The 71,300-nt window shown below is 47.7% G+C and overlaps 2 protein-coding genes across 2 annotated transcripts; one reads left to right on the forward strand and one right to left on the reverse strand.

Annotated features, from left to right (window-relative positions):
- The first annotated feature begins 32,291 nt into the window (after nucleotides 1-32,291).
- On the forward strand, nucleotides 32,292-36,395 carry TOB1 (transducer of ERBB2, 1). The gene is made up of 2 exons (XM_027094363.1): nucleotides 32,292-32,604; nucleotides 34,459-36,395. The coding sequence occupies exon 2, from the start codon at nucleotides 34,601-34,603 to the stop codon at nucleotides 35,633-35,635; it is 1,035 nt and encodes a 344-aa protein (XP_026950164.1). The 5' UTR covers nucleotides 32,292-32,604; nucleotides 34,459-34,600; the 3' UTR covers nucleotides 35,636-36,395.
- Nucleotides 36,396-54,142: 17,747 nt separating this feature from the next.
- Nucleotides 54,143-59,235, reverse strand: WFIKKN2 (WAP, follistatin/kazal, immunoglobulin, kunitz and netrin domain containing 2). The gene is made up of 2 exons (XM_027094653.1): nucleotides 58,370-59,235; nucleotides 54,143-55,796 (listed from the first exon to the last, which is right to left on the reverse strand). The coding sequence occupies exons 1-2, from the start codon at nucleotides 58,571-58,573 to the stop codon at nucleotides 54,276-54,278; spliced, it is 1,725 nt and encodes a 574-aa protein (XP_026950454.1). The 5' UTR covers nucleotides 58,574-59,235; the 3' UTR covers nucleotides 54,143-54,275.
- Nucleotides 59,236-71,300: the final 12,065 nt, after the last annotated feature.

Genomic DNA, 71,300 nt, shown 5'->3' on the forward strand with positions numbered 1-71,300 from the left:
AAAATGCATCTACATTTCCAGAACGACACAATGACACACAGGGTTTAAGACAGTAGAGGACAAATATTAGACCAAGCAATGATGGGCATATAAGGGCAAGAGGGCAAACAATTAGAGAAGTGAATGTAAAGTCCAGTGGGAGCTCCAAGGAATGGTGTCTTTTGGAAGGAGTTCAACAAGACTCACTTGAGAAGGTATTTGGACTGGGCCTTGAAGGGTGGATAGAAGTTTTCCATGTGAAGGAGGCAGAAGGATATTCAAAGAAAAGGGATTACATGTGCAAAGGTCCAGGGGTATGAGGGGCTGGCCGTGTTTGGCCTGGTCTTGGAGTGGTACAGCAGGAGTGTGGGGGTCAGATGGGCCAGATTATGAAAGGCTCTGTGCTCTGCTAAGGGGAATCTAGTTTATCCTGGAAGGCAGGGGCAAGACATGGAGAGATTTGCGTTTTAGGAAGATCATGTTAGAGAAAGTGAGATGCACAACATGGAGAGACCAACCAGGAGGACTATGGAATAATCTAGGTGTAAACTGAGTTGTCCTGAACGGAAGCCTGGACAATGGGCATGGAGAGAAGGGGTTAGATCTGTGGGACAGCTGGTCCAGCCTGGACGAGGCAGGTGGGAAGGAATGTGTACCATACCCAGGGAGGTTTCATGTAGGAGATGTGATTTCTGGAATTGATTTACTGCTATGGGCTGTAAATTCAAAAGGCTGCTACAATAAACACCCAAGCTAATTAGCCCCTAGAACATCAGTCTTGATTCCTTCCAAACAATGAAGTGTGAGGCTTCTCTGAGACCTCAGCTTTCCATCTGAGCCAATGAAGCAACAAATCTATTGTTGGAAAATGGGTTCTCCAGGGAGGGGGTGGGGGGTGGGGAGGCAGGCTCATTACAGCACAGAACGGCACAGCTGTTGGTTGTCCAAACTCTCCACTTGGCTTTATTTATAATCATAATGACACCCTCCAGGAAGAACAATTGCTGATCGACCCAGTTAGGAATTAAAGTTAATAAAATGAAGAGACTGCAACAAATAATCAATGCAAATGCTGCAAAAAGCCATGATCAATGGCAGAGGGGCCTGCAGTGATCAGTGACCGTGGCCTGCAGCTGCCTGGTCTCCTCCTCATCACGCCCCTCCCCTCCCCTGTTTCCTGCCTTCTCGTGACTCAGTCGACCTGCTGTCATCTCCCATCAGGGGCTGTCAGGCTTCAAGTGCCCAAGTGGGTGCCCCGCTCACTGCTGGCTGTCCCGCCACCACTCCCCTCCAGCCCCTTTGCCAAGGGGCCACGTGGAATGAGGCCGCTGTAAGCAGAGTAAGAAGCAGAGACAGGGAACAGGGCCTTGGCTTCTATTCTCCTTCCCAAATCTCCTTTGCTGCTCCCTTTCCTGTCCAAGGTGTCTCTCATTTCCCATTATCTTCTTCTCTACTGGCCTCCGTACGCCCTGAATGTTCCGAGCAGGGCCTGGATCCTGGGGACATCCCAAAGAGGCCAGCAGGCACGGTCGGCTTTTGCTCAGCTCAAACACAGCTTCCAGCTCTTGCTGACCCTGTTCGTTTCTTTTTCTTTGTGAAGAGGGAATTGGAGGAGGGGGTGGGGGACGAGCCTCCTCGCAGGCCCCGTTGTCTGTGCAGTGGCTCCCGTCTCTGCCTCCCTTGGTCTCCGGCAGCGTGCCCCTGCTCTGTGGTCCACAGCAGGCCCAGATGAATCGGCACGGCTTACCTGGGAGGCAGGCAGCATGTGGGGACTGGGCCATTTCTCTGCCCTTCTCTGTGGGAAAGGCACACTGGTTGGTGTCCTACCTCTGGGCCTTTTGCCAGCCCCCAGCACCCGTGCACCGTGTGCTTACCAGGCAGCTGCAGGCCACGGTCACTGATCGCTGCAGGCCCCTCTGCCATTGATCATGGCTTTTTGCAGCATTTGCACTGATTATTCGTCGCAGTCTCTTCATGCACTAGGGAAAACAAATCTCCCCAGGGTTGTGACAATTATCCTGGGAGTTCCGGCTTCTTTGGGCCTCGTGTTTGCTCAACTCCAAACTCTCGGTTCTGCCTCCCCATTCCTGGCCCTTTGGACTTGGGGTTTCTATCTAGTCCTCCTGGCATTTGGCTCTTGGATTCCCTAGATGGGCATTGACACCGCTCACAGGCTGGGATGCCCAGTTTCTATGCCGGACTCTTGGTCTTTGCCCCGGGGAAACCAGGCTGGACAACCCGAGTGACAGGGAGGTAGAGTGACCAGCAAAGGAGCAGAGAAGAAACTAGTGCGGCCTCCAGGGTGGGTCATGCCGGTCAGGACTGATGGAAAGGCTTCCTCAGTAGACTCCAAGGACTCCGCTCTGTGAGTGGCCCACTCACCCCGCTGTATTGTAATCAGCCTGTTTACCAGCCTGCCTCACCCACTAGACTGTGGGCTCTGCGAGGGCGGGATTGTGTCTGATTGGCTGCTGGATCTCCACTACCTGGTGCAGGTCTTGGCTCTCTGACCAAGTGTTTATTGAAAAAAAAGCAGATGAACAAGGGAGCTCTTCTCCTTTATTCCTGCCATGGTTAATGTCAGCCTATCCACATAAGACCCAAGTGAGAAGCATAAAGTCATTAAGTCCTGTTGATTCTACTTAAAATACTTCTCCAACCAATGCTTTCTTTGGGGGACCGTGTGTTTCTTGCCTGGGTAATTCCAGCCAGGAATTGGTGGACTGATTTTCCTGGCTTCCTTTTCTTGACTCTTCCACTTGTCTACCTTCCCTATTGCTTACATGTATAACACAAATCTAATCATGCCATTCCTCTGCTAAAACGCCTTGCAGAGCTCTCCATTTCTCACAAAATAAAGTACAGTTCCTCTAGACCCTCCATGATCTGGCTCAACCTACTATTCTAGCCCATTTCTTGCCATGTTTCCCTGGGGATCCTGTAAGCCAACCCCATGGAACTGTCTTCAAGCAAGTTATTCTTCCATCTCCACACTTTGCTGCTTCTATCCCCACTGCAAAGGTTGTTCTCTGCAACAGACCCCAGCCTTTCTGATCTCCTTAACTCAGACTAGTCCTTTAAGACTCAGCTGAAACGTCACCTCCTCTCTGGTTCCTCTGATGTCATCAGCTAGCCACCAAACATCCCTTTCTTATGCTTCTTTTCATCTTGCACATGGAAGGTCACAGAGTATTACAGTTCTAGGCGCCATATCTTTTTGCACGAGCACATAAATTCCTTGGGGGCGGAGCCTCACACTCACCTCCAGGTACCCAAAGATGGCAGATAATGTTGGGCGTGGTGGGAGAGGCATATACCATAGGCTGTGTGGCCTTGGGCAAGTTACATTGCCTCTCTGTCTCTCATTTTGCTCATTTATAAAACTGTCAAAATAATAGTTCCTGCCTGAGGGAATCTTCCACCAATGAGGATTAAATGAGTTACTACATGTGAAGGGCATAGAGCAGCGCCTTTCACATATTAAGCCCTCAATAAATGTTAGCTACTGTTATTAACTGTGATTATCAGGCACTCTGTAAATGTTTTTTCGAATGAATGAGTGAATGAGAGTCTGCAGAGTCTAACGAGGCACTTTTCCACCCATAAAGAACATTCAGTATCAGAGTCCTTCTGTTCAGACCTTAAAGGCTGGTCAAAGTACCAGCTATGTCACTTGAGTCGGTGGTAATTCACTGGTGAGTAACGATTCCCCACCTCTTCAAGTGGAGCTGAAAACGTTTGGTTAAGGGAAGATGACTGGAGAAAGTTTTCTCATACTTGTGAGAAGAAGGACAGAGAGGGGCAGGGTTTGAGCAACTTGATGACAGTGGTGATACTGAAAGTCAGTGCCAGAGTCACCCACCAATCCGTGAGTTAGCCAGAAATTCCCTCATTACCTTTGAGTAGGACACAAACCCATGATTATCTGTCTGCTAAATTACAAGGAACCAGATGGGGAAACAAATTTCTACATTCAAAAAACCTTAAAGAGAATCGAATCTCAATCATTTCTTCAGAGAATGGTGATTATTTTGACCTTGGTTCAAATTCCAATCCTGTTATTACTATTTGTAAGATACTGATATATCCCTGGATCTTGCTGATCTATAACATGGAAATAATTCTTATCTCATGTGGTTATTGTGAGGTTGAAATGATATTAAATGGGATAACTTACATATAATGTAAAGCTTTGTGATCATAAGTGTGTACAAACAGTATCAGAATCAATTTTGAAGTGTAAGCTGTACCTGGATCTAATAAAAATGCTTACTTCCTATGCAAGAATAACATTGGACAGCTACAGGTATGTTTCTCATTCTCACATTCTAGTAAGAAAAAAAAATTTTTAACCACGGGCCAGACATTTTGTTAGTGGGTAGAAAAACACAGTTGAAAAACACAGTGCTTGCCCCCATGTAAGTCATGATCTAGTGAGGGACACAGACAAGGCAGCAGATTGTCAGTCATGAGTCAGGTTCTACAGGTAACACAATATGTCCTCTCAGAGAGGAAGCACTGAACTGAGATGGGACAAGATGGGAGGGGAGCGGGTTAAAGAAGTCTTCTGGAGGAGGCGATGCTTGAACTAGGTCTTGAAGGAAAAGTAGAAATCATCCAGACAGACGAGGGGGAAGGGAAGCTCATTCCAGGCAGAGAGAGCGGTGGATACAAAGATTCTGGGGCACAAAAAGCCGTCCCACTCTAGGAAGAGCAAACTGCCTGACAAGGGTAGAGAGCCGATGCGTTAATGGGGAGGCAAGTGAAGAGACCAGAAAAGCAAGCCATGTCATGAGAAGCCACTGGATCCAGGCTAAGGAGTCCTGGTTCCATCCTGAAGGAGATGGAAAGCCACTGAAGGCCGCAAGCAGAAGAAGGACGTGGTGGTATTAGTGTCTTGGTCTGCTCACTCTGGAGGCCCTGTGGAGGACAAGGCAACGGACAGGAGACCAGGAGGGGGCTATTGGAGAAATGCAGGCAAGATAGTCCCACCTGGAGCTGTGCCCAGGCCATGAGGAAGGTGACTCCACACTCTCAATCCATGTATAAGCTGACAAATGTATCCTGTCCTATAGTAGATGCTCATTAAGAAATGGCATCTGGGCTTCCCTGGTGGCGCAGTGGTTGAGAATCTGCCTGCCAATGCAGGGGACACAGGTTCGAGCCCTGGTCTGGGAGGATCCCACATGCCGCGGAGCAACTAGGCCCATGAGCCACAACTACTGAGCCTGCGCGTCTGGAGCCTGTGCTCCGCAACAAGAGAGGCCGCGACAGTGAGAGGCCCGCGCACCGCGATGAAGAGTGGCCCCCGCTGGCCACAACTGGAGAAAGCCCTCGCACAGAAACAAAGACCCAACACAGCCATAAATAAATAAATAATTTAAAAAAGAAAAAAAAGAAATGGCATCTGCATACTTTCAGTACACCAGGCTGGGGGGGACAAATCAGAGGTACCCCAGCAAGGAAGGGCACAGAGGTAAACTTTGGAATGTGGGGAGGTAGGTCTAAGAAGATGTATCCCCCAAAATATTTATAGAGATTATTTCTGGGTGGCAGAATTATGGGAGATTTGTATTCTTTTTTCTACAATAAACATGAGTTATTTATATATTTTTTTAAAGAATTAATTTAAATACATCCGCCCAAAAACCTTGGATCAAAGGGGAATTGGAAGACCCAGGACATTCATTAGACACTAGAAGGTGGATACTTCAGAGGTCTACACGCAGTTTGGAGTCAGTGAGGGAGAGAAGATTTAGGAGGGAAAGAACAAAATCTGCTCAGGCAGGCGAGTAAGCGCCTGCATTGTAGGGGATCCTGGTGAGCAGAGTCAAACTCAGCAAGAAGGCAGTGAGCTACCCATCAAAGATGGGATGACATGCCAGTCAGGCATCTGGGAGAGGGTTGGGGAGCACACACTCAGTGCAGGCAGATTTTCAGTGGGAGGCTGAAAGACACGAGGGGAAGATTGTGTAACCGAATTATGGGGAAGAATAGTGGCTTATTGTTGGAGACCCAATAAACAAATTGAGAGCGTTCCTCCTGGGGGTGTGGGCCTGAAATAAGTTCTAAGACAGCTTAATGAGCCATCACAGGTCCTCTTCTGGGATGAGTCACTGGAGAATTATATTAACCCAGTTCAGCCTTCATTGCCCCATCACCTGCAACAAAGTCACTGAGATGCCGTAGCTGAGCTGCTCTCAAGATAGAGCCTCCTTTCTGTGAAATAGAGAAGATGACACCAGCCAGCTCACCCATCAGCCCTGGGCAGGCCACAATCTCCCCTTCATCTCGAATGTTCAGCGTTTACATAATTAGGCCCCTCCCCACTGACACCCAGCACTCTGGGGACAACGTGTAGGTGGACAGCCGCTGAATGGGCCCGGGTCTGCTCCAAACAGCAGCAATGTCCTTTTGTAGAAGCTGATTAATGAGATTGGAAACTGGTGGCTTGGGAATCAGGGCCAACTGAAACCATATCAGAAATGGAAATAAGAAACTACTGGAAGAAATGAAGGAGCTCACAAGTCTTCCACCAGAGGCTCCGAACTTCAATTCTGGTTCCACCCCACGAGAGCCATGTTATAGTGAGCATTTCACTCAACTCTTTGGAGTCTCAGTTTCCTTGACTGTGAAGTGGTGGTAAAGTCCCAGTTCTCTTAGCCCAGAGGCTAATAGCAGTGCACCCTCATGTCAAGCTTGTTGTGTGTGTCTGGCACTGTTCTAAGGGCTTTACACATAGATAGATATAGATAGATAGATAGATAGATGATAGATAGATGATAGATAGATAGATGATAGATGATAGATAGATAGATGATAGATAGACAGATGATAGATTGATAGATAGATAGATGATAGATAGATAGAGAGATGACAGATAGATAGATAGATGATAGATGATAGATAGATAATAGATAGATAGATGATAGATAGATGATAGATAGATAGATAGATAGATAGATGATAGATAGATAGATGATAGATAGATAGATGATAGATAGATAGATAGCTGGATAGCAACAACCTACATGAGGTAGGTATTATTATGATTGTCATCCCCCTTAAAGATGAAATAACTAAGGCTTGGGGAAGTTAAGAAAAGTGCCCAAAGTCAGACACTATTGTGGAATCCGGACTTAAACCTGGGCAGCCAGACTTGGGAGTCCATGCTTCAAAACACTGCATTCACCTCCTCCATCAGACTCAAACTGCGTTACAAATAGATGCAGGCCTGTTTTTTTTTTAATTTTTATTTATTCATTTATTTTTGGTTGCGTTGGGTCTTTGTTGCTGTGCATGGGCTTTCTCTAGTTGTGTCGAGCGGGGACTACTCTTCGTTACGGTGCGCGGGCTTCTCATTGCGGTGGCTTCTCTTGTTGTAGAGCATGGACTCTAGGCGCATGGGCTTCAGTAGTTGTGGCACGCGGGCTCAGTAGTTGTGGTGCACGGGCTTAGTTGCTCCGCAGCATGTGGGATCTTCCCGGACCAGGGATCGAACCCGTGTCCCCTGCATTGGCAGGTGGATTCTTAACCACTGCGCCAGCAGGGAAGTCCCTAGATGCAGGTTTATTCTTCTTAGTTGTGACTGATATTTCCAGAATGCTGAATTAAATGCCTTGGGCCCCATTTGTGACAGGTTTATGGTTGCCAGGGTTTTAATGCAGGAAAGAATGGGGCTGATGGTTGTGTCCACCAGAGGTTGCAATAAGTGCTTAGTGTCGATTCTCATACAACCATGGAAGATGCAGGAGTGGAGACTAGGAGGACTAGTGACTTCCTACAGTCTTGGAGCTCATAAGCCAAAGAGTCTTGTTTGATTCCAAACTTTCCAGCACAGGGCTTCTTAGGCTTTAAATGAAGACAGGCAACGTGGTAGTTAAAGCCTGGGCCTCTAGAACCTGAATTCAGCCCATTCCTGCCACTTCCTAGCTGTGTGACCTTGGGCAAGTTTACCTCTCTGGGCTTTGGTTTCCTCATTTGTAAAATGGAGATGAGAATAGTATCTACCTCATAAGCTTATGGTGAGGTGCACATGGGTTAATACAAGTAAAGTGTAGAACGGTGGCATGTAGTATGCTCTCAATGGTTATTGAAGCAGCAACTCCAGGCCTGGGACAAAAGTATAGTATTTGACTCAAGATTTGCTTTTCCATGAGAAGGGCTATACCCAGAAACCAGAAGATTCACACAGTGGTGGGACATTTGTTCAGGGAAGATTCTAGAAGGACACAAGCAGTAAAGTCAACTTCTAGGAGGGTGGCATGAGGACCCACGAGGGTCGGACACAGGTAAGTGGGGAAGATCCAGTTGGACAGGGGGTTAGCTTGGGGGGCTCAGCGTTGGGCAGCAGGTGGCTCTCCTTCCAGGGCTGATGCTCAGTATCTAGAGGGTCTGATGGTGTCTGGTAAGAGCCCAACCACATAGTCAGTATAAAGGGTCTGGCGTGGATTTGGCAGCAGGGAGTGGAGACACAGCCACTGGCTAGGAATTTCGAGGCAGGAGTTTAATTACTAGGTGGCCAGGAGTCAGGGAAAAGACTGTGAAACTTGTAGTAGGGGAGCCAACAGAACTGGGGTTCAGTTGACAGTGGGCTAGGTCAGACTAGGGAAGGCCAAAGCCAGATATTAGGCAGATATAGGTGAGCAAGATGTCAAAACAAGAGAAGGAGTTAATTAACATATGCAAAGGCTTAGGACAGTGCTCTACACAAGTGTTTCTGCTGTTGTCAGTGGTGGTGGTGGTGATGATGATGATGATGGTATTCTGTTGGCCAGGATCTGGGGTTCAGGGTCAGGATTTCAGTTCCTTAGAGCAGTAGTAACCAGACTGGGCTTCAATGCTTTACGATTTTCCCCCGTATGTCTAGGACCAATATTGCCAACTTTTTAATTTAGCCAAGTGAAGCCATTTAAACAACCAAAAACTTATTACCCACCATCACCATGATTTCATAAAAGAAAGGCCATCTTATCACCAAAAGTAAGACAGACATAATTTCAAAATAGACAGCCGTTTAAATTGGAAATGAAAATTAACTTGACAAAATACCAACTTACACTGTCTTTTTCTCAGTGGGCAGCTGACGGAGCACAGAGCAGGACTGGTGGGTAAAGCAGAGTTTAGAATGCGTTCATTTCCAGGACTCCCCTACCGGGGCTGGACTACCTTGGGGGCTTGTTTGCAAGGAACGTGACAAAGGCTCTGCGGCTACGTGCAAGGTGTCTGTCCTGGCCCTGAGCCTTCATGCTGACCTAAGCCATCCACATCTTCACAGCTGGCGCCTCTGAAGTCCTGTGCAGACACTGCAGGACACTTACTTCCTGCCCAGCCTGCTCCCACTCCATTCCAGGGCCACCTGGGTCCTCTCCAACGTACAGCCCTCCTCCTGCCCTTTGGACCTGACACCTGAACTGGCTTTCTCCAGTTTAACCCTTGACACTCTCTAAGGGCCTTGGCTGGAACACACCTTCTGGATCCTCCTTCTCCTACCCACCTCTGAGTAGATACCCTGCACCATCCTTGCCCCTGGACTTCAGCCTTGGCCCTTGTCCTCAGTTGCCGGGGACCTGCATGGAATGCTGGAGCTTAGATCAGCCCTCGCAGCCACTGCGACGTGGATCCAGCACTTCCTCCACCCACCTTCTCCTGTTCCCCTATGTTTGGTCTAGAGAGGCCCCATGGGGGTGAGGGACAGAAGGAGAAGACTGTGTCTCAAGTTTGGTCACAGTCTGTGGAAATTAATAGGCCCCAGGGCAAGGAGCTAAATGGGTAATTAACCCACATCCGTGTCAAAGTCTGTCTCTTCGATTTATCTGGAAGCTCTTTGAGGCAGGGACATATCCTGATCATCTTATTTAATCTTTTATTTTCTACCCACTCCCAGCTCCCCATGCCCAGTACTCCCCGCAAAACCAACTAGCCAAGTCCATCTGCAATATATTTGTTGCCTTGAATTTGATTCCTTCATTTGACATATGTTTACTGATCACTTGCCAAGAAGGAGCCACTGTGAAAGGCACTTAGAGAGATACTAAGACAGACAAGATGTGGACACCACCCTCAAGGAGCCTTCTGCCCAACAAGGAAGAGGCTGCACACCCAAAGAACTAAACATGAAGTAGGAAATACAGAATGTTTCCAGAAAAGTATGAAGGCTGAGCTGAACTTGTTTCACCTCCAAGTGCTTGGGTGGTTTGGCCTCTCTCTGTCAGCCCAAACTGGGAAAGGAAATCTCCCTACAGGGGCTCCAACCACGTCCCAGTGGGCCCTGAATGCAGCTCTGAGCTGAGAGCCTGCATTGCAGTGATTTGTTTTGTTTCCAGATAGGTTTTTCCCTTCAGTTCCCCATTTGCCTTGGTCGGCTAACACTCCTTCTCCCTGACCTTCCTCCCATGCTCATCCTGAACAGGACAAGACCTTTTCCTAAAAGCAGTGTCTCCCTCTTCCCATTGCAAGATAAGGCTGCCCTTTGGGTGTTATTTTCATTAATTTATCGATGCTTGTTTTCATACTGCATTTGACTGGCCTTGTACTTACTTAGTTGAAGCCCGAAGGTTGTTTAAGCAAATGGGCACAAGAAAGGGGAAAACAAATCAAAGAAACCTAAACTCTCCAAAAAAACACAAAAAAACAAAACAATCAGCTGATTTAGTATCAGTGATGAAGTTTCCCAAGGAGAGAGTCCAGAACAGGTTGGGTAGGGGTATCTTTCAGGCCAATGATACAGATCAGGGATTTCCATAACTTGCTTTACTTCACTGTTAAATGACACTAGCAGTGAGTCGGACTTCCTCTGGGGCCACAGGGTACGTCTGTCCCCAAGCGGGTCTGTGCTGTTGCCCTTTGATGGCCTGACAAGTTTGGAAGCTACTCCCAGTGGGTTGCCTTCTGATCTGTGCACAGTCCTTCAGGGTAAGGCTCTCCAAATTTCCACACGCTTTTGGTTGTGCAATTATCACCTCTTCCTCATTTGTAACTGTATGGAGTGGGGCAGCCCTAAGGTTGTGAGAAAGAATTTTGAATTCCCAGATGGGGAGACCTGGGTCCTAGTCTTGAGCATGGCATATTCCCTAACTTATCTGGAATTAAGTTTCCCTGAATCAAATAGTCAGTAAAGTTCAATGAGTCTATGTATGCTTATTTAATTTTAATTATTTAATTATAAGTTGAATGCAATTCACTGTAAAAAACTGAAGATGGGTCCCTCACCTCCACCCGCCATCACCTCCAGAAATAACCACTCTAGTTTCATGAGTACCCTTCCAGAAATTGTCTATGCCCACACAAAGGTATCACTAGGTTTGTTTAGACCCCATCTAGTTTCCAGTGTTGCCACAGACTGCCTAATAGTGGTGGAATTCTTCACTTTCCAAGACAAGACTCTGTCTTCTTAACACATTTTATTATTTTGGCACCAAGAAAGGTTTATGCTTTTTGCTTTCCGTGGTTTTAAAAAATATGTATTCACTTTTTCTAGAAAATTCCAGAGATAAGGAACAGGTGTGGAGCTGGCTTGTACAGGGTTGAGAATCAATTATATGTATCTATTCCAAACTCCTCATTTAGTGATGTCACATTAGTACCTTGAAATCAGCCATGGTAGGAGTTTGTTTTTTTGTTTTTTTTTCCGGTACGCAGGCCTCTCACTGTTGTGGCCTATCCCATTGCGGAGCACAGGCTCCGGACGCGCAGGCTCAGCGGCCATGGCTCACGGGCCCAGCCGCTCTGCGGCACGTGGGATCTTCCCGGACCGGGGCACGAACCCATGTCCCCTGCATCGGCAGGCGGACTCTCAACCACTGCGCCACCAGGGAAGCGCAGCCATGGTAGGAGTATTTATACCACAGAAACTGGCAAATGCTACAAATCAGGGTTCCCCCATCCCATCCAGTTTAGCAGTATATCGCTGGGCATGAAGAACATGCTTTAGCAACTGAAGAGGGTCAAAGAGCACTATGTAGCAGTTGGACAGCCTTTGTAGAGTCAAGCGAACTAGATTTGCATGCTGTTCTTGCTGACAAAAGATAACAGAACCCTAGTTAAGATCATGGAAGTCCCTTGTGGTGCAGTGGTTAAGGATCAGCCTGCCAATGCAGGTGACATGGGTTCGATCCCTGGTCCGGGATGATCCCACGTGCCGCAGAGTAACTAAGCCCGTGCGCCACAACTACTGAGCCCATGCGCCACAACTACCGAGCCCACATGCCACAAATACTGAAGCCTGCGCACCTAGAGCCCATGCTCCACAGCAAGAGAAGACACCGCAGTGAGAAGCCCATGCACTGCAATGAACAGTAGCCCCCGCTTGCCCACAACTAGAGAAAGCCTGCGCACAGCAATGAAGACCAATGCAGCCAAAAGTAAATAAAAAATAATAATAAAAAATTTTTTTAAAAAGGTCATGGAAATAGAAGAATAGGAAACTTACAACTCCTCTACCCTGCTGTCCTGAAGCAAACGCTTCACACTTTACATCTTTTAGGTCTCTGTGGTAGAGTTTAGAGTATTGGCCTCCATGAATCACACCCCATGTGCAGTGTGATATTCCCCACCAAAAGGTCAAGGCTATTTTTTTAAATTTATTTTTTACTGAAGTATAGTTGAATTACAATGTTGTGTTAATTACTGCTGTACAGCAAAGTGACTCAGTTATACATATATATTCTTTTTCATATTCTGTTCCATTATGGTTTATCACAAGATATTGAATATAGTTCCCTGTGCTATACAGCAGGACCTTGTTGTTTATCGAGGTCAACTCTATGTTGACATCCCCTTGAATATGGACTGGCCTTGTGACCTTTTTTTTTTTTTTTTTTGCAGTACGCAGGCCTCTCACTGTTGTGGCCTCTCCCATTGCGGAGCACAGGCTCCGGACGCGCAAGCTCAGCGGCCATGGCTCACGGGCCCAGCCACTCCGCGGCATGTGGGATCTTCCCGTACCGGGGCATGAACCCATGTCCCCTGCATCGGCAGGCAGACTCTCAACCACTGCACCGCCAGGGAAGCCCAATCGTGACCTTTTTTGACCAATAGAATATGGCAGAAATAATGTTGTGCAAATTCTGGACGTTAGGCCTAAAGGGGTCTTCCAGTTTCTCCTATTCCTTCTCATAACCTTGGGACCACCATAACTTGATGAATTTCAGTCAGTCTAATGGAGGATGAGAGGCCACTTGGAGGACTGACAACCAGAGTCAGTTGCCAGGCAGGTGAATAAGGCCATGTTGAACTCTCCAGCCCAAATCAGATGACTGAGGCCACGTGAATGATCAGAGATGAGACTAACAGAACTGCCCAAGGAGACAACCCCCAGCATGTGAGATACAATAAACCATTGTTCTGAGCCACCAAGTTTTGCTGTGGTTTGTTACAGAGTAATAAGCAATAGCTAACTGAAACGACCTCAAAATCTAGAGAATGAGGAGGGCCTAGAAAGCTGGCTGCCTCTCCCTGCTGTAGACACATCCCCGCTAGAGTTGATACGTGGTCAGGATTTATTTAAGGCGTCATTCCTCTCAGGGCTCGTCCATCTTCAAAGGAATAAAGTTCTAACTGAACTTGTAGGACCTTATCAAGGACATATTTATGGCCGGGGACCCTCCTGCCTGCTCTTCTTCTTTTTTTTTAATCGAAGTATAGTTGATTTACAATGTTGTGGTAATTTCTGCTGTACAGCAAAGTGATTCAGTTATACATATATATATTCTTTTTCATATGCTTTTCCATTATGGTTTATCACAGGATATTGAATGTGGTTACCTGGACTATACAGTAGGACCTTGTTGTTTATCCATTCTGTATATAATAGTCTGCATCTGCTAATCCCAAACTCCCAATCCGTCCCTCCCCCACCCCCACTCCCCATGTTCTTTCTCCTCTTCAGAAGCCACATCTTGGCTGCTTCCTTCAGCAGTTTTCAGCTCACCTGTTAAAGGCCTGCCTTTCCCAGGTGAGGAGGGGATGGGGCACACCTAACTCAGAGGAGACAGAGCTGGTCAATGATGCAGAGGAAATTCTGAGGAGACACTAAAGAACATCTAACCTTTGTAGCCAAACAACGCAAAAATGATCCCAAACCCCAAAAGAGTCCCGGAGGGAAAAAAACCCAAGGATTGCAAAGATGATAAAATGTTGGGTCAAGCCTCTAGGTCATGAATTATATACGGCAGTTACATAAAGAAAGTAAAAAGTCAGGTGGAGTCCATAGAGTTTGACCTCTTCTGACGTCTTTACATTGTTCTGAAAGTTTCTGTTTGTATCGGTTCCCCTCACTAGACTGGAAGCCTCCTGAGAGCAAGGATCATGAATTATTCACCCTCATGACTGAGAGCCTAGCACAGGGCTTTGCACAGAGCAGGCATTCAATGAATGCTGTTGAACTGAAGTACAAATTCAAGGCCAAAGAGCAGGGTGGGGAACGTTGAAGCCAATAGGTCCCATGGTTTTAACATTTTGAAGGGTTTGAAATGTCTGCAGAAGTACCAGGAGAGCAGGGGTCTGAACCCTTGGAAATGGCTGCAGACCTGGCCCTCTGAGCACTTGTCTCCCCAAACCCACCTCAGGCTCGTGCCCTCACCTGGGACACTGGTAATTTCAAGGTGAGGCTGCAAATCCTCAGACCGTGGTAGCACCTTGAGCTCACTTATTCACCAACCTTATTCAGAGAGGCACACGGTGGAAATTGTTTGTGCCCCAGAGCCAGAGTCCTGGAGTTGTGGTCTTCAACCCCTCAATTGCCTTGTGGCAAAGGCTACAAGGCAGAAGAAACACTGGAAGGTGGCACACCCTCAGGGACCCTCCCCAGACACTTGTCAGCGGCCTCATCAATTTGTCATTCTCACTGATGGACACCTGCCCTCTCAACTCCTCCCTCTAGCCTCCACTCTTGGGGCTCAGCATCCTGGGTGCTTCAGAGGCTCCCAGGCACCTCTCTGCGAAAATGTGGTTGCCCTGGGGAGTGACTTTCCCTCTTTCAACTACGCTAGCTCTGCTTTATACATCTGGGGACAGGGCCAAGAAAAGGGGTCCCTTGAGCCAAATGGCCTGACAGCACCTTGTCACTTTATTTCCATCCAAAGACTTACTGTCTGGTACTTGGAGGTTCCCTGTCTCCAGAAAGAAGAAGAGCAGGGAAGGAGAGATGGAAGAAAGAAGGGAGTAGGGGAGACATTCCCTAACAACCTTCCCAGTCTCCCCCATTACCTGCAGAATAAAGGTCAAGTCCTGTTTTGGTACGCAGAGCCCTTCCCAGGCTGAGCTCACCCACAGTTGCAGCCTTATTTCTGCCTCTCCCCTCTCTGACTTGACAACCACAGTGGAGTCTACATCAGGCTTCTGCAGCTTCTAAGTCTGGAATGTCCTTTGCCCTTCCCTGTCCGTGAAGTGATACCCACCCTTCAAGGCCTCCTTCTTCTCTGTGATGCCTTCCCCACCTCCCAGGCAAAGACAGTCTCGCCATGCCCCAACAGCCCCACAATCTGTCCGGTAAGGCAGCAGGATCACTCATTCATTTACTCATTGACTCATTCATTCATTCACTCAAGTGCTCACTGAGCACCTGGATGAGTCAGGCTTTGTGTTTTTTTCCAGGGATAGCACAGGGAACAAAATAGACATGGCTCCTACCCTTATGGACCTTACAGACAGTTGAGTAAATAACTACACGGGAGTTATGGAGGTAAAGAGGAGGACTTTGCTCTAATAGTGAGGGTTGGGACAGCTTCTCCTGAAGAAGAGAAATACCAGCTGGAAGCTAAGTAGAGATTAATGAGGTCTGGGGGAGAGGTGGGGAAGGGGGTTGGTGAGAGGCTCCAGGCAGAATGAATAGTACTGAGCAAAGTGAAAGGGAACCTGGCATATATGAGGAAGTAAAAGAGGGTGGAGGAAGGTCGTGCAAGCTCTGGGCTGTGGCTGGACAGGCAGGCCGGGTCCTCCAAGGGTCTTGTAGACCTCCGTGAGAGTTTTGGTCTCACTGAAGAGAAATGGGAAACACTGCTGGGTTTACCCTGCTGCGGGTAAGAGGTAGGAGCATGTCCTCTTGGCTTTTTATAAAGATCTCTCACCTGCGCAGTGGAGAATGGGTTAACGATGGGGGCAGGAGTGATGGCAGGAGGGCCAGCAGGAAGCTGGTGAAGTGGTTCAGCGAAGGGTTGCTCAGTGGCCTGGAGAGTGGTAGATGGACTAGATTGGCTCAGTGGCAGGTTGGAAATAGGGACGAGGTGAGCAAAAGGGGTGGCCAAGATGGCGCCCCAGTTTCTGGCTTGGGAAGTATCCGTAGCTCCCACTAGCCTGGGGCTTGCTCAGTCTCATGGCCCCTGCACCCAGCATGGCATCGTACAAAAAACTTGTGGGGGGCTTCCCTGGTGGTGGTTGAGAATCTGCCTGCTAATGGAGGGGACACGGGTTCGAGCCCTGGTCTGGGAGGATCCCACATGCTGCGGAGCAACTAGGCCCGTGAGCCACAACTACTGAGCCTGCGCGTCTGGAGCCTGTGCTCTGCAACAAGAGAGGCCGCGATAGTGAGAGGCCCGCGCACCGCGATGAAGAGTGGCTCCCGCTCGCCTCAACTAGAGAAAGCCCTCGCACAGAAACGAAGACCCAACACAGCAAAAATAATAAATTAATTAATTAATAAACTCCTACCCCCAACATTAAAAAAAAAAAAAACTTGTGGAAGGGAAATCTAGACGCTGGGAACAAAAAGGCAAACTCTCTTTTAGGGAGTATGTTAAATTTTAGCCAGACCATTTACGAAATTCTTGTAACAAATAGATATTTAAAAATGCACAAAATCAGATCTCTTCCAAAGTGATAAATTAATGCTTTTGCAGTGTAGGCAGATAGATGAGGCATGAACATTCTGTTCTCATTTTTACTAGCTAAGAGTTTGAACTGAAGGAAGCTTCTAGAAACAAACACTATATAAACAAAGACGTAAACCCCAAATGTAAAGATAATTTAAGACTATAAATCATACATAATATATAATAAATATTAAAATATATTTAATATTTGAATTGCAAAAGTAACGGCTCACTGTGAAAAATTCAAGCAATATACGAAGAATGGAATCAAAGTGACGTAAGTGCCCCTTCACCCAACTCCAAAGCCACCACTCACCAAATGTAACCACTTGTTCCTCTGCACCAAAACATGTTATCTTCTGCCATCCATATGGCTTCATCTCATCAACAACTTCAAAGTACAAGATTTATCAACATTATTCAACAATCCTTTATTGATGGACATTTAAGCTACTTCCATTTTCCTTACAATTCTAAATGGTAAGTGTCTTTACAAGTAAGTATCTTTAAAGATATATCTTTCCGTACACTTGTGGGCATTTTTGTTCTCATTACAAAATGGCATCAATTTTCACCCTCACCCTCATACTTAACCAATTTGAATTCCTGTTAAGAATGCCCTTTCCCCCACTCGTTGGCCAACAATTAGCAATTTTTAGTAAGTTCTGTCAAAACAGTGGACAAGATAAAATATCTCATTATTTCATTTTTGTTTTCCATATTATTAGAGAGCGAATGTCATTTTATGTGTTTATAATAAGCTGTATTTTTTTTCTTCAGTGAATGGTTCCATTTTACTGTGGTCAATTTCCATTGGGTTTATATATCTTTCCGTTGTTGATTTGTAGAAGTTCTTTATATATTATGAATATTAATCTTTTGTTCTTTGCTTAAGGTGCAAATAATTTTTCTCAGCTGGTCATCTGTCTTTTGATATTGTTTATCAAAATTAGTTATTCCAGGGACTTCCCTGGTGGTCCAGTGGCTAAGATTCCATGCTCCCAATGCAGGCAGCCCAGGTTCAATCCCTGGTCAGGAAACTAGATCCCACATGCTGCAACTAAGAATTAGCATGCCATAACTAACGATCCCGCATGCCTCAACTAAGACCCAATGCAGCCAAATAAATTAATTAATTAAAAAAAATTATTTTAAAAAATTATCTTAAAAAAATTAGTTACACCAAAGATTTAAATGCTTATCTGTTAATCTTTTTGTTAAGAGATAAATCTGTTTATCTGTAGTCTATCAGTTAATCTTTCCTTTATGGCTTTAGGATTTGCGCCTTCCTTAGAAAGGAAGATTTTTTTAAAGTTTGTATATTTATTTCTTATTGACTTTTAAGCTTTAAAAATGTTTTAATCTTTAAACTACCTGGTATTTTTGTGTATGATGTGTTATAACTTCTTCCCCCTAAAATTGATAGCCAGTTGTCCCAACACCATTTTTCCCCACAAATTATAATTGCCATCATTGTTATAAACTAAGCTCCTATTTAGATAGGATATATTTCAGGACTCTGTTTTGTTTCCTCATCCATTTGGTTATTCCTACGTCAATACCACAGTTTTTATTATTAGATCTTTGATATCTTTGTTGTATGTCTTGATATATAACAGGAGGTGCTCCTCTCATTTCAAACACTTCTATTTCAAAGTGTTCTTGGCGATTCTTGTATATTTCTTTTCCAGATGAATGTTGGAACCAGTATATCCATAAAACAAAAAGTCCTGCTGGAATGTCAATAGGGATTAATTTGAAGAAGAATTAATATCTTTTAAATACTGAATCTTTTCATTCAGGAATATAAACTGTTTCTCCATACTCAATATTTGTATGTCCTTCAATAAAGTTTCATAGTTTTATTCAGTGTAGGTATATTATTTGTTCATTTGTTCCTAAGTGCCTTATAGTTTTTTTTATTAATGTAAATGATATCCTTTTTCTATTATATTTCCTAATTTATTATTGCTGTTGTATAGGAAAGCTATTGATTTTTTTCATATGTTTATTTTCTAATTTACCACATTGTTAAACTCTTTCATAAGCCACAATCATTTTTTAAGGTGTTGGCCTTAGAAGTTCTGGATAAATAATCGTATCACTGGTAAATAATGCCATTTTATCCCTTCACATGTTGATGTATACCTCTTATTTCCTTTTCCTTCTCATTACAACGACTAGGTACTCCAAGCTTGTTTAATAATAATGATGGTATCAACTAGGTTTATCTCAATCCTGACTTTAAAGAGAATGCTTTTAATACTTCACCATTAAGTAATACTACTGTAGGTTTCTGATGAAGACTTTATCAAGTTAAGGATGTTTCCTTCTCTCTTTTTTTAAAAATAATTTTTTGGCTACGCTGAGCATCATGTGGGCTCTTAGTTCCCCGACCAGGTATCTAACCTGTGTCCCCTGCTTTGGGAGTGCAGAGTCTTAACCACTGGACGACCAGGGAAATCTAGGATGTTTCCTTCTCTACTTCACTTAAAAGAAGTTGTCGTTGTTTTTTCCAATCATAAAAAGGTATTGGATTTTATCAAAGGCTTTTTTTTTTTTTTTGGTGCCCACTGAAATGATCATTTTCCCCCCTCTTTGGTGTATCAATGTAGTGAATTGCATTAACAAATATCCTAATGTTGAATCATCCTTGCATTACTTTTAATACGCTGATTCAATTTGCTAATATTTAATTTAGGATTTTAAAAATTTAGCCTTTTCTTTTCTTTTCCTTTTTTTTTTTTTGCGGTATGTGGGCCTCTCACTGTTGTGGCCTCTCCCATTGCAGAGCACAGGCTCCAGACGCGCAGGCTCAGCGGCCATGGCTCATGGGCCCAGCCGCTCCACGGCATGTGGGATCTTCCCGGACCGGGGCACGACCCCGTGTCCCCTGCATCGGCAGGTGGACTCTTAACCACTGCACCACCAGGGAAGCCCTGGTTTTCTTTTTTTTGTTATTGTCCTATGCTTGCTTACTATAGTATCAGCATTATGCCAGCTTCATGGAATGAGTTTGTTAGATCTTACCATAAGACCACCCTGGCCTCTTTTTTGTGGGTAGATCTTAAACTATTTTTTTTTCCAACTTTTTTCCATGGTTGGTGGTCTATTTAGGTTTGATACTATCTTTAAGTCAATTGAGATAATTTATATTTTCCCTGAGAAATCTAAATTTAGTACAGATTTAATCCAGTTGTACATAATATTCTCATAATTCTTTAATAACCTCTGTTTCTGTAATCATGTTTTCTTCTTATTTCTAATATTGTCAGTTTGAGTCCTTTTCCCTTGCACAGACTTGTAAAATTTTAATCTATTTTATTGGTCAATCATCAGCTTTTGATTTTGGACATCTTGATGTTTGTTTTTTATTTTATCAATTTCTGTTGTATCTATAAAGAATGAATAACAGTTCTTACATTTTACTTAGGTTTATTTTTCTTCTCTTTTTCTAGCATCCTGAGTTGAATGCTCTAATAACTTCATTTCAGGTTTTCTTATTTTCTAATAAATGTGTTTAGGTTAATAAATTTTCCTCCAGTTATCACTTTTTCTGCATCTATCACTTTTTATAGCATCCACATTGTCATTACTCTAAAATAATCTGGGACTTCCCTGGTGGTGCAGTGGTTAAGAATCCGCCTGACAGTGCAGGGGACACGGGTTCAAGCCCTGGTCCGGGAAGATCCCACATGCTGCGGAGCAACTAAGCCCATGCACCACAACTACTGAGCCTGCACTCTAGAGCCCAAAAGTCACAACTACTGAGCCCACGAGCCACAACTACTGAAGCCCGCGCACTGCAACTATTGAAGCCCACGAGCTCTAGGGTCTGCGTGCCACAACTACTGAGCCCGTGTGCTGCAACTACTGAAGCCCACACGGCTAGAGCCCGTGCTCTGCAACAAGAGAAGCCACCGCAATGAGAAGCCTGCGCACCACCACAAAGAGTAGCCCCCCCGGCCGCAACTAAAGAAAGTCCGTGCACAGCAACGAAGACCCAGTGCAGCCAAAAAATAAATAAAATTTTTAAAAATAAATAAAAGATAAAATAAAATAATCTGTTGTTTCAGTTTTACTTTCCTATTTAACTACAAATTACATGAAATTTCAGTTTTGATTTCCTCTTTAACTTAAAAGCTATTTCAAAAAGTGTTTTTAAATTGCTTTTAAAGTGAATAGATTTTTTTTGCTATATTTGTTGTCAATTTCTAGTGTTAATGTTCTGCAGACAGTTTAGGTCATAAGATTTCTAGTCTGGGGAGTTTATGGAAATTTCCTTTGCGATATATTACACAGGCAATTTTAAATTATTTCATGGACATTTGAAAATAATGTCTATCCTTGGAAAGTCCTACAAGAACACAGATATCTACTAAATCAAGCTTATTATCCAAATCTTTATTTTTCATCTAATTAATATATCAATTTTTCTATAATTTAATTATTCCCTTCTGGTTGTTCTCTCCATTTGTAACTTCTGGAATTCCTACTTGGGTCAGTATCAAAACTCCTAGAGCTATTCTACATGTCATTTAATATTTTTTCGTGTTAACCATATTGAGAATAGAAGAACAATGATTTAACTTTAGAATCCACACGCCACTGAGCATGTGAAATCATCTGGTGATTCATTGCGTAAGTACCGGCCAAATGATCAAATGTAATAGGTTAAAAGAACAGCATATATTGTGATGCAAATGACCAAATGGCAGAACACTGAATTTTATGAAACTTGAAAAGTCAGCTCGGCCAAATATTTATAAAGCCTCCCGTGAATGGCACAGGCACAGGGTAGTAGAAGCTACTTCCCTGCACTCACACAGATCTCTTGTAGAGACAGGACACACACCAATGCAAGACAGTTAAGTAACAAAAAAGGCAGCACACACTTCCACGCCAAAACGAATGGCCCAGACAGTGAGCGCTACTGCAGTTCAGTGAGTGGGGAGATGGGGGTTGTGGACACAAGATTGCTTATGTAGAAACCTAACCCACTTTGTTTTTGGCCAAAAAGGAACTTATTATTAGTTCATGAGTATCTGATACCTCTTAGGCACAACCTCAGGTTCTCTTGGCCTAACCTTCTCTCCTTCCAGCTGTCATTGCTGTGACCAGATCTCCACAGGCTCTAACTAACATCACACAGGCACAGTCTGACAGCTCCTTACCTCACACTGTGCCTCTTGCCTCCTGCCTAGGGACCTCCCAGTTGACACCAGAGTGCAAGACCCTCAGTTGGCTTCCAACGTCCAAGACCCAGAAATATGGGAGAGTTAACGTGCCATGATATGAATCTTGATCAGTGGGAAACAGCAACCAGTGTATAAATTCTTCACCCTTCCTTTCCTCAAATGGACTTTCCTCGGATGCCATTTACGTGACTTCTTGGAGGACTGGCCCTTGTGGTTAAACGATTGTTCGTCACAGCAGCCGACTCAGGAATGCAGAATTTGATTCGTTCTCCCCCCTCCCCTGTCTTATTCCCCTCATCCCTCACTCCCACTCCCTGGTCTTTCACTCTCAATTAAAGGGTAGCACAGGGCTTCCCTGGTGGCGCAGGGGTTGAGAATTTGCCTGCCAGTGCGGGGGACACAGGTTCGAGCCCTGGTCTGGGAAGATCCCACATGCCGCGGAGCAACTGGGCCCGTGACCCACAACTACTGAGCCTGCGCGTCTGGAGCCTGTGCTCCGCAACAGGAGAGGCCGCGATAGTGAGAGGCCCGCGCACCGCGATGAAGAGTGGCCCCCGCTTGCCGTAACTGGAGAAAGCCCTCGCACAGAAACGAGGAGCCAACACAGCCATAAATAAATAAATAAATAAATTTTAAAAAATAAATAAATAAATCAAGTGGTAACACAAAGCTTTTTGGCTCTGCTCTTTGGGTGATCCATGCTTGGACATCCTGAAGCCAAAAGTCCAAGTAGAGGTGATACAGGGTCTCAAAGTCTGTTCCCAGGATTTGGCTTTTCTCCACGTTTTGCCTATGTTTGTTGCATTCTCTGACAGCTCTCTACTGATGGCACTGAGATGGCCCCAGGAGCCTCAGAGGTGAGCCTTCGCGGCTCATATTTCATGGGAAAGAGTCCTTATCCCTGATACCTCAGATAGAAGTCCCAGAACTGAGAGTTATTGGCTTCAATTGGCCTAATAGGTCAGTGGCCATCCCTGAATGCATCACAGCCACCAGGAGAATGTCATGTTCTACTTGTCTTCAGACTAGATGGTGGGTCCCAAAGGAAGTACATGGATAGAGAGTGGGAGAGGGGTGGATGCTCAAACAGAAATCAGGACTGTTGCTGGAGGAACGGGAGTGGATGCTGTTTAAAGTAACAGCAAATATCCCGCACAGGCAGGAAAGGTGGAGGCAGAAGAAACCACATTTGATGGAGCCTCGTAGAATTCTCCTCAGAGAATTTTTAGGATTTTCAGAAACCAAAAGATTTTAGCTTATACTGTGCCAAAGAATTCTTTTGTTCCAAGGTGGATAGAAATACTGGTCTATAGGCAGGGTCTGTTTCCTTCCTAAAAGACAAAGTATTTCATCTTCAGAATACCAAACAATTGAAGAACACTCCCTTGAGTGATAAAAGCAATTGCACACACACTGACAGGCCAATTCCTGTGTGCAAAGCACTATACTAGGCTCTGGGGTTCAGCGCTGAATAAGATAGGTTCCAAACAGAATTCCAATAATGTCATTTTCTAACTGAAAAAGCACTCAATATCTTCCCATCCATTAAAGACAAAAATCTCAATTTCCTAACCGAAGGCCCTTGGTAATCTGTCTTCTGCCTACCCAGCCTCCTCTCTAGAATCTCACCTTCTGAACCTAAACACTAGCCACTCTGATCCACTTACCCTTTCTCAAATATTCTGTGTTCTTTCTTTGGATTAGGCAACTGCAGAGCAAAGCCATCAATCAGTCTATGTTGATTGACTATAAGGCACTATAGAGCTCATGTGCAAAGGTACAAAAAAGTGTAAGGCATGGTACCTGCCCTAAAAAAGCTTGGAATCAATCCAACATAGGAGACAGGACATAAACCATGGGAAGTTAGATAACCTAAGAATTAAATAACACCAAGGCATGAGATTCTGAGAGACATTTTGAAGGAGGGAATGACTGTATCTGAATGGGGAGACTGTATCTGAAAGAAGAGTGTGTTAATAATATTTGTTTATAGTTTACTCAGCCATAAAAAGAAACAAAATTGAGTTATTTGTAGTGAGATGGATGGACTTAGAGACTGTCATACAAAGTGAAGTAAGTCAGAAAGAGAAAAACAAATACCATATGCTAACACATATATATGGAATCTAAAAAAAAATAAAAAATTTTAAAATGGTTCTGAAGAACCTAGGGGCAGGACAGGAATAAAGACGCAGACATAGAGAATAGACTTGAGGACATGGGGAGGGGGAAGGGGGACGAAGTGAGAGCGTGGCATGGACATATGTACACTACCAAATGTCAAATAGATAGCTAGTGGGAAGCAGCCACATAGCACAGGGAGATCAGCTCGGTGCTTTGTGTCCACCTAGAGGGGTGGGATAGGGAGGGTGGGAGGGAGATGCAAGAGGGAAGAGATATGGAGATATATGTATATGTATAGCTGATTCATTTTGTTATACAGCAGAAACTAACACAACATTGTAAAGCAATTATACTCCAATAAAGATGTTAAAGAAATAATAATAATATTTGTTTATAGTTTAAAAATAATTTCACATATTTCTTACTTGAGCTGAATCAAATTTTCATCAGCTATAAGAAGCAAAGGAAGAGGAGGAGGAAGGGAAGTGAGAGGTCAGGAGAGGAAGGGAAAGGAGAGAGGAAGGGGGGAAGGAAGCAAGACAATGTGAACATCTATGTAGGGTTTTACCTTTCACAAAGAATTTTCACCACCATGATGAGGCATTATCTCATTTGATTCTCACATAGATCAGAGGGTAATTATTGCATCTATTTTTTTTTTTTTTTTTTTTTTGGTTTGCGGACCTCTCACTGTTGCGGCCTCTCCCGTTGCGGAGCATAGGCTCGGGATGCGCAGGCTCAGCGGCCATGACTCACGGGCCCAGCCGCTCCGCAGCATGTGGGATCTTCCCGGACTGGGGCACGAACCCGTGTCCCCTGCATCGGCAGGCGGACCCCCAACCACTGCGCCACCAGGGAAGCCCGCATCTATTTATTATATGAAGGCTAAGACCCAGCACAGCCATACTCAACTAATATCTGGCAGAGCAGGACTCAAATACAAATCCTCTGGTTTCAAGGTCCTAATTTTTCTACTACACTCAACTACAGCTGAGATAGGAAATGGGAGCCACGTTGAGTACATTCTGTGTCAATGCAAGAACGTGCAAAGTCAAAAGGGAATATTTCAAGTAGTTACCAGTAAACAGTGTGAAAAGTGGCAAAAAGATCAAGGAGAAAGAGCACTGAGGAAGGATGATTAGAACTGTTGTTTTGCCTTTTTTTTTTTAAGCATTCATTGGTAACCTTTGAGTCAGACCAAATGTTAAAAAATGAAGCAATAGATTGGAAATCAAGGTTGTAGGCATCAATATAAATCACATGTTTAAAACATCTGGGCAAATTCTAGAGTGAAATTTAAGATCAGAGTCACGATCAGTGACGTATTTGGCACACAATATGCAGGATGCTCACACAAATTGAAGAGGAAAACACAAAGACCTCTAATGGAAACACAGAGAAAAGGCGTGGATAGAAAATTCATTGAAAGAGTAATACAGGCGCTGATAAACATGTGAAAATATGTTCATCCTACATCTATTCAAAGAAATCTAAATTAAAACAACAAAGAGATGCCATTTTGCTTATCAAATTATCCAAGAATAGAAAAATGTAATGAAACAGACATGATTATACACTGGGAGTATTAAGTAATACAATCTTTCAGGAAAGTGGAGCATTATGTATTAGGAGGCTTAAAAAAAATGATCTCTTCTCTCTGACCCAGTAAATTCACATGGAGAACTATCCCAAGGATGTAGTTAAAGACATATATTAAAATGTTTGATTAAATATGATTGTTTTTAATACAGAAAAATTCTCGACAACCTACATGCTGAGCAATGATTAAATCAATTATTCTAAATCATAGAATGTAGTCATTAACAATGATGATTATGACAATACTTAGTGTATTGGAAAATAGAAACAATGTAATGCTAAATGAACTGCAGATACAAAACTGCATATGCAGTAGAAACTCATTCAGAAAGAAACGGAGCAGCTTACAATGGTTGTCACTGTGTGGTGAGATTAAAGATGATCACTATTTTCTTCTTTATTTCTATTTTCCAAATTTTCTACAATGGGCATATCCAGGTTTTATAATGAGAGAGAAGCCCTGATATTTTAGACTTGAAAACATTTGTTTTTTAAGAATCAAGTTCAGGTTTCCTTAAAAGATGTTAAATTGGTATTTTTGTCGAGAATATGCTCAGCTGTAAGTCATGAATCATTTAACGTGGATTAAAAAGTAGACCTAACCCAGGCAGTTACTAGGTTTGGTCAGAGCCCTTATCTCTATGACTATCTTGCATTCTCTTCATGTTTATAAGAAGGCTGTTGCAACTCCTGCCATTAGACGCATGTTAAGGCAGGGAAAAGGTGAAAGTGTCCCAGTGATGATTTCAAAAAAGATCCCAAATTATTTGACATTCCTCCCTTGAGAGGTAAGGATCTATGTGCTTTCTTCTTGAATCTAGGCAGGCTTATGATTACCTCAACCAATAGACTATAGCAATAGTGGTGCTTTATAACTTCTGAGGCTGGTTCATAAAAGGTCATGCAGCTTCCACGTGGCTCTCTTGGAATGTTCGCTCTCCAGAAACTCCCTCTTGGGATGCTTCCTCTCAGAACCAGCTGCCGGGCTATGAGAAGCCCAAGCCACAGAGAGAGTTCAGAGGCCATGTGTAGATGCTCCAATCAACAGTGCCAGCTGAGCCTAGCCTTTGGGTCATCCCAGCCCAAATGCTACTCATGTAAGTAAAGAGGCCTCCAGGACTTCCCTGGTAGCATGGTGGTTAAGAATCGCCTGCCAATGCAGGGGACACGGGTTCGAGCCCTATTCTGGGAAGATCCCACATGCCGCGGAGCAACTAAGCCCGTGCGTCACAACTACTGAGCTGGCGCTCTAGAGCCCGCTAGCCACAACTACTGAGCCCATGTGCTACAACTACTGAAGCCCATGTGCCACAACTACTGAAGCCCACGCACCTAGAGCCCACGCTCCACAACAAGAGAAGCCACCGCAGAGAGAAGCCCGCACACCGCAACAAAGAGTAGCCCCCGGTTGCCACAACTAGAGACAGCCCACGCACAGCAACGAAGACCCAATGGAGCCAAAAATACGTAAATAAATTAAAAAAAAAAAAAAGGCCTCCAGATCCCTGCTGTCCAATTCAGGAGCCACTGGCCACATGGGGTTATTTAAATTTGCATTTAATTTAAACTAAATAAAATAAAAGTTTCAGTTCCTCAGTCACACTGGCCACTTTTCAAGGGCTCAGTAGCTACATGGGAATTGTGGCTACCATACTGCACAGCACAGATATAGCATCTTTCCATCACTGGAGAAATTTCTATTAGATGAATCTTCTCCCGGTGATTCCTGATTGTTTTCCCAGCTGATGCCTGTTTATGTCTCATTGGCAGAACAGTGTCACGATGCCACCCCTACTGCAATGAAGGCTGGGAAGTTACGTATTTAGCTCTTATAGCCTCTTTAGTCAGGCAGACAAGAGGAAGGGGAGAGGGCATGGGAAATGGGTGAGCTAGCAACAGTGTCTGCTACAGTTGTGTGTGTGTGTGTGTGTGTGTGTGTATTTCTCTCTCTCTCTCTCTCTCTCTCTCTCTATATATATATATACATATATATATATATATCCAGAATTACAGGACCCTAATATCTATTTTATAAAATAGAATTATGTATATATTTCTATTTTAAACAGAGCTGCATAATAACAGATGCAATCTATGCTTTAAATTTATGTATCATTACAATAGAGCATTTTCAATTTTCCTTAACATAGTGTGCAATGGAAGAAATCCAGAATTCATATATTTAAAGTGATAACATTGGCTCACAGAGACTTTAAATAAATGTTCTTTGTACTTAAAATGTTGTGAACACTGGATCACTCCTAGGATTTGCAACTATAATCTCTGGGTGAGATCAAAATCCTCATTCTTGGCTAATGGAAAGAAATTTCAAAATTTTGTTTGCATTTTTGTTCATCAAGATAATAGGGAGAGAGCAAGTTATAAGAAGACATTCTCATATCAGACCAAGTTGCTTCAGTGAAATTGCCTGTTCCAAAGATAAATGGGTTTGTTCAATGTTATCTAGTTATCTTGTAATTACAAATGTGTGTGTTCCCATCTCTCAGAGGATGTATGGCCTTCCTCTACTAATCTATATGAGAAACCACAGGAAACCACACTGAGGTTCCCTAAGTCATAAGTGCGTGACTTCCTTTGAGAAATGTTTCATAAAGAATTGGTATACTTGGCTTTTAATAACTAATGATTAGTTTTTAATTGTTCCTTATTCATAATTTTTTAAAGGTGCATGCTATGGTTTTCTTTAAATAAATTTATTTATTAATTTAATTTTTTTATTTTTTTTGGCTGCATTTTGTCTTTGCTTGCATCCAGGTTTTCTCTAGTTGCTGAGAGCGAGGGCTACTCTTTGTTGCAGTGCGCAGGCTTCTCATTGCGGTGGCTTCCCTTGTTGCAGAGCACAGGCTCCAGGAGCGCAGACTTCAATAGTTGTGGCACAGGCTTCAGTAGTTGGGGCTTGCAGGGTCTAGAGTTCAGGCTCAGTAGTTGTGGCGCACGGGCCCAGCCGCTCCACGGCATGTGGGATCTCCCCGGACCAGGGCTCGAACCTGTGTCCCCTGCATTGGCAGGTGGACTCCCAACCACTGCGCCACCAGGGAAGCCCCATGCTATGGTTTATGTTGCATGACTATCTAAAAGAAATGAATAACCATAATGATAAGAACATTACATTTGTATGTTGCCTAATTTTCAAAAAAGGTAAAAGGTTGATTCCCTAGAAGTGAAATGAGCCTTAGTAAATACAGATCATGTGATGGTGATTCTTCCATAATCTTGTCTCAGTTTACAAGGAAACAGAATGAGAATTAGAAAGTTTAGGACATCTCTCTCAGAAATCAAGGTGAGCTCTGTGTGTGTGTTTATATGTGTGAATGAGGTAATAATTCAGGACACTTTCAAGAACTGTTGGGACTTATTCTCTCTCTCTCTCTTTTTCTTTTTCCTGCGCCACAGGCTGCGGGATCTTAGTTCCCCCACCAGGGACTGAACCCCAGGCCCCAGCAGTGAAAGCACCGAGTCCTAACCACTAGACCACCAGGGAATTCCCTGGAGTTTATTCATTTACCAAACAACCATTACCTTTATTGTAAAGTACCACTCCGGAAATTGTGTGGAATGCAATGATGTGAAAGGGAAGGGCTGTGATTTTCAGTGACTATCACTTGGCCAGAGAGAGGAATACCTGTTGATTGTGACACCACCTGGAGCTTAATATCAAATTCTTTTTTTCTTTCATAAATTTAAATATCCATTGAGCAGTCTACTCCCCTGCACAATTCTAAAGTAAATGTTAAATAGCAATAAGTCATATAAAGGGTCCTTTAAAGGGCAAAACTTGAATAAAGGGAATTTTATACCTTGTGACTAACAAGGTTGGAAGGATATGAATCTGGTTTTCTTTTTATTTGCAATCTGTATTTGAAAAAGAACTACACCATTTACTTTAGGGGCATTGAGTTTTAAATATGGAATTTTTTAATTGAAAGAGTTAAGAGATTAATCCAATAAATATTTATAGATGAGAGAACTAAAAGTTGAGAAATGGGTGAAATTCAGATTTCCCAATATCTGCTCTTCAGTACTTTTTCCTGTGTGCCACGGGGCCTCACTGTGTGTGTGTTTGTATTTATATTTGGTTTGAAACCCTCTCATACCCTTGAGCTGAGCAGCAATAACCCATAAATGTTTTATATCTAAGTTTCTGATTTAAAAATTCTATTTACCACTACTAATATTTAATCAATACCTATTTAATCAGTATTTGACTGCTCTTAAATTTTACACCTGGGATTACAGATTCAGAAAAGTAAATCTCTGTCTTCCCTTTAGAGAATTCTTGAAAAGTATAGATAAACTTTACAAAATTACAATTCATCTATCTTTAGTTAGACATATTAATCTCAGACAAGCATATGCTCCTCTAATTATAGTGATATATTTTCCGAATTACAAATCGAGACACATGGCCGATTCTTGGTCCTGCAATTCTGGATGTTTGGTACAGTAATATTACTTGCCTAATGGAAAGGGAAATTATGCTCTGGAGCACACGAAAAATCAAGTGTTCTTCTGAGTAAACCATTCCCAAAATATCCTATATTCTTGTAATTTCTGTGCTCAACTAAATATAAAAATTTAAAAATAACTCATTTATTAAAAACAAATGGAATTAATATTCGTTATAGAAAAAAATACAAATGAGCAAAAAGAAGACAATACTGAACGAGTAATAAAAATTTTTTTGATGCAGAGAAAGGCGCGTTTTAATTTAAAATGCTTCCGTACTTTCACAACCAAAATCTCACTCTTCCTCGTTTACAACTGAAAAACCCAAACACTAGGAAAGCAGAACTTGAGTAAAACTTCTATGTTCTTTAAAAACCCTGCCTTCGTTTTAGGAATCTAAACTAGTACAATAAACATGAAATCAGTCACCTGACCACTCCCACCCCCTGCCTTCTTCCCAAACCCATCTTCCCTCCTCCTCTCACACACTTTGGGACTTTAGAAATAAATATCCTTTTCTTCAGTTCGGTTTCTTCTAAAAGGGGAGGAGAGGGGGACAAGAGAGTCAGTTTGGGGGGAAAAAGCTACGACGAGATTTCGCGTCCATAAAACGAGTTTGTGCCCGAGGAGCACAACTGGTCTACACAGCTGGCTTCGCGAACACCGCACTCCCTGGTGAATTGCGGTTTAACTTCCTTATAGCAGGTTGAGAGCGCCGGCCCCTCCGTTTTGAGGGGAAGGCAGCGCCCCAACTGGTGTTTTTTCCAGGAAGCACTCCTTGAGTGCAGAGGAAAGGGGAGAGGGGAAGGCCACGCGACGGGCGTTTCATTCATTGCTCCTCTTTTTCCCCCTCCTACCCTTCCCTCCCCCTAGACTTTCTCTCCCTTTTCCCCGAGAGAGTTTGACGTCGGTCTCCTGGATACCAGACAGCCAATCGCCTGGTTGCTAAGGGAGAAGCGTGGCCAATCAGGCGTCGTTGCTACCTGTGAGTAATATTTTTAGCCGCGAGGGAAGCTTGGTTCCGCTCCCAGTGTAACTTCGTGTATTTCTGTGCTGCAGGTTGTGGAAAAGAGCGCTTGCCCGCCCCCTTTGAGTCCCTCTCTTTCCCCGCGCCCTATTTACTCGCCCATATTTCAACTGAAAATTATCTTAAATGTACCATACAGGAAGACACCGTGTTTATTATGTGTGTTTATGTTAAAGTAGGCTCTTGAAATACACGCATGCTTACATATATATACTTAGATACGTACGCAATTTGGCATGGAGGCCTGGATTGGGACATTCGGAATAAAATGTGATTCTTCTTAGTCTCAAGCCACCCCCACGTCCGAGTTGCTGCCGGGTCGCACGGGGAGGTCTGATGTGGGAAGCGGAGGCAGTTTACCTGGGCGGGAGGTGTGGCCAGGTGGTCTCTTCCCCACCCCCAGCCTGGCACGGCAGCTCCGGGTTCTGCGGTTGCCCCCCCCCCCACGCTCTGGATGGCAGTTGGCCTAGGCCCTTGAGGTGATTAATATTCAATTAATCGGGTACACGAGTCCCCGTCACAGTTCGCCCTTTTTCTAGGCTCTCCTGGGTGCACTGGAGGCCGATTTGGTAACTCGTCCACGAGTGGGATTTTCCCCAGCCACAGTCCCACTCGGGTGAGACATTCTTTGTAAATTCCCCCCTCCCTCTTGGGGTCTTGGGTTCTCCTCCCCTTTTTCCCCAGCCGCTTCGCCCCCAGCTTCACTCCCCTCCCCCTTTCTCCCCGGCGCTCTCTGCCTAGACTGAGTCAGCCGTCCCAACCCACTCTGTAGCCCTCACTGGCAAGTCTCTCCCCCAATCCCTTTCCAAACCTTCTCTTAATCCCGCCCACAGTGACTCCAGATCATCGGCTCATTGGCCACCCTGCAGCCCTAGAGGTGTGGCCTTGTCCACCCGGCCCTCCGCCGCCCGTCAGGACATGGGCCGGCGGGACCTGGCCAATGGCGTCCGGGGGCAGGGCAGGGGCGGAGCCAGCCGGCCAGGGTCTCCGTTGCAGGGTGTGAGGGCGGGGAATGGTGACACCGCCCGGAGCTGTGGGACGCGGGGCGAGCGCGCGCATCCCTACGGGAGGGGATGGGGGCGGGGAGGAGAATATAAAATGAGAGGCGGGGCGCGCGCCGCGGCAGAAGGAGCGAAGCTCTGGCCCGGCGCGGACTACGCGCTCTACGGGGACGCTGGGCCGGGCACCGGGTTGTGTGGAGAAGTGTGCGCGCTCGCCTGATCCCGTCCTCGCCACTCCGAGCCAGAAGGGGCAAGCTCCTGAGGCCCTCGTCCTCCGCAACCTCCGCCCGGCGGCGTTCGCGTGCCCTCGGCCCGGCCAGCTTGCAGCCGCCTACCCTCCCGTGCCCCCGCCCTGCCGCCCCTTGTCCGCCCAGCGGCCGGGTCTGTGGTGTTAGCAACCCGTAAGTATCGAGGGGCGGCGGGCGGGGTCAGGAGGAGGAGGGGCTGCAGCGGCGTAGAGCCCCGGGCCTTCGGGGCTCGGAACGGAGGCGTCAAGGCCTGGGCGCGGAGGGGAGCCGCTCCCGACACCCGGCCTGAGGCGGCTCCGAGGGGCCCCGGCGCGCCCGTGGGCCGCAGGTGGGGCCGGCCGGCGCGTCGGGCTCAGCCGGGCCGGGTGACCGGGGAAGGGCGGCCGGGGTCGAGTTGACGGGAATCGGGGATTGGGGCGCCCGGGAGCAGCGGCTAGCTCGAGGGGAACGCTGGGGTCCTCGGGGCCGGTGGCCGCCGGGCCCGAAAATGGTGCCGGGGATCCGGTGCTCCCCGGGCTCTGGCTGGATGCCAGGAGCCTCGGGGCGCGGGGGGTGCAGGGAGCGGCAGGTCGGGTTACGGCGGGGGGGAGGGGAGCGGCTGACCCGGTGCGGCCGGCGGCGCGACCCGCCCGGTGTCCGGCCCCCGGGCCCCGAGTGGTTGCTTTTCCATTTCTCGTGGCCTTCCTCCACCTCCTCCTTGGGGGAGGAGACTTGCTTGGGCTCCGAGGGCTGTGAGCAGAAATCTAATGAGACCCAACTGGCTGTTTATGTAATTCTTCACGCTCCTGTCTTTAAGGCGTTGCTTTGAAACTACCTTACGCCGAATCTGAATTTCGCTCGACTGCACCTTCAAGCATTTTGGCTTAATCAGCTGCCTTTGCCAGCACTCGGGCTTTCGGCTTGGAAAGTGTAGTTTGGGGGAAGCCGAGGATTATTTTCCCTTTGTCACCACGAATATGGAAAATGAGACGGATGGATTAATACCAACTTGATTTTTTTAAATGTCCTTTTAAATCAACCTCAGTGTACAAACAGATCTGCAAATATCTTGTTTGCCCTTGGTCTTTTCTTATCCCCACCCAGTGCTGATCCAGCAAACGTTTAAAGGTCGACCTTATCGTACATGCCTCCCCGGCTGTTCTCTTACCATGAGGGAGGGAGGTGGCTTTGAAAATCAGAATAAAACTCAGAAACCCTGCCCTTTAAACAGAATAATCAATACAGTTTGAAATTAATTGTTTCTTATGTTATACTTGATACCTAAGAGGTATTTTCAGATTTAGAAAAATACACATTGAAAAGAAAAGCATAGAGAAGCTCGAGTATTACATTATGTGCCCTTAGTATATTTAAAACAGCAACTGTGTAGGATAATTTGGTTCATAATTGTTGTTCGCTAGGATGGCAATTCATTTTGTATTTAATTCCTTTAACTTTACTATCATGTGCTTTGGAAATTAAAATAATTTTCCTAACTTCTCAAATTTTGAGATGTTTAATGATGAAGAAGATTTAAGCAGTATATATCCAAAATGAACTGAAATACAGAATTCACTTCTAAGTTGATGAATAGGAGTATGACCAACTTCTAAAACTAGCATATATATATGTATATATTATATGCGTGTATGTATGTAGATAGGTATGCTGAGTTTAGTTTCCAATAAATATTCTTTTGAGAACTGCAGGAAGAAAAAGAAGAAATATGCTGTATATTCTGGGAATATTTTTCCTCTTAGAACTCTATTCAGAAACAGAAAATAAATAATAGGGTTTTTTTTTTTAATGTTGTTTTAACTGAAAATCGTGTTTTCCCTTGAGATTTGGATCTTCAGTAAATAATTTTCGATTTTAAGTTCCTATATTTTGTGCTGATTATATTTTTCAGACTTTCTAGCCTATTAGACTTTTTCAAAAGTGAAATTACTCTGGGGGTAAAAAAAAAGGTTGTGAGACTTAACATTTATCTTATGTGGACATGTCTCCTTTTGTTTTGTTTGTTTTAAGGAACAAGACCACTCAAGGTGAAGGATATCTACTAATACCAGCACTTTGAATGAAAATTTGTTTCTCTGCCACAAACTGAACACTTTTGTGTGTGTCTGGGGGGGGAGTTGAAACACAAACCTAATTTTGTGGCATAGCAGCTATGCAGCTTGAAATCCAAGTAGCACTAAATTTTATTATTTCATATCTGTACAATAAGCTTCCCAGGAGACGTGTCAACATTTTTGGTGAAGAGCTCGAAAGACTTCTTAAGAAGAAATATGAAGGGCACTGGTATCCTGAAAAGCCATACAAAGGATCAGGGTTTAGATGTATACACGTAGGGGAGAAGGTGGACCCAGTGATTGAACAAGCATCCAAAGAGAGTGGTTTGGACATTGATGATGTTCGCGGCAATCTGCCGCAGGATCTTAGTGTTTGGATCGACCCATTTGAGGTTTCCTACCAAATTGGTGAAAAGGGACCAGTGAAGGTGCTTTACGTGGATGATAATAATGAAAATGGATGTGAGTTGGATAAGGAGATCAAAAACAGCTTTAACCCAGAGGCCCAGGTTTTTATGCCCATAAGTGACCCAGCCTCATCAGTGTCCAGCTCTCCATCTCCTCCCTTTGGTCACTCTGCTGCTGTAAGCCCTACCTTCATGCCCCGGTCCACTCAGCCTTTAACCTTTACCACTGCCACTTTTGCTGCCACCAAGTTCGGCTCTACCAAAATGAAGAACAGTGGCCGAAGCAACAAGGTTGCACGTACTTCTCCTATCAACCTCGGCTTGAATGTGAATGACCTCTTGAAGCAGAAAGCCATCTCTTCCTCAGTGCACTCTCTGTATGGGCTGGGCTTGGGTAGCCAGCAGAAGCCACGGCCACAGCAACAGCCATCCCAGCCACCGCCGTCACCACCACCGCAGCAGCAGCAACAGCAGAAAACCTCCGCTCTTTCTCCTAACGCCAAGGAATTTATTTTTCCTAATATGCAGGGTCAAGGTAGTAGTACCAGTGGAATGTTCCCAGGTGACAGCCCCCTTAACCTCAGTCCTCTCCAGTACAGTAATGCCTTTGATGTGTTTGCGGCCTACGGAGGCCTCAACGAGAAGTCTTTTGTAGATGGCTTGAATTTTAGCTTGAATAACATGCAGTATTCTAACCAGCAATTCCAGCCTGTTATGGCTAACTAAAAAAAGAAAAGATGTATTGTACAAGTTAAAATGCTCGGACCCAAGGGGGATTTTTTTTTTTTTATAACCTCCTTGAGATTTTTTTTTTTAAGCTTATAGTAAGGATACATTCAGGCTTGGTTACAAAAATAAAACATGCATCATTTTTCATTGCCAACCAAGCACAAAGTTATTTTATACTGACTGTATATTTTAAAGTATACTCTCAGATATGGCCTCTTACAGTATTTAAGATATAGCAAGGACATGGCTGATTTTTTTTTTATATATAAAAAATTGGCACTAATAAGTGGGTTTATTGGTCTTTTCTAATTGTATAATTTAATTTAGTACAAAGTTTGTAAAATACCAGAGGATATATATATTGTTTCTACGACATGGTATTGCATTTATATCTTTTTACTACAGTGACCTGTGACAGCAGCAGCTTCATGTTGTATTTTTTTTACTGAAATTGTAAATTATCCATCTTAAAGACATCACCTCTTCTAAATTGTGTACAGGATATTCCTTTAGTGGTGGAATGAAAATGTACGAATATTTGCTTTTTCAAAAAAATGTATTTTCTGTTAAAGGTTTAAAGATTTTTGCTATATATTATGGAAGAAAATGTAATCGTAAATATTAATTTTGTACCTATATTGTGCAATACTTGAAAAAAACGGTATAAAAGTATTTTGAGTCAGTGTCTTACATGTTAAGAGGGACTGAAATAGTTTATATTAAGTTTGTATTAAAATTCTTTAAAATTAAAAATGTTTATCGTGGTCTTTGTTTTTAAGCCTTTGCCAAAGATCCAATTCTGGAATTATGATGTTGTAAATGCTGATAAGGCAGGAAGATCTGACTCATTGAATCACAAGGGAATAATGGAAAGCTGTCGCTCCACTAGCGCACAGATAGTAGTTTGCCCCGTAAAGAGTTGTCCTAAAGCCTGCCTAGGACGGCTTTATTGTGTTCAGCAACTAACTCTGTTCGTCCACATCTTGTCTCCCCACTATAGGGGTGGTATGCTAAGGCGAGTCAACCCTATTAAAATGTGTCATGCTGACATCTAAGACAGAGTCAGGTGATAAAATGAAATTCACTCATGTAAACTGAGAGGATTTATTTGAAATGTATATGGAGAAAGAAACCATTGGATCAGTTTTCTATTTCTGCATGGGAGATGAATAGCTCAGAAAACTTGCTTGACGAAGCAGCTGACCTAACTATTTAAAAAGAAGATTTAGGTCTGTTTTTACTAATCCTTAACACTGAGTTTAGTCATTGTAGGTAGCTGGAGAATTGATGATTAAAATCTATTCAAGATTGGACAGGTATTTATATTAGTATTTGTGTGCATTTTCCTAGCAAAAAAGTTGACGCACAGTTTTTGGGTTGGTTTTGTTTTTGCAAGCAGATAGCCAACCTGCTGGTTTGGGACATCAAAGATTAGTCATAATCTGTCAAATTGTGGTGGCTCATTAAGGATGGAGTTTTTTGGGTTTTTTTTTTGTAAGTAATGAGGTGGAAGGGTGAGACTATCTTTAAGCTAAAATAATGAGTCATTTCACTGTTTAGATGTCCATTGATACAGTGTTGACATCGTATTGGGGAGAAAATTGTCTTGAATTGGAAGCATAACTTTCTCTGCTTTTTTAGTAAGAAACCAGCACTGTCTGGGTTACTTGTGAAATAAATTTGGTCTCAAATGAATTTTTTGGACACCAGTCTACAAAAGCCTTTTGTCTGTTACCCTCTCGGTTTAGAACAATAAAAAGTTTTAAGGAAACAAGCACTGGAAATAACAGAGCTAAGCTGTTCTGTCAGCTCCATGGTGAGGCCTTTGTCCTTTAGTGGACAGAATGAGGTTATGAAGAAGTATTGGGGTAGTGACTGGAACTGGCAGAGACTGGTCTGCCTATGCTATCAATTATGTGCTTTTGTGATCACAAAGTTTGAATAGATCTAAGAACAGAGTAATGGTTTTAAGCACTAGTTGCTACTAGAAACTTCTGGGTGATGTTATCATAGGCTTAACTGGAAGAAAACTGCCTTTTTATAAATGAAGAAAGGCTCAAGTTAACTTTTTCTAAAAATCAAAAGGCAACTGGCCAATAGATACACAATAGAATTTGTAACAATCTGGAACACTAATACATATATTCAGATTTTAAATAATTGAGCTTAATGCAAGTATGAATATCAGATCTTGGGGATATGTGTACTGGCAAAAAAAAATCTTAGGGAAATTAAATATTGGTACATATGTTGGTTTGGTGCTGAAAAAGTTATCTCAATTTTATCTTTTTTTTTTTTTTTTTTTTTTTTTTTCCGCGGTACGCTGGCCTCACTGTTGTGGCCTCTCCCGTTGCGGAGCACAGGCTCCGGACGCGCAGGCTCAGCGGCCGTGGCTCACGGGCCCAGCCGCTCTGTGGCATGTGGGATCTTCCCGGACCGGGGCACGAACCCGTGTCCCCTGCATCGGCAGGCAAACTCTCAACCACTGCGCCACCAGGGAAGCCCTCAATTTTATCTTGATTGGTTCCCTAGCACCCCTCAGAAAACCTTAGAAAAGTTTACACCTTAGTCCCAAGTCTTTTTTCCCCCACTGCCATCACACTTTTGACCCTCTGTGTGGAGACTTTCAGTTTACAATTTTGATAAGTTAGTTATCTTAAAGGTGTTTTTCCATTTTTTTGTCTTCTATACCTATAGATACTGTGGCAGCCTCTGAATGGCCCTATCCTGGTGTCCCTTTGTTTCCCATCTTCTAAAATCAGGTGTATTGTTAAATCTCCTTTTAATAACTTTAACCTATATTAGATGGCAAATGTAGACCTCCAGTGAAAATGCCTCCTTAAAGAGAACACTGTTTACTGTGATTAACTTCTTAGTTTTTGAAGGTGAAACTAAAGTTGCCCTGAATTTAAAGTGTTTTTCTAATGTGTATTGGTGTTAATATCATTCTCGTATGTACCCACATTTTAACTGAGAGATTTAATCTAACAGATCTTCAAGACTTATTTTAAAATAAGTCAGTGTAACATACAGAGAAAATAAAGTACAGTTGAGCCTTGAACAGCACGGGGGTTAGGAGGGGCACCCACCCTCCACTCAGCCGAAAATCCATGTGTAACTTATAGTCAGCCCTCCATGCCTGAGGTTCTGCATTGAGGATTCCACCAACCACAGATCATGTAGTATTATAGTACGTGCTACTGAAAAAAATCCACATATAAGTGGACCCACACAGTTCAAGGGTCAACTGTACCTCTTTCTGCACATAACTTAAACTAATGAAGTAAAATGCTGGTTGGAGACCTTCCTACACAAACAGAAAATAGCATAGGTATGGCATATCCAATACATTTCCTTGCCTAGAATACATGCATGTGTCAGAAGCAGGATAACAGGACTCTAGTACAAGATCAGATAAGAGGGGAAAAACCTTATTAGAAGACAAGGTTGTAAAATTTCCGTTGCTTAATAAAACCCATTATAGTGTGTCAGTCAGCTGATGCTTTAATCCATTTGGCCCAGGAGGTCACTTTAGATCAGAGTTTTTCAGTTTTTTTGTTATATTAGGAAGATATCGTTGGGTTTTTTTCTTAATTATGTTTTATTTTTTTATTATATATTTTTTTGACTGTGCCACACGGCTTGTGGGATCTCAGTTCCCCGACCAGGGACTGAACCTGGGCCACGGCTTCCAAATCCTAACCACTAGACCACCAGGGAACTCCCACAGGAATGTATCTTCATGTTTAAAGGACCTAGGACTGGGAATTCCCTGGAGGACCTAGGGAATAAAGTACCTAGGACCAATAGCTCTGTGCATACAGTTGGAAAATTAGTACAACACTTGTACTTTTTTAATGTTTTAAATCATTCAGTTAAATCCTTATATATCATTTACTATCTGCCATGCACAGTTCTAACCCAGTTTACAGAAGAAGGGCCGAGACACGGCTTGATATTTCATGGCCAGTAAGTGGTAGAGTTGGGATTCGAACTCAGAGAGTCTGGTTCCAGAGTTCTTGGTCTTAAGTTCTATGCTTTGTTCCCTCCAACTGGTCGCTCCTCTAATTTGAAGTCAGGGGAATAAGACCACTTTTGATGTATTAGCCACATGACTTGTAGAATCTCTCTACAAGAGTGTTAACGAGAAGAGTCTAGCGGGAGGCTCTTAGCCATTCTCCAGTCATGATGTTTTGAGAGAGATGCTTTGTATTTCCAGTGGCCACAAACTATAGTTACAGGCTATCTGGAAATGTTTTTAGAAATCATTAAGTCCTACGAATGCTCTAATTTTGTTGATTTCCTTAATTCAGCTGTGTTGATTACTTCTCTTATACTGGAACCACTGGATGTTTCCTTCAGATTGAGTAAGAGCTGTAGATTCAGTGGCCATATTACTTCTAAGTAAAATTGTAAACCTTGACCTCCTGGAGCTATTTTCACACACGTTCCTTACCTGTGCTGTTGATAAACGATGTAAGGAAAGGCCAAGTCAACTATCAAAACAGTCTTCAACAATGTGTTTCCAGTTCGTATGATTTAAGTTACTTTGAAAAACGATCTTAAGGCACACCTTGGTAATTCACGATTTCTATATGTATAGATGTTGTGATAACTAGTCTTTTTGCTTTTATTTTTAAACCTTAAGGAAACCAAATGACCTCTTATTTCAAACTGATTCTGAAAGACCTTCTTAAAAAAGATCAATATATTTTGGTTTAAAATAAGAAGTGGTCACATTTTAGAAGCATGTGCTATTATGAATGAACTTATATTCCCTTTATTGTTGCTATTAGTTTTGAACATGTTTAAACTGCACAATAAACAAAACTCAGTTTAAAAATAGCTCAGAAGGGACTTCCCTGGTGGAGCAGTGGTTAAGGATCCGCCTGCCAATGCCAGGGGACATGGGTTCGATCCCTGGTCCGGAAAGATCCCACATGCCGCGGAGCAACCAAGCCCGTGCGCCACAACTACTGAGCCTGCGCTCTAGAGCCCACAAGCCACAACTACTGAAGCCTGCGCGCCTAGAGCCTGTGCTCTGCAACAAGAGAAGCCACCGCAATGAGAAGCCCGTGCACCTCACCGAAGAGTAGCCCCCGCTCACCACAACTAGAGAAAGCCCGCACAGCAACGAAGACCCAACACAGCCAAAAATAAAATAAATAAAAAAATAATCAATTAATTAAAAAAAAAAGCTCAGAAGAATTTCTGTAGTTTCTATATGGATTAAATCTTGTTATACTAAGTGCCTACTATTTTGATTTTGGGTTAGTTAGAATTTGATTGGACCAAATATTGCTGAACCACTAGATGGGCTTTTGGAGGTTTAGATTAGGCTAAAAGTCTCGTCAGTAATGGTATTTGACTTGTGAATAGTAAACCTCTACTAACCATTTCTCAATATTTGAGTTTTAAGATTTCTATTTTCGAACACGTGCTTCATACATACAGTCTGTAAGTGGAGCTTTGAGATCATCTTACAATTAGGCAAACCTTGGGAAAAAAACATTGGGAAGCAGCTCGTGTCTGGAGGCTACTGGAAATTATGGGTCTAATTCCTTCCTTAAGTGTATTAAGTAATTTGACTCAGATGGCTCCGTTTCTTCATCTGCAAAGTAAGTACAGTGATATCAGTACACTTCCTGACAGGGTTTTGAGGAAGCCGTCACCTTGCTATGAAGAATTGTAATGTGTTCTTAGGGGCTTACAGTATCTAGAAGCCACGAGGTCCATATTTGTTGTGTTGCCCTTTGAAATCAAAAAAGTAAATGAAGACCATAACTGTCTTTATTATAGTCAACATTTTGTTGTCCAGTCTATTATTTGCATCAACAGAGAATTAAATAAAAATTTTACAGTAATATCGTAAAAGCTATTCTATTCATGTTTCAGTAATAAATACCACTGAGTTTGTTTTCTAGTTTTAAGTCGCTGATAGGGAAACCAGTGTTTCAGCATTCTTTTTTATACAATCAGCAAGTTGATTTAAACCCAGTATACAAGTTGACGTTCCTTTTGGGGGCAGCCAAAAATGTTTGCTAAAGTGTCCACACTGCTGTGAAAAGTATTGAAACGGTTGTTCCTAAACAGTACTGCTCAGGAATAGGAGTTGAAATGTAGCTCTGGTGGTAGATGTGTCATGTGGGTAATGGTTCTAGCTTTATTTTAGTGTAGGTAGAAAAGGAGGTTTGCTTTACAGGAGGGAAAAACATTGAGGACTTGGAAGGAAAAACACATTCCTCGTCTGGCATTATGAGCACTTTACTTCACTGATAAAATATGACCAGCGTGCAGAACAGAGAACAGGTGTAAAATATTTTTAGACAAACCTTGGCATATACTGTGGGTCGCATCCCTTCTGTCTATACCCTCAAGTGTTTCAAAAATAATTGTGGAAAAACCACATTTACAAAATAAGCTAGACATTGCTTTTATGTGTTTTTTTGGTACTAAATGTGAAAGTCAAACGTAAACTTCTTTCCCAACCACCAGGTTGCAGCTATTTTTAAAAACTGGTTCTCCACATGCCCTTTGACAGCTCCTGAGTCTCCTTTTCTCTTCCTTCCTTAGTGCTGTTGAGAGAGCTGGGAGAATATGACACCATAGCCTCCTTTGGAGCGTGAAAGCTAGGCTGTGATATTTCCCCAAACTACATTCTAATTCAAAACAATTTTGTACTTCCTTTAGGCTAGAAAGAAATAGGACAAGCGTAGACACGGTATCCACCTAGCTTGGTTTCAAGCAGATGGGTATAAACTGATGACTACTGGGTGCTGATAGACATGAACACTGGATACTCCTTCTATGAGTGTGGTTTAAGAAGTGGAATCATAGGACCCTAAAACTATCTCTTTAATTCAGAGTCCAGATGCCCTGTGACACGGGTTCAGTAGTTCTAGGCACAGTTCCTTTTTCTGTTTTGAACTAAATGCAGGTACTCCTTTCAGATGGCTTTTCCTGGCCACCCTTGCACCATCCATGGATTCATTTCTAGTAAGGATGAAGGTTGGATTTTGATTTGTTTTGTAATGATCATATCTGTTCACTGATAATCCAGATCTGCCTGCTGACCTCAGAACTCTTTTCTTAAAAAAGAACACTCCTTGTTTTGTAAACTACCTGCCGTTCATTTTTTTTTGGCCACACCGCTGAACCGGGGATCGATCCCGCGCCCCCTGCAGTGGAAGCGTGGAGTCTTAACCACAGGACTGCCAGGGAAGTCCCAATTCATTTTAAAGCTCTATAGAGTCTTTGTGACTTACTTTCTGCTAACTCCTTTCTATTTTCAGGAAACATGATGGGGATCCCTAAACCATTTCAATCCAATGCTTAAGATAGTTGCAATCCCTGGGCAGCCTTTCTAGAAACTAAGGTGTCACCAGAGGCCCTTTAACTAAAGACTTTAGAACAACCCGGTTTTCACAAGGCTATAAAGGGTTTTGCCTGGAGAAATTTCATCTTTTTGAATCTTACAATAGGTTGGAAAATAGATTGGAAAAAAGGCAGGAAACTTTTTTTTTTTTTTGTAATTTAGGAAGAAATGTTTTTTTGGAAGGAGACTTTTGTTTATTATCCGAGCCACAAAAGTTCAAAGAACTTTTCGGGTTCTGTATAAAAGGAAAGAGAGACAAAGGTAAGACCTTATCTCCCCAAGAGCTTCTACCAGAGGAGAAGAGTCTGGTAGCAGGTAGAAAGGAGATTAGGGTATGTCTCCTCTATCTGCCCTTCCTTCACGTGTGGGAAAGGTGAAAGAAGGGTAGAGGAGGGAGCCTGTGTGTGTGAGCCGTGGAACTCATCCTGGAGATCGTTTCCCCTGATGGATGCTTTGCAGAAGTTTGGAGACACAGGACAAGTTTCCTAGTCCAGGCACACCACACTTTCTTGATGATTATGAGTTTTCTTCCAGGCTTTGACAGTGGGTAGGTAGCTGCACCAGGACCTTACATGCTATCTATCTGAATGACGATGATTTTAATATTATCAAAAGTCTTGTGGAGTCCAGAGGCAATAACCAACCTCGGAAGCTCAATAATAATCGTCAACATTTCATAGTATGTACTGTGTGCAAAATACTGTTCTAAGCATTTGTACATTTTAGCTCACTTAAATTTCATAAGAAGCCTCAGAAGGTTATGCTATTTCCCTCATGTACAGAGGGAAGCAGGGTTGGTGACATAGTTACCCCCAGTAGAGTCAGGATTTGCATCGTGGGATTCTGTTTCCAAAGTCCACGATCCTTAACCATTACACTGCTCCTTTGACCTCCGTAGGAAGGCTTTATGAAAGAACCACACCTGATTACGCAGGAGACGGTATCTATAAACTGCACTTTGTGTCATTTCCCTCCCCACACACCTAGCCTGGCCCTGTAAGTGGTCGTTTGCTCAGCAACCCCAAAATTATGTTAATATCAGCCTTTGCCCGGCACGGTTAGGAAAGGGAAATATGCTGCAGAAACACAATGGGGAGTGGGTTATAGGAGTTTGCAGGTCATGGGCTAGTTTTTTGTACCCACTTCCTACTGCTGTCTGGGTGCTCAGATTCTCTGAGAAGTAACTCGAGACATTTCACGCACCTGAAGTCTTTGGTCCTGGGCTTTACTAGTCCTTATGATAGATAATAAAATGGTCAGGTTGACTCGAGGGTCAGATTCCATTCAAGTCCCTAAATTGTATCAAACAAAGTGAGGTAGCGTTTACAACAGCCCCTGTGTTCACCCCCTTAACACATTTAGTGACCATCTACTAGGTTAGGAGCTGGTGATGACGTATATAAACCTTTAGGACCTTTCCAATGGCTTACACTCTAGCAAACGATAACACACACCGAAATAATCATACACAGGAGAATATGGAGGTATGAACAAAGAAAGGGAGAGATCATGTCCACATGAGGGGTTCTAGACTGGGGAGGAGTAATCAAGTTATGAAGAATGGGTCACCTGGGGAAGCATGGGCTCTCTCAAATTCCCCGCTGCCGTGGAGGAAAAACTTGGTCCTGGTTCTTTTTCTTCGTCTGACGTGTCCACAGTGGGAGACTTAGTGCTGTAACTCTTAGGAAAAAAAAAAAAGCAGAGGAAATCTGTCCCTGCTTCCAGTCCATCACTCCCAGGAAAAGCTGCCTTTGACTTTGGACATTGTAATTTTTTTTCATTGCTCCAAGCTCTGAACAGAAATATTGTGAAAGAGAGGTGGTTTAGAATTTCTTTATTCATGAGACCCAGGGGTGGGATGAGGAGGTCAGGGAAGAATTCCAAGGAAGAAGTAGTGGTAGTGAGGGAGGGGAAGTACAGGAGGGGCAGCTCCAGTTCCCATCCCAGTTTCAGTTTAAATGCTTATCTTAAAAACCTCCTCAGGCTAGAAGCTCCCTCTAGGGGTCATCTCATTTGTTTTCCTACCTTTAGAGACAAAACCTCTTTCTGTTTTTGTAATTATCAGGGTTCACAGCAGATGGTGCCCTTCCAGAAGTTGGTGTCGGTGGAATCTGTGTGTGTGTGTTCACTGCAGAAATTCAGACACCCACAGCTCACTCCCACTTGCGGTACCCATCACCACAGTCTACTTCTGGCCGAGGTTACTATCTTTTCAGAGCTCAGCTGTTCGGCTTTCCAGTTTGGCTTTTTCGATGCTTATAATATCTTCCAGTTTGAGCATAAATCAAAAAAAGGACTTTGGCAGGGAAGCTTTGTAACATCTAAGCGAGAAATTGACAGCCACAAATACCTTTTCCCCTGGGTCACTTTCCCTGAGCAATGCTTTTCTAGAGTCTCCTCTAAGTTTCCCTTGCGGCTGAGCACTCTGTCATCTACTGAAAATACTGCCACAGGCTGGCCAAGCCCCTTCACGTGACCTGGGACTGTTCAGAGAGCATCACTGTTCTTTATGAAACGTGGATCCTGCATTGGAACAGAAAACATCAGTGTCTGATCCCTGTCTCACCCCAACTTCACCAGTAGGGATAGAGGTCTAGGCACCACGAGTTTGTCTCCAGACTCCTTAGTAACTGCTAAGAGCTAAGCAAGAATGTTCTATAGCAGTGCAGGGGTTTCATTAAGCCTCCAAGTAAAATTACTCCTGGTAACTCTGTACAGGAAAAGAGTATGGGCCTTGGGGTCAGACTTCGAATTGAATCCCAAACGCACCCTCGTGTAGCTGTGCCCCGTTAAACGTATTCAGCCTCAGATTTCTTATCTGAGAAAGCCTGCTTGTTACATTGAGTGTGAGGACCGTGTAAGGGATAGGAAGCATTGAGCGTAATCCTCTTCCCCACGGGGATAACCTGGCCTCTCTCGACTCTCCTGTGAGAGGGGCTTGCATTCCCCATCTCTTTCTGTCTCTCGGCCTGTGGTTAGCCTTAAGGGCATGTGATCAGCATATTTAGGGGAGGTCAGCTGGCCTTAAACATGCCTCTTCATAAGAATTCTACGCAGTGAAACTTCCTGGTGGATCAGCAGGGAGAAAGGAGGAAGCAAAAGAGAAAACTGTACTTCACTGTTCTTGAATCTGTGGTGGAATATCTTATACATGTGGTTAAATACATGGGCTTTGGAGTCACATAGACCAACCTGAGCTTGGACTCCTGCTTGGCCAGGGGCCTTAGGCAAATTATTCAATCTCTCTGAGCCTCAGTTTCATCATCTCTGAAATGGAGAGAATATTAAATGGAGGTGAATGACATACACACCACAGGTGTGTAAATAGTCAATGAGGTAGTGTATGTTGAGCGCATATTAGGTGCTGCAGGCTATTAGTAATGAAAATTATGAACCCTGCCATCAGGGCATCTAGGTGGTAAAGAGTGGGTATCTTCCATGAGGCCTGAGATGGGGATGGGTTGCCATCTGTGGAAGTCTCACGGAAGCTGCATTCCGCTCATCCGTGAACACCAGCTTTTCCTCTTATTAGGGTCACAGGGTGAAATTGTTGGTTGTGATGACTGAGAGGATTACTTTGAGTCTGAGTTACTGGTCACACCAAAACTCTGAGGCTGTTTCCCCTGTTATTCTGTTGGCCTTTTTGGTGCACTGAGATGGGGAGTGGTGCTTGAAATAAAGGGTAAGAACTCAGCTCCAGGGACTTCCGTGGTGGCGCAGTTGCCAACTCAGGGGACATGGGTTTGAGCCCTGGTCTAGGAAGATCCCACATGCCGCGGAGCAACTAAGCCCGTGCGCCACAACTACTGAGCCCTCGCGCCACAACTACTTACTGAGCCCGTGTGCCACAACTACTGAAGCCTGCACACCTAGAGCCCATGCTCCACCACAAGAGAAGCCACCGCAATAAGCCCACGCACAGCAACGAAGAGCAGTGCCCGCTCGCTGCAACTAGAGAAAGCCCGCGTGCAGCAACGAAGACCCAACACAGCCAAAAATAAAAATATAATAAAATAAAAATTTAAAAGGAAGAACTCAGCTCTACACTTGGAGGTATGAACCATCTCTACCTCATTACTCCACTTGTCTCCGCTTGCTTCCAACCACCCAACCCAGAGTGTGTGCCTCTCTTTCCCTTCCTCTCGCTTCTCTCCTTTCTGGCTACCCTTATCCTGGACTCTTCCTTTGTCAGCAAAGGAGACTGCATCTGTTCTTACTTTGCTGTCCAAGAGCAGATTTGAGGAGAGAGGCCTGTTCTCATCTCCTGGTTCTTTCCAGCCACAGGTGGGAACGTGCAACAGCAATTATTCCCAACCAGCTAGAGCAATCAGGCCCAGGGCTGACTACTACTGGAGAGGCACTATGAAAACCATTATTATTCCGTTTTATAGATGAAGATGCTGAGGCACGAGAGGTTAACTTACCCAAAGTCACAGAGCCAGTATTTGAGCCCAGGTAGTTTGACTCAAGAGCCCATGCTCTGCCATGACTCTGGCCTTTCCTCACGGCCACTCATCCTGTATACCAGGGAAATTTGGGGGTCTTAAGGCCTAAAACATCTGGTGCCTCTTTTTAATTCAATTCAATTCTAACAGCAATGACCATAACAAACAAATTAGTTCTTAGTCCTTTATTCAGCACTTCCACAGACGTCTCTGAAGAGCTGGGAATCACCTGGCCCACTAGTGAGAGCACTTTCCCAATTGTCGTGGGCACTGTGCCATGCCATGAGAGGATTTGACCTGGAGCCCCTACTGTCTCCCTCCCATCAGCAGCCCCTCTCTGTCATACTTAGCTAAAAGTTTGGTAAACTCATCTTCCCCTGAGTGCCACAACTGTTGGGTCTTGGTGTGTGTGTACTCATCTGTGTACCTCTTTAGGAAATCTGGGATATTGAGAAAGGCCATCAAGAACTTTATCTGCAAGAAGGCTTAACAGAAGCCTTCTGGGAGAAAGGATGAGGGGATTTTTCTGAGGCTGAGATTAGAGTCTAGAGACAGTAGGGCAATTCCAAAAGCCCTTGTGGCGGTAGGACCCATGAAACCAAAACCAGGAACAGGAATCCCTGGAGCCCTTGGCAGGGCAGGAGCTAGAGTCAGGGCCCGCACCCTTACACAAGATCTCTGCCGGAGAAAACAAGAATTAACGGTTTAATCCTTTGTGACAGGGCTATCCAACAGAATTTTCTGTGATGCCGGAAATATTCTATGTCTGTGTTGTTCAATTTGGTAGCCACTAATCTACATGAAATGTGACCCTTGGACTATAGCTAGGGGGGCTGAGGAACTGAATTTAAACATTTGATTTCCTATGAATTTACTTACATGAATTCAATACTAACTATTGGAGGGTGCAGCTTTGTGACTTTCTGTACAGCCTTGGCACTCCTGGAGGTCAGGGACCAGTTAGAAAACGTGGTTATGGACGTTCAGGCGGGGAACGGCCATTTGGGGCCCTCAGCCTTTAGCTGAAATGGTTAAAATATATATGTTACCCTGGAAAGAATATGGGCACTGAAGTCAGACAGACCTAGGTCTGAATCCTGGCTCTTCCATTTATTGGCCTTATGACCTTGGGCAAGTTTCCTTTAAACATTTAGATTCAGATTCAGCACCTGTAAAACAGGGGCAATAATACCTCTGAGGTCATCGCTTCCTCCATAAGGTCTGTAGGGCTGGCTTCATTCAGTCATTCATTCATTCCACAAGTATCTGTTGAAACCCTCTATGGTCACGCCTTGTGCTGTGGACAAGGCCTTCCTGAACATTGCTGCCTAGGGTGGGGTCTATCACACGGTGAAACAGTAAAGGATGCAGCTGAGAGAAGGTTGTGAGGATTAAACCGGACAACATTTTGTAAAGTGCCTGATCAGAGCTGTTCACACCCGGGAATTCCCTGGCAGTCCAGTGGTTAGGACTCAGCGCTTTCACTGCCAGGAGCCTGGCTTTGATCCCTGGTCAGGGAACTGAGATCCCACAAGCCCCACGGTGCGGCCAAAACAAATGTGGTCCCAGGAGAGCCGCATTAGCAGAACCTGGAAACTTAAAAAAAAGAAGAGTTGTTCACCCTGAAATGCCCATCCGCTCTCTTCTGGCACTGGGCTCCTCCCCTGCTGGGGTTCCTCACCATTTCCCCAGGCCCTGTCTCTACTTCCTGGCTGTTCACACAGAAAGGAGACAAAACTGTCACCATCCTCTGTCAGAACTGGGTGTGTCCCTCACACCAAGACAGAAAACAAATGATCAGGGTGGGTATATCTGCATCCTGCCAGGTCTCTAGCCGTATCCTGAAGACTTGAAAAGGACAAGAGACACACCCAAGTACCTCACCTCACCCCAACAGACGTGCTGGAAAGAGGTCCTACCTCTGGGAGGGTCCAGTCCAGGAAGCATTGGAGATGCAGCCTATTCTCCCCTTGTCTGGGTGTCCAGGGTGTTGCTGGAGACCTGGATGTCAGAGTTTCACGTCCTGGGGTTAGCTGGGGTGGGACACAGAGACTCCAGCCCAACCCCGAAATAGGAGGCAGAGAGGCGAGAAGGAGAGGGTGGTGGACTGCCCACCTGCCTGCCCTACCCGCTCCCTCAGGGCAGCGCTAGCTAGAGGGTTAGGCTTCCTTCCTCCCGACAGCTTGAGTGTCACTCGACCTCAGGGCACATTCCAGAATGAGGCCACAGCCAAGAATAGGACCCAGGAACCCTGCCCTCCATCCTGCCTGTATTAATCACACACTCCCAGAGCAGGAGGAAGACTTCAGACTCTGGGGAGGTGGAAGGAGAAGGAGACGGTATCAGGAAGTGGAGCTGGGCAAAAGGAAGGAAGACCCCAAAGGAGCCCTTCACAGCCCTGTGGTCTCCAGTGCACCGCGCGGCCCTTGGTCCCGGGACCATTTGTTCATCCAGCGAATCCCCCTGGTCCCTGCAAGCTGGGCCCACCGGCCTCCCAGAGCCCTAAGCAGTGGCTCTGGCCGGGTATCATTGCAAGTGCAGAGGGAGATGGAGACTTGGAGAAGAGTGTGCGGCCTGGGCACAGCGGAGGCTCCCCAAGGAGCTGAGTCTCGAAGGATGAGCAGGCTCCGGAATCTGGGCCATGACTGCTCACGTGTGTGACAGAAATACCATGTGACACGTAACCTCAGAAGCATGGGGTGGTGTGCGTGTGGCTGACGGAAGACAGGCTCTTTGGAGACATTTGGGGTCCTGATGGGATTCCACACTGCCCAGCCCAGAGCCGCGCATGTGTGTGTGTGGTGTGTGACATGCTGGGAGAAATAGCATAGCATGAGCATTAAGACCCTAGAAGTCAGACTGCTTAGGTTCAAATCTCGGCTCTGCCACTTAGCGGCTGGGTGATCTTGGACAAGCTTCTCGTCTCCTTAGCCTCAGTTTTCCCACCTACAAAAGAGCGTTCTGTCTCCCACAGGCGTGACGGAGATGACAAGAGATGACATCTGCCCTGCGGTAAGCGCCCACTCAATGTTGATGCTATAGCAGGATGGTGGGACACAGGGCGCAGTCCACAGTCTGAGGAAATCGCCATGTAGCTGTATTTATTCGCCCCCTTCACTCATCAGGTTCCGCCCCCGGTCCCTGCTCTCTGGCCCCACTGTCCAGGGGTGACATCAGACTATGAGGCAGTGTGTCCTATGAGGCTGGAGGGGCTGGGGGACTCAGAGGCTGGAAAAAGTCAAGCCGTCCTGCCCCTGTCTTGTCCTCCTCCAAGCGGAGGCCTCAGAGCTGGTCTGGAGACAGCCGGCACCAGAGCGAGCCTCTGAAGGCAGAGAGCTGGGGTAGAGGCGGAGGAGGGTGGAGAGAGGGAGACAACAGGTGCGAGCAGGGGAGGAGCCAGCATCCAGCGACAGGAAAGCAGGTGAGTCTGACCTCGACCTGAAGGAGGGCTCAATCCCCCTATATCCTGGGGCCAAATCTCCCAGACGGGGTAGGCTGGGCCTCCCGAGGTCACCTGGCAACCAGGCCCTGGGAATTCAGTTCAGCCTGCACTCAGCACCTCCCAGAAGCCAGTTACTACGTAAGGCCTGGGTGACAGAGAGAGGCACAGACTTGGTTTCAAGGACAGAAAATAAACGCCATGTGGCAGGTCCACCACGATCATTGATACTATATCACCCTTTCCCCAAGTACCCATATTTTCCAAATCCCAAATCAACCTATGCGGGGTGGTCAGTTTGGGATGTACTCCGAGCAGCAGAATACAACATTTGAAGCTGCGTGGTCACGGAGCCTGTGAAACCTGAGGTCTGGATGGAAGGGCAAGGGGAGGAGAGCAGTCCTGGGGGCCTGCTCTCAGCCAGGGAGCTGCTGAGGGCACAGAGGGGGCCCAGGGGCAGCCATCTGTGCCAGGTTCTGTTTCCTAGGCTTTTCAGTTAGACACAGTTAATAGGGTCGAGCACCTCAAGTCTCCATGAACTGCTCTGTCTTACAGATGAGGAAACAGGCTCAGAGAGACGGCGGATACGTGTCAGAGCCCAAATTCAGCCCTAGGTGTGTCTGACTCCACAGGCTGGGCCTTCCCACCCTGCCAAGCTGGGGATGGAGTGTGACAGGGACCCCAGGTCTGCCGCTGTGTGTGGCCAGTGCCTGAGATCAGATCCCCTGAGCCTCTCACACCTCCGCCCGGCAGTCACAGGGCTCAGCCCCACGTCTATGCAAGTGGAGGGAAGAGGGGAGGTGACAGGTGTCGGCATGTGGACACTTGCCCCCTCGGGCTCTAAGGTGATGTGCCACTTATTGGGGCACCTCAGCCCAGAAGCAGGTGCAACAGTGTGTCCGCACTCTGAGGGAAGGGAAGGAGTTACTCCCTGGTTCTGGACCTGAGAGGGGCAGGGCCTGCGTCTGGTGCTCACACCTTCTTGTTTAAGTTCCGTGCTCCCGGTGGTGACTTGAGGAGCTCCCACTCCTCTGGCCTCTCTTCTCTCTCAGGGAGGAGCTTGTCTTCTCCATCCTGGCCCCTCCTTATTGCAGGGAATTATCTCTAAGGAGGGATCGACCCGGACTGGGCTGGGCTGGGCCTGGATTCCTCCTTGGGGCTATGGCCCGGGAAGACCAGGGAAGTGGACAGGGGTCAGGTGTCCCTCGTGCTTAGCTGGCTCCCAGCCTAGGGGACAGACAAGCTGGGAGCATGCCCTGGCTGAAAACTCCTGAACACATCTCCGGGGAGGGGTGCTGCTGCCTCAGCCTGGGAACCCAGCCACGTGCTCTGAGCACCCAGGGCTTTGGGACCAAGCCTCACCCAGAGGCCCCCTAGGGAGTAACAGCAGGACAGCAGCATGGCCCCCTGCCCACTCCTGTCTTTTCCACCTTCGTGCCCCTGAACTGACCATCAGCGTTGGGGTCTGGAGTCTGCCCTGGCCCACCGTGCTGTTGTGATGGGGCAGGGGACCGAGATACGAGAGCTGTACAGAGCTGGGGTGGGCGCCACAGTAAGAAGTCCCGTTACCACCTCAACAGGATCCAGGTGGACAGATTAACCCCCCCACCCCCCAGCTCCCCCCCCCAACCACCAGGTCGCCAAAGAAACGACACTACCCACCCCCCCGTCCCGCCCACATTAGCCCAAACGAACCACACAAGAAGGGCTGTTGATACTTGGAGCTTTTAATTGGTATCTTTCCCCCTACATTTGAGGAAGAAACAAAAATGCCCCACAAAGACCTTCTTCAGCTATGGAGGGGCACGGACAGAATGAAGGGCTGAGGAGGGAATGGGGGTAGAGGAAGAGCTGACGGTGGGTTTCCCCAAAACTTTACCTAGTGGTGTGGTGGCAGACCTGCACAGGAAGTCCAGAAACAGAGGTCACCGACAAGCTGCCGCACACCCAAACCGGCCCTCCCAGGCCACACCTAGAGCCTCTCTCCGGGTCCCTGCGGCTCCCAAGGCCACCACCAGATGGGAGCATCGAGCAACATTCCTTTTCCTTCCCAGGCCTGCCTCCCCTCTTCCCTCCTTTCTTATTCCTTCACCAACCCCCTTCCCTGCCTGCTTTTCCTCTTCCTTTATTTCTCTTCCCACCAAAACAGATCCTGGGGCTTCTATCTGCTTTATGTCCAAGGAAGCCAGTGGCAGCTGAAAGCACGCTGTCTGTTAAAAATGGGATTTTTGACAGCGGGGAGAGCCAGCCATCGGTCTGCTTCTGGGGGAGCCCTGGGGTCTGGACATTTGTGTACATTCACTATGAGCTGGGCAGTGACTAACACCTCTCTGTGGTTCTAGCACCTGGCACCCAGTAAGTATCCAGAAAATGTCCACTGAGTTGGATTGAACAGAACTGAATCAATAAATCAACAATCAATAAACCAATCAATAAAGCCAAGGGAGAAGAAACATGAGAAACGTGCTCTTCACCACATGTGCTGTGGTGGCCTCAGAGACTGCCAGGCCAACCTCACCGAAGCACAGGCTGACCACCGCCCAAAGGCACCTGCCCGGCAGCCTCCACTCAGGGCAAGCCTCCCGATTCTCACTTCCCACAATCCCCCCATGAAGTGGTTTCTGCTCATAGCGCCCTGGGGGGCTGTGGGAAATTTGTCCCATCAGTTCCTGGTCCCTCCTTTCCATCCCACCTACTTCTTTTGCAAACCAATTCATTCCACTATTCCTGTGACCATCGTGCAGCCTCCATCTCTAGAATCCTGGCTGGGAGGCTGGCTAGGGGCAGGGAGGCTGGGAGAGCCAGGGGAGGGAGTGGCCAGCCAAGAGAAGCTAAGAAGGCCAGAGCAGACTGGTCGTTAGGAATAACCTGCAGGTGTCTGTTGACTTCTCCTTTTGTCCCCCACAGCTGAAAAGACACCCCCTCTTTATTGAACTCAAAGAATAGAAGTTGATCTAAGACCCTCGGGTGGCTTTTTTCTGTTCTTTTCTTTTTTTTAACATCTTTATTGGAGTATAATTGCTTTACAATGGTGTGTTAATTTCTGCTGTGTAACAAAGTGAGTCAGCTATACGTATATCCCCATATCTCCTCCCTCTTGCGTGTCCCTCCCACCCTCCCTATCCCACCCCTCTAAGGTGGACACAAAGCACAGAGCTGGTCTCCCTGTGCTATGCGGCTGCTTCCCACTAGCTGTCTGTTTTACACTAGGTAATGTATATATGTCCACGTGGTGGCTTTTTTCGGATGCGTTGATTGACATTCCCCTGCTGGCCTAAGACCATCTAATCTGACCTTGCCCAGTTTGCTGACTGAGGGGTGCTGGGGATGGGTCAATGGAGGAAGGTCAGGGACAGGACTGGGGAGGGGCGGAGGTCCTCACTGCAAGCCTGGGAACTCCTTGAGGACGTCACAGGTTTTCTTGTGCATGACCTCGCGCAGCTTCCGAACCCGCCGGGTGCTCGAGGCCCCCACGAAGCTGTCGGGCCGCAGCATGGCCATGCCGCCGTCCACCTCACCCATGATGATGAGCGGCGTCTCGCCCACCGTCACGTTGGGGCAGGGGCAGGTCCAGTCCACGTGGAGCAGAGTGACCTCCAGCGGCTCCCGGGCCAGGAACTTGAGGCCCATCTTCTCATCCTTTAGGACCTCGTCCACAGTCACCAGGGCGCGACCTGAGTCGGGCTCCTCTGTCAGCTCAGAGATTCGGCCCAAGATGACAAAGTCGCTCCGACAGAAGCTGGTGACGAGCTTCTGCCTTGGCTTGCAGGCCCGGCAGCGCTGGTTCCCCCGAGGGAAGGGGCAGGACTCCTCGCAGGCCTCGCGGCTCTCAAAGTTGTTGCCGTTGCCCTCGCAGCCGCCGTAGACAAAGGACTGGCACTGGCCCGTCTGGCTGTTGTAGGCCCAGCGGGGCTCGTAGGCCTTGCAGGGCCCCTGCAGGGGGGGCAGGCTGCACACGGCCAGCGGCCCGCTCACGCAGGCCAGCATGCAGGCCTCGTAGGTCTCAAAGTGGTTGCGGTTGCGGTGGCAGTGGCCGAAGGTGAAGGTCAGGCAGCTGTTGGCCTGGGCGTCGAAGTACCAGCGGGTCTGCTCCTCGCCGCAGTCCTCACTGTCAGGGGGCTTCAGGCACTCGGCTGCGGGGAAGGCTGTGCCGTTCGGGCTGCTCTCCTCGGTGGCCGAAGGCCGACCTCCCCGGACCACCGACAGCGGGAAGTCAGCACGCAGGACGCCAGCGGCGTTGCGGGCCGTGCAGGTGTAGATGCCGGCGTCCTGGGGCTGGGCGCTGTAGATGACCAGCTGGGCGATGTTGGTGACCACCACGTTGCCGCGCACATGGTTGGGCCTCATGACCACGTTCTCCCGATCCTCCAGCTGCTTCTCCCAGGTGATCTCGGGCCGGGGCCGGCCCACCACATCACAAAGGAAGCTCACTGTCTCACCCACTGTGACGGACTGGTGCGCGGGGTAGTTGAGCAGAGCTGGGGCCGCTGTGTCCAGCCCAGGGGTCTCTGGGGGGGCCGTGGTGGGGTGCACGGTGGTTTCGGGTGGTGGGGGGCTGGTGTTGGGCCAGGTGAAGTGATAGCGGCAGGTGACGACAGCCAGTGTGATGCCCTTGGAGCAGGCCTCGGCGTCCATGTAGCAGCGGTTATAGTAGGTGAGGCCGTCGGAGGCACAGGTGAAACTGGGCTCCTTCTCACAGCGGTCTCTGCACTTGCACACGGGCTGGCCGTCCCAGATGTCACATTCGGAGCCCTGCTGCAGACACATGAAATGGTCGCATGTGGCCTCCTTGGGCATGCCCACGGGGCCCTTCTTCCCCTTCACGTCCATGTAGCGGGCCGCCACACAGCTCTTGGTCCCACACACGTTGGGGCAGCACTTCTCATAGGTCTCACACTCCTGGGGAGAGCCAGATGGAGAGGTCTGAGCAAGGAGGAGAAGGAAGAGAACGCAGGCTCCCCCCACTCTCCCCCATGGTCTCCAGGGAAGGGAACTAATAGGTGCTCATGTACCATGAGAAAACCATTTCGATAATACTAATAGCTAATGTATTCACCCACTATTTGCCCAGCCTTCTTCTAAGAACATTTATATCTGTCAGCTTATCTAATGCTCATCACAGTGGGTACAACCATCATTCTCACTTCACAGGTAATGATAACTGAGGCACAGAGAGACTAGGTAACTTGCCCGAGGTCACACAGCTAGCAGTGTGGGAAGAGGAAGGTCACATACTGTAAGAGGGGAAGTCTTCCTACTACCATGAGATGAGATGAGGATGCAGAAACTAAGAGAGGAGCCGCTCAAGTCCACAGAGCTGGGAAGTGGTGGGAAAGGGCTTCAAGCTCCAGGTGGATGGGACTCTGATGAGGTATTTTTCTTCTACATCCTATCGTTACCGCCGTGAGGTGTCGACTGGAACAGACGAGCCTGCCTTTTTTTGTCTCTTCCAATGGGGATGCCCTGGCCAAATGCTAAGAGGGAAAAGTCGGACACCACGGGGACAGCTCTTCAAGGCTGTCCACATACACATCAGGAACGGCAGCTCTGATGCTGGCCCATGTTCATCCAAAGCCTAGAGGAAGGGCAGGCGGGACAGGCCCAGGACACCAGGTCTGGCCACTGTGGGCTGTGCCAGTTCCAACCTGTGGGACATTGCACGGGGAAATCCACGGGGGAAAAAAGTCCCTTTGTGTGGCAAAGGTCAGCAAGGCCATCAGCATGGACTTGCCAGGCCGTGTAATTCCCTCTGATTCTCTGTGGAGCCACGTACGGCATTAGTTTAATTCCTCAAAATTAGCAACACGCTCTGGGGCCGACACAAACAAGGATTTCACGTGGTGTTTTCGCTGGGATGTGGGCAGTGCCCCTAATCCTGAGCCCTGCTCGTGGCTCTGGGAGCTGCTCACCACCAGGGCTGGCCTCGTGCGGCTCCAACTTTCCCTTCAGCCCCTGCGACATTCCACATCAACTAAGGGCTACGTGGAGCCCGCCTGCCCGACTTGTTTACTGTTTTCCCCTCTCGGCTCAGAATGGGGACTTTGTTTTGCAGCCCTTCTTGGCATAGGCTTCTAGGCCACACCAGGGAGGCTCTGGGACAGGGATGGACAGATCTCAGAGCTGGGGTCTGCGGGAGAGGGACCCAGCGAGAGGGGGAGAGGAAGAGGGGGCTGAGTAGCAGAGAACCTGCTCCTTGCCGGAGGGCCCTTCAATTCCTTAAAGACTCTGGCCCCGGAAGCTCCTTCAGGACTCAGACGTCCAGGAAAGCCTGGGTCCCTGGGGACCAGGGGAAGGTATTTCTGGGCACAGAAAACCTGGAGGGAATTTTTAGAACAGTTTTTGCTTAAGGGCTCAGAACATACCCGTAGGCTGTCCATATCCCCAGCCCCATGGAGGTGCCTTCTCCCCAAGACACACAGCATCAGCAAGAGTCTCACTGTCTCCGAGCCGCACCTGATTTATCAGGCCAGCCTGTGCCAGTGAAACAGCCTTGCCTGCAAACGTGGCCAACGAACAGCACAACCTCAGCCGGATGGGGACGCTCCACCCCTCCCTAGTCCTTACCTTCCTTTCCCTCGGCTCCGCCGCTGCTCCCTGCCAGTGAGAGGCCTGGATCGTCCCGTGGGCACTGTGAGGGACAGGCCGCTCTCCCCAGGGCCAGCCTATGCTCTCGTAGGTTACATGCATTCGGCAGAGGGAGCATCATGGTCTCCCATGGTCCCTGGTGATGACCAACCCAGCCCGAGCCCCAGGAGCTGCCAGACTGGCAGGACGCATCTCTGCCCAGGCAGGCGTCAGGTACCAGCAGGAGCTTCACCCCATGGGGAAGTGACGGGAACAGCCCTCGGGCTCAGGAGCTGGGAGGGAATTGCCCTAGAACCAGGCCTGCCCTGAGTGCTGGGAGGCGCGAGGGATTTGGCAGGTTGAAACCTGGTCTACGTGCCCCCTACGGACACCCAGAGAGTCTGTTCAGATCCACTCCTGCCCACCCTCCCCATCAGCCTGCTCTGATCTCAGGGTCAGGGTCCAAACCCCCGGGGAAGTGGCCCAGAGGCCAGATGAAGCCTCAGCTCTGTGGTCAGATGGCTGCGGGGTGCAGGCCCACCCTCCCCTCCCTGGCCATGGAGCCTTGCGCTGCCTATTGGGGGTCCTGAGTTCCACTCTCACCTGTCGACAGGCCGCGGGTGGGTCACACCAGTCTCTCTGATGTGCCTGGCATAGTGCTGGCTCAGAGCAGCCCTCCGCAGACATGAGACCAGGAATCCGAAGATTCCCAGCCCCTGAGAAACTCTGACACCACGCCCACCTCTTCTTCCAGGCATCGAAGTTAGACAGACATCACACCCTGTTTATCTCCATGTGGCCCGGGGCTGGGCTCCTTCACGTTCCAAGTCGTTCCCACCACCCAGCTCCCACTCTCCCTCGCTAACAAGACCACGTGGCCTATCTCAGGCTTCCGGATTCACACTCACCTGGTCCGTCTCACACTCCCGCTTGCAGGTGCTCTGGGCATCCACCCAGAGGTTGGGGTTCATGTCGTTGGGGCAGATACCAGCGTGAGAGTATCGGATGGGCGGCAGTGCCAGGCCTCGCGGGGGCGCCCCCAGCAGCAGCAGCAGCAGCGCTGCCATCTGTCCCCAGCAGGACCGGGAACAGCAGCACCCCGGGGCCCGCATGGTGGGGTCTGCGGCGCCCAGAGACCTCCCCTGAGACGGCGCCAGGGCTGGGGCCCCCAGGGCCTTGTGCTGTTCGGGGGGCTGCCGACACCTGCCCTGCCCACCCCAGCGGGCCTCCTCGCCGCTGCTAGGGCTGTGGCTGCCGAGGCTGCCTCCACCAGGTCTGTGGAGCCCGCCGGGCTGTGCAGCCTCAGATGAAGGGGGCTCCCTCTCCGGAGTGTGCAGGGAGAGAAGCTGCACGGGGGCCAGAGCCTGGATTTACGTCCTGGGCGCGCCACCCGACTGGGAGCAAGCTAACCTGACGCCTGTCACAGGCAGGCTGCCGGCTCCTCTGTCCTGGGGCTGATCACAGACTTGTTGCAGAAGAGGAAAAAAAAGCTGGAAGCAGTTTAGGCGGCGTATCTGGCACGGTGGGACACCTGCTTGTTTTTGACTCCAGGAGGCCTTTAACCCCTTCAGGGGCCAGAAATGGCATGTGCTTTGGGGGAGCTGGCTCCGGGACACGCAAGCTCACTGTACTGCACCAGGAGGCGTGCTTCCCCTCCCCCTACCTCTCGGCCGGGCCCCCTCCTCCCCTGGGCCACCTCCGAAGAACACACACTCGCTTGTTACAAGGAGGGACCTGCAGCCGCAGGGTTAGCATCGCCGGCCCGATAGTGCATCTGAGAGCAAATGACGTGGAAAAACAACAAGTTCACGGCCATTCCAGGGCGGGCCTGAGCAGCCTGTGTGCTGTGTAAGCTGACTCCCACCCCAGCACCAGGTCCCAGGGTGGGGGGCGTGCGGACAGCTCCCTATCTCTCTGTCCCGGCAGTTTGCATCTCAAGTTCCAACTTCGGGGAATTTTCCCCAAATCATTCCAGAGACACATACCAGATATGCTCCGGCTCCCCCGGCTCGGGGACGAATCACATTCCTACTCCTCGACTGACACGCTCCCGGCTCCAAGAGAACCTATGTGGTCACAGTGTCTTGGGACAGCGCTGGGCAGCCCAGCCGCCTCGCTAACGACCATGAAGGCTGCACTCAGGGAGTGCCAGTCAGCTCTCGTCCCCCTGATTTACTTTAGGAAGGAGAAGGTCACCCCCGGTGAGCAGCGGTAGGACGACTAATTGTTGATATTTACTGGGGCCTTAATGTGTGCCAGGCTGTGTGCATTGTCTCATTTAATCCTCACAACAAACTATACCTTCATTTTAGATTTGAGGAAAAGACACACAGAGAGTGTAAGCAACTTGCCCCATGTCACACAGCTACGTGACCCCACCATTAATGCAGGGACACCAGCTTGTGGGGCCTTTGCAGAGCACCCCTCCCCACCCAGCTGTCAAAACTGCTGTCGATGTGCAGCCCCAACTCTGGTCTTTACAGGCTGGACAAGAAGTTTGTGAAACATCAAGGGCTATATCTGTGGAGGGGACAGGAAAAGAGCCAGAGCCTGCCATGGAATGGGGAAGAGAGAGATACCTTTTCAAGACCAGCTGCAAAGGATGTGGGGAGCAGTAACCGAGCTGCTATGTCCCAGGGGCAGTCGATGGGGTGGGGCCCCACTTATTTCACAGATGGGGAAACTGAGTGCCGAGCCCTGACCCGCTCTCCCCCTCCGGCTAGACCTCACCCTCCAGTTGGCCTGTGAAAGGGCAGCGACCCTCTTTCCACCCTGCAGACTTTGCTTCTTCCTCGTGGGCGGCGTGTTGCCTCCTCCCTGCCTGAGCCAATTCCTTCCCGTCGTGTGGGTCATTCTGCAAGATCTGTCTTTTCTGCTTATGTCAAAGAGTTAATGAAGGGTGTCAGATCCTAATCCCCTAAATTATTGGAATAAACTTCCCTCCGAGGCCGGTCCCAGTAATGAAGCCAGACAGCGGGTGGCGCCGGCTGCTTTGAATTCCCTGTAATTTCATAAACCCGTGTTCCAGCTGCCCAGAGTCGGGCCTCTGCACAGCACTTGGTGAACGTGGTTTGTGCAGCCTCCTTGGATATCACAAAGGGAAATGGACAGTGACACACTTCTGAGCAGGACTTAGAAAAATTGTCACAGCCCCATTACATGACACAGGTATCCGGGGAGAGGAGGCTGATTTCTGGGGAGTCACTTGAGACCATTAGGAAGCGGGGGAGCAGGGAGGGGTACAGACCAGAGGTGGGGGTGGGGGTCGGAAAAGCAGGGAACCTTGTCCATCCTACCCGATCCTCCGCCCAGTTTGATCCTGTCGAGAGCCATGGGCCTCTCCCTGCCCGGGCCCCACTCCTGGCCATTCTGCTCTGAGAACTCTCAAAACAGCACTGGGGAAGAAGGGGCCCTAGAACACTCAGCTCTCCCTCTCAGCCCTTCCAAGTCTCCCACCAAAACACAGCTCAGAATAATAAATAACATCTGATCAGGCCTTGGCGCCTACACAGCACTTTCACCTACATCGTCACACTGACCCTCACGCCAGCTCCGGAGGGAGAGAGAGGAAACCGAGTCACAGAGAGTTTAGGTGGGGCTGCCTGGGGCCCCCGAGGCTCACGCCTCCCCTCTCTGACCCCTGTCCTGTGCTCTTCACACAACCCCATGCAAGCTTCCGGCCCCTCCAGAAAGGCCCCCGCTGGCTGCCCCACCAGTCCAGCTTGTTTATAAGCTGTTCTGGGAGTGCTTTGAAGTCTTCTCCTCCTGGGCCCTCCCTCCCACGGTCCCTGGATCAGGCTCCCTCTGACTCTGTCTCCCTCACTCTCTTCTCTGGAGGGTGGCATGGAACCCACGCTCACCAGCTCCCCGGGACCAAAGGAGGGCTCAGCTGTCCGTTCCCACCTACGCAGGCCTCTGGGGAATGGAGATGGGCTGGGTCAGCCTGAGCAGGGGCCTGAACTTGGGGGTTTCCCCTGCTTTTCACCCTCCCCAAGGACATCAGGCACAGCTCCGTCAGGAAGAGGGCTGGGTCCTGACCTCGTCTCAGAAGAGCCCCACCACTGTGGGAGGGCAGAGGGCACTCTCCAGGTTGGGTTCAAGGCCTACTCTAGGTGCAGCCAGTAGGAAGTCACCCAGGACAGTGAACTCCGGTGACCCTTGACCTCAGGTTCACCATTAGCCGAACAACTCCCGAACCGCTAGAGTATTGACAACACACTGACACTGCTCCCTAAATGGGCCAGGTCTCTCCCCTCCAGACACTTCAGCCATAAACGTGGAGGAGACACCTGGAGATCCACAGGGACAGCATCTCAGATGCCACGTCCCTCATGCACAGACCAAACCTCTTACCTCTTGAAGCGTCTCCTCCCTCTCCCTTCTTGATGTTTTTTAAAGCACCTACTCTGTGCTAAGTTGTGGGTGCCTAGGGATAGATGGCAGTCCTCATCCACAGAGAGGACACAGTCTTGGCCAGAAAACAAACACGCAAAAGCGTAAGAGTGGTATTCGCTGTCTTAGGGGTCCTTACAAGTGCCGGGGAGCAGAGAGGAGGGAGAGGCCTGGGGTGGCTGTTGTGCACATGTGACGTGGGCTGGGTCTTGAGGCCTGAGCAGGACCCTGTTTCCTACACTTCTCCGGGGACAGGAGTGGCCCAGAGCACACCTCCTCGGCCAAGGCCCTCCCTCCTGGAGTGCAGGCCTCCAGAAACAGAGGTGAGAGGGAAGTACGTGGGTTTAGGAGACAGGGTGGGGGTGGGAGCTGCAGGTCTGGCTTCCGCTTGGAGTGGCCCTAGCGTAGTCAAAGGGCAGCCCATTCTGGTCCATCCTGCTTGGGCCCCCAGACCTGAGGCAGCCACACTTTCACCCAGATGGATGGGGGAGGCCAACCCCCTGGGAACCTCCCTGCCCTGATCCTGGTTATTTAAACATATCTGGGGAGGAGGAAAGATTTGAGGAGCAGGAATTGGGGTGCTGGGGAGAAGGAAGTCCTTAGCGACGGTGCTTAGATGGGTTCTCAAAAGGCCGGGCAGCCTTGATTAGTCAGAGTCAAGCCAGGGAGTTCAATAAAGCCGGCGGCTCATTACCCAGCTGGGGACCCCCTGCCCGAGCAGCCCAGGGCCTGGGTTACATTACAGGGCTGTGTGAACTCTCCCCTCGGAGTGAGACTGCACTGGCCTTGGAATAATTATGGGGCCTCAGCAGATGGTGGAGGCGGACGGGGGAGACCTTCAGCTGTGGGACACGTGACCTGTCAGCATCTGTGCAGAGCAGGACATGGGAGGGTCCACGCTGGGCCTCGGGGGAGGCAGCACTGAATCAAGGTCTGAGAATGATGGAGTTGGCCGTGGCAGGGCCTAGCCAGTGCTCTGGGCCAGCCAGGCCTCCTTTACAGCCCTGCCCAGGCCAGGGGGCCTGCTGGTGGGACCAAGTCCCTGGAAGCTTGAGTGCCAGCGTCTAAACAGATCTGTGTGTCGTGCCGCAAGAGCAGGAGACACATCTTCTGGCACCTGTGAGTCTTCGAATGCCTTCCTGGAGCAGGTGGGCCTCAAGGAGCTCGGGGATTTCAGCCACCTCACCAGGAGGCTCCATGGCGCTGAGGCTGTGTAGCGCGCAAGGAGTCAGGGCACCCCCCTCATCACCCCCCCTGAGACCCCTTCCCACTCCCTCCCCTGTGATCCCATGTGCCGAGACTCCTCCAGCTCCGCCTTGACAGAACTGGCTTCAAGTATCCTCCAGCAGCTCTCGGCCAAGACAAACACGGAGGGAAGAAGACGGAAGGCCGCGGGGCTCCACCTCTCCACTCTGCTGGGGAGAGCGAGGGCCTGGGGGTCCAGCAGGAAGACTAAAACGGGGCTTGGCCCCCCTCCCACTCAGGCCTCCTCTACCATAGAAGCTTCCCTGGCCACTCAGCTCTCCTCGCTCCCAAGCTCTCTGCCTCACTGTCTCCTCCTTTTGGATGAGAGAGGAGTGAGGAGGTCCCAGACGTGGGTCTCCCTGCTCACCCACACGCTGCTGAGCCAAGGGGGCGTGTTTTCCAGAGTCAAATGCAGCCCCGGCACCCATTCCAACAGCACAAAACGTGCAGTGACCAGGAAACAGGCCTCTTCCTGACCGCTATTGTGAGACCTCTGGCTTAAAGATGGCTTCCCCACGTTCATGATGCCGGCCGAGCATTTAGCCTGGACCACCACGAAATTCCACTTCCGTGCCTTCTCCAGTCTTATCGCTGCTCCCCTTCCTCTCAAATTCTGGAAGCTGCCACGTTGCTCTTTCGATCTTTAAAATCTTCACACGGGCTTTCCCTTTAGTCCTCGCCATGGACGCCTTCCCTTCCCCTGGCTGGTTCCATCATCCCCCGGTCAACTGCTTCCCAACCCGTCTTAGAAGCTGCACCTTCCAGCAGGCCTTCCTGACCTCAGAGGCTGAGGGAGGCCCGAGTCACCTTGGGGGTTCCTGGTATCGTTTTTAAAATGAAAAAGCAAAACAAAAACTGGGATACAAAACCTGTGGCAATGTTTAAATACTCGACCTGGTCAGGACGTGTGTCTATGCCTGTGTAAATGGTAAGCTGTTTGGATGATAATGTCAAAAATACACATTTGATGGGGGGAGGGATAAATCAGGAGTATGGGATTAACAGATACACGTTACCGTATAGAACATAGATATACAAGGATTTACTGGTTAGCACAGGGAACCACATTCAATATCTTGTAATAACCTATAATGGAAAAGAGTCCAAAAAAAGAATATATATATATGTATAATGAATCACTTTGCTGTACCCCTGAAACTAACACGATATTGTGAGTCAGCTATACTTCAATTTAAAAAAAAAAAAAATCCATACAATGGAATATTACTCAGCCATAAAAAGGAACGAATAGTGCCATTTGCAGAGATAGGGGTGGACCTAGATATTGTCATACAGAGTGAAATAAGTCAGAAAGAGAAAAATAAATATCGTATAATATCGCTTATATGTGGAATCTAGAAAAATGGTACAGATGAACTTATTTGCAAAGCAGAAATACAGTCACAGATGTAGAGAACAAACTTGCGGTTACCAAGGCGGGAAGCGGGTGGGTGGGATGAATTGGGAGATTAGGACTGACAATATATACACTACTATGTATAAAACAGATAACTAATGAGAACCTACTGTATAGCACATGGAACTCTACTCAGTGCTCTGTGGTGACCTAAATGGGAAGGAAATCTAAAAAAGAGTGTATATACGTATACATATGACTGATTCACTCTGCTGTACAGCAAGAAACTAACACAACATTGTACAGCAAGTATACTCGAATAAAAATTAATGAAAAATATATCCACATTTGAGGCCCCTTGCGGGTACAGCCTGGCCCAATGGCCCTCCTGGGATTGCCTGTGATACACCGGGGCATAGTTTATGTGGTATTGAAATTACTTTCTCCTCATCTATTACCCAGACTGGCCTGTGAACTCCTGGCAAGCAGGGGCTCTGTCTGGTCCATGGTTCCAGCAGAGAGCACACACTGAACCAATGTACATTGGAGGAATGAATGGACGGTCCCATCAAACCGACAGTGTGCTTGCAGGGCAGGGGTGAGCGTTCCTGGTGTCTGTCACACCTGAGAGAGACTAGTTAGTCCTAGGACAGGAAACTGGGGCTCCAGAGACCAGCTGTAGTCAGGCAAGGGAGGATACACCCATCCCTGGGCCCATCAGCCAACTCTGGGCAAAAACGAGCCTGGAGTCTGCGAGGGGCAGGCCTGGACGGAGGGGCTGGAGAAAGCTTGGGCAACACGTGGACAGCCTTAGGGATAGAAGGAAGGTGCCCAGTGGGACCCGCCACAGCTCTCACACTGCTCGTCACGTATGCACCCCTTGGCTTCTCCCCAGGCCTCCACGATGTTTATTTAACAGCTGAAGAGCCCCTATTCAACCATGTTTTCTCTGCTTCCAGAGTGATCTTTTCAAATTCCAAACTTGAAAGTGTTGCTTCCCTGATGTAGTGGGTTGAATGGTGTGCCCCCCAAAAGATAGGTCCAAGTCCTAATGCCTGGAACCTATGAATGTGATCTTATTTAGGAAAAAGGTCTTTGCAAGTAGAATTAAGCTAAGGATCTTGAAATGAGACCATCCTGGATTATCCAAGAGGGTCCTGAATCCAGTGACAGGTGTTCTTAGAAAAGCAGAGGAAGGCTGAGACACAGAAGAGGGGAAGGCCATTAAAGACGGAAGCAGAGATTGGAGTGATGCAGCCACGAGCCCAGGGATGCCTGAGCCACCAGAAGCTAGAATAGACGCGAAAGGGATTCTCCCCTGGAGCCTTTGGAGGGAATGCAGCTCCACTGACACCTTGACTTAGGGCTTCTGGCCTCCGGAACTGAGAGAATAAATTTCTGTTGTTTTAAGCAAGTTTGTGAGAATTTGTTATGGCAGCCCTAGGACACTTATACACCTGCCTCCAACTCTTCCACGGCCCCTCCTGGTCAGGATTCAATGGCCCGGGGAGCCCTCAGAAATCTGCCCCTGCCAGCTCACCAGCCTCATTGCTCACCCTGCATGTTCCAGCTGTACAGAATTACTGATGGTCTCCAAGCATCCCACCAGGGTGACCAGCCCTCCCGGTTTGCCTGGGGCTGGTCTGGTTTTAGCACTGAAACTTCTGCATCAGGAAACTCCTTAGTCTTGGGCAGACTAGAATGGTTGTTCCTGTTTTTTCCATGCTGTCTATATCTTAGTTGAGGCCGTTCCCTCTGCTTAAACTGTAGAAGAAACTCTACTTCAGGACAAGACCAAAAAAAACTGCCAACGGGGGCAGGCCAGAGGTGAGAGGTGGACCATCTATACCTTGGGGAGCCCAAACCTAGACCACACAGTGAACCGTGAAGACAACATTTACCTTGCCAGGGACCCAGAGTCAGCTGGCGACAGAGCCTCAGGCACCAGCAGCAGTGAGGGTGACGAAGGCCCAGGAGGGGTTGGCAGCCCTGGTGTGGCTCTAGCCGCATGGGAAACGTCACTGTTGGCATGGGTGCGGGTGAAATGAGGCAACGGTCCAGAGGAGATGGCTGTGGAAGGGAGTCACTGCGTGGATGCTGGGTAAGGCGGGCCACAGGCAAGGCTTTTTGGCAGGAGGAGTCCAGTGGTCCTGAGGGTTAGAGACAAGCGGTCAAAGTAACTGTCAACTAGGAGTGCTTTGGGCAGCATTTAACAAACCCTGAGCAGCTGTGGCTTCAATTATTAGGAGTTTAATTTTCTCACAGGACAAGAAGTTCAAGGCAGCTTGGCTGGTTCCTCAAGGTCCTGGTTCTTATCTTTTCTGTCACCCTCAGCACGTGAATTTTGGCCTTAATATCCGATGATGGCTGCTCCCCTAGATACTTCCTCATTCTGGACCCAGATTAGGGGGAAGGGCCAAAACCCTTGGAACTGTGTCTGTTTATGCAGGGAGGGAAGACTTCCTAGCAGGCTCAGGACACAGCACTTTGGCCAGGACCGTGTCACATGACTCTAGCTACAAGGGAGTCTGGAAAGGTGATGGTTCTAGCTTTGCAACAAGGAAGAAAGGGGTTGTGATTGGCTTCTGGGGGCGGCAATCCACAACATCTGCCACAGGGACCATTCCTAGGACCCAATGGCTGGTTAAGTGTCTCATCCTTTCTTTTGGCTGCATTGGGTCTTTGTTGTGGTGCACAGGCTTCTCATTGCAGTGGCTTCTCTTGTTGCAGAGCTCGGGCTCTAGGTGTGCGGGCTCCAATAGCTGTGTCTCGTGGGCTCAGTAGTTGTGGCTCACGGGCTTAGCTGCTCTGCGGCATGTGGGATCTTCCTGGACCAGGGCTCGAACCCACGTCCCCTGCATTGGCAGGCGGATTCTTAACCACTGCGCCACCAGGGAAGTCCCGAGGTGTCTCATTTTTGCAGCTCTTGGTCTTGTCTGTACTGTAAAGTAGTTCCTGCTTCTAGAATTGGAGTCAATTGACCTGCGGGACAATGTGATGTTAGGTAAAGATGGGTGAGGGGAGGATTCTGAGACTCCTGCAGTTCTGTGGGACATCAGTGAGCTATGATACAGCTGGACAGCCCCACAAGCCTCTAGAAGCTGGCAGGGTGCTCTGCGCAGTGGTGAGTGTGATTAGTTTTGTCATGTAGGGCTTGCTGATGACTGCAATCCCCAGGGAGAAGCTGGGCAAAGGGGTGACCTGGGGAAGTGATATTTAACTCACCTACCGTGACAGTGAACATCTCACAAACTGAGCCCTGTCCTAGGGAAGGAAGGGAGGCAGGTGTCAGGTGATGCCAGAACTTTGAAGACGAGTTCAAGTCTACTGCCCCAAGTCTGGACCAAGACTGAATCCAGACACTGAGGTGAGTGGCGGGAAGGTGGTTAGGTGAGAGGGTGAATTGTTGTACAATTCACAACATACCAAATATTGAGACGATGCTGGGGGGTGCTGGGCCAGTCGCAGGGAAAGGGAGTTGTCATTCAATGATCATTCCTCAGTACAAATTGATTTTATGCCTGCTGTGTACCAGGCATTGTATGAGGCAGTGGAGATACAAACCAGGAATAGTCTTTGACCTCAGGAGGCATAGTCTAGGTAGAGAGAAAGGTGTGGAACAGCTCATTATATAGTCAAGAATCCAATTACAGCTGATGCCTGCTAGGAAGGAGTCCAGGAGGCCGGGGGGCATCCAAGGAGGGGAGGAGTGGGTCAGTCAGAAGAAACAGGGTCTAACTGAAGAGAGGAGAGCCTTAGGCAGATCAATGGCAATTCTGGTGTGGCTGGAGCCCAGAAAGAGAGAGAAGTAGCTGGTGGCCCAGGCTGCAAAGGAAGGCAGGGGTTAGACCCTAATGGGCTTATAAACTGTGGTGAGGGGTTTGGACTTAATTTTAAGGCTGGACTATGCCACTGGGACTCTGAAAGGTGGCGAGTGTCAGATGTGGAAAAGAGGCGATGGGCAGGAGGGTGAGAAGCCCATACTTCTCATGTGGGCCCCGGGTTACTGTCACACAGGACGGAGGAAGGCAGACTCTGCTTGCGGGCCAAGGCTGGAGAGGGTAATGGAGAACTGAGGACACGCAGGCTGTGCCTGGTTCCTGGAAGTAACTGCTGGCTGGCAGAGAAACGGTTCCGTGGAAGCTTTGACTGACAGGCCAGGGGCTGCCCTCTGCCTTCTTTCAATTACTGAAAGTTATGTAGGAAGGAACAGAGGGGGAAGGGAGACGGGGAGGAGGAATAGGTGCTGCCCCAGAAAGTGAAGAAGAGAGATTTTCCACGCAGGAAACTTCCCTGGGAGAATATAAACAACTGTTGAGTTTCATCACAGCTTTCTTCAGTCAGCTAAGGCTGGTAAAGGGCCACAGGTTTTGAGTGACTCAGAGGCCAGACACCTACCGGACCTCACTGAAGACTTTCATGCCCAGTGAACAGTGGGACTTGTTTTAGTCAACTCTGTACAAACCTGTGAACTCGTTCTACCAGATCCAGAAGGCCGGAGGTCAATGCCTCATTAGCACAGAGCTGCCACGACCTGGCCCTTTTAGTTCCTCCTAAACTACTCCGTGACTTGCTTCCCTGGAGTGTGTTCTCTTCGTTGTTTTACTCTTTTACAGAAACTGACGGTCAGGATGGTCTCAAAGTAAAGACACCCAACAGGCTTTGGGCCACTAGAGCAATTGAGAACTGAAGCCAATAGCAGAAGCCTTGCTCTACTCCACAGGGCAAGAGGGCTGGTGGCATTGAACAACAGGAGGCAGGTGCTACAGAAGGGGCTGAGCTGAACCAAGCCCAGTTTTATTTTATTTTTTTAAGTTTTATTTTTAGTTATTTATTTATTTATTTTATTTGTTTATTATTTTTGGCTGTGTTGGGTCTTCGTTGCTGCACGCGGGCTTTCTCTAGTTGCTTCGAGTGGGGGCTACTCTTCACCGCGGTGTGAGGGCTTCTCATTGCGGTGGCTTCTCGTTGCAGAGCACGGGCTCCAGGCGCGCAGGCTTCGGTAGTTGCGGCGCGTGAGCTCAGTAGTTGTGGCTCACGGGCTCTAGAGAGCAGGCTCAGTAGTTGTGGTGCACGGGCTTAGCTGCTCTGCGGCATGTGGGATCTTCCCAGACCAGGGCTCAGAACCCCGTGTTCCCTGCATTGGTAGGCAGATTCTCAACCACTGCGCCACCAGGGAAGCCCTCAGCAAACATTTTTAAGGAGCTGTTGTGTGTCCTGTGCTATACTTTGAACTGGGGAGATGGTGGAAAATAAGACAGTTGTGGCCTCCATTTTCTAGAATTTTTAATTTTGGTGTAGGTTACAGAAACGAGACAACTACACGAATGAATATCAGTGACAGATGATGGAGGGTGCTTAAAGGAAATATGCAGGTGGCTGACAGTGGGCGACAGGGCCCGGTCGCTCTCCCTCACTGGTCCATGGACTCCACCTGTGAAGGGTGAGAAGTCAGCTGGAGGAGGCTCTGAACACCTGGCCGGGCAGATTCCAGGGGAGAAAAGTAAGGGCAGGATCCCTGTTTCCAATGTAGGCAGGGGTCAGGGAAGGACTTCCAGAGGAAGTGATGTTGAGGCTGAGCCCTGAAGGATGAATCTCACGTAGCCGGGCAAGGAGGGACCAGCACATGCAAAGGCTATGCAGAACATGTGAGGAGCTGGAAGACAGCCAGGGTGGCTGGAGAGGGGCGAGGCGACACAAGTCCGAGAGGGACTTGACTCAGAGGGGAGGATCTGTGGCCCATGCCAATACCACCACCAGGAAGGAGGCCCCGATTTTACCTTCCATTTAAAACATGTTTCCTTTGCACCTTGGATTCTGTTTGGGGCAGGTGTTGGGTGGGGAATTTGAGAAAACAAACATACGAAACAAATCCAGTCTGTGCTGAGTGAAGAGTAGACCGCAGGAGAGCCGTTGGCAAGGCACTGCCTGCAGCAGATGGAAAACATACTACATAGTTGGAAATCTCCTGGGAGCATGAAAGAGGTAGGTGGGGGGGAAGCTGCTACCCACTTCACGGCAGAATGGTTGGGGACACAGCTGGACACAGAGCAGGGGCAGAAAATGGACCAGGCCCATCTGTCAGGAACTTTGAGAAGGACTTCCTGCCAGTGAGGGGTCCAGGGGCGGGTGCCTCTCTAATGTTGAGCCCGGCTGGCAAGCATCATGGCTGAGGGCAGAAGGGTGCTGTTTCCGACTCCAGGGCAGCACAGGGAAGTGGGAGTGAGCAGGAAGATGGAGAGGGGGCAGGAGACACCTATTCAGGGGGGCCAGCCCTCCATACCTTCAGGTTTCAACTCACAGGCAGTGGCCTTAAGCCTGCCTGCTGCCCAGTGTAGCCTCAGGTAGCCAAGATCAGAAGAGGCAAAGGCAAAGACCCCACCACTGAGGGCAGAGAGCATTAGTGTGTTGGGATGAGGGCTCGATGGCTGAACCCTGTGACTAATCCACTCCCCTGAAGGTTTCCCAAAGAGGGAGTGGCACACACAAGACACAAGTGCCAACGGGACCAGCACATTCATCAACCTTAGTCTTAAGCACTTAGTGTCTGAGCCACTGCAGAGACTCTCCAGTAAGACAGGCCCTGACTGAGAAGGGGGCTCGGGTCAAGGGCCTCGGGGCTTCACCTCCCAGCTTTCCTCCCCAGGGTTCAGGCTTTGGGGTCAAAGCTGGCTGACTGACCAAACCCGCAGTCACACGTGGAGAAGGTGCACCAGGAAGAGAGGAAAGCCGGGCCTCTCCCAGCTCACCCACCACTGGGACAGTGGCCCCAGGTCTGGCTGCCATGAGAAGAGAGAAGAAAGGGAAAGAAGCAGACTGCTTTCATGGGAGAGATGGCGTGGACA

Source organism: Aethalodelphis obliquidens, unplaced genomic scaffold (assembly GCF_003676395.1).
Source record: "Aethalodelphis obliquidens isolate GAN/ISIS:26980383/991018 unplaced genomic scaffold, ASM367639v1 scaffold89, whole genome shotgun sequence".
Taxonomy (NCBI): Eukaryota; Metazoa; Chordata; class Mammalia; order Artiodactyla; family Delphinidae; genus Aethalodelphis; species Aethalodelphis obliquidens.

Coding starts and splice junctions, on each gene's coding strand:
- WFIKKN2 (XM_027094653.1), bottom strand. CDS start 58,573: ATGCGGGCCCCGGGGTGCTGCTGTTCCCGGTCCTGCTGGGGACAGATG. Junction 55,797..58,369: donor GGGAGTGTGAGACGGACCAG/GTGAGTGTGAAT, acceptor GGCTCTCCCCAG/GAGTGTGAGACCTATGAGAA.
- TOB1 (XM_027094363.1), top strand. CDS start 34,601: ATGCAGCTTGAAATCCAAGTAGCACTAAATTTTATTATTTCATATCTG.